The sequence below is a fragment of the Zingiber officinale genome, chromosome 11A (assembly GCF_018446385.1).
Source record: "Zingiber officinale cultivar Zhangliang chromosome 11A, Zo_v1.1, whole genome shotgun sequence".
In the NCBI taxonomy this organism is placed as follows: Eukaryota; Viridiplantae; Streptophyta; class Magnoliopsida; order Zingiberales; family Zingiberaceae; genus Zingiber; species Zingiber officinale.
The window spans coordinates 26,031,818-26,103,906 of NC_056006.1; the positions used below are offsets into that span (position 1 = coordinate 26,031,818).

Below are 72,089 nucleotides of genomic sequence, written 5' to 3' on the forward strand. Positions count from 1 at the left end.
GTCGCCTCTCTTCTGGCTCGTCGATCCCGACCTCCACCTGAAGATTCAGATTCAGACGACCAACCATTGGTACGCCAATTTCAATGCAAAGCTATTGATCCTGTCTCTAACGATCTGCCTACTGCTCGACCTTCCTCCTCACCTCCAGTGACCACCTCAAGCCTAGGATTCCCGGGTGCTTATGTGACTCCTTCAGAGGCCCTAGAGGGAACTCTTCGAGGGACGCCCTCAATTTTCCCTGAAGAAGTCTGGGACGAATCTCACCTGCCCCCCATGGGTCCTGCTTTATCTCATGCATCTCCCCCTGCATCTCCGCCCACTGTGCCCCATCCTCCAAAGGCCCCAAACGCATCTGCAGGACCTTCAACTCACTCCCCTCCGGCTGTGGTTGAAATCGGACCATCTAGCTCGCGGCACCCAACCTACTCACACTTCAGAGCCACTTTACCCTCAGAACGGCACCTATAGCGTCAAGAAGATACCCCTGCTAGCCGCATCACTCTGAGAGGACTATTGTCCAACCGCTGGCAAGAAAATTTGGAGCAGATACATGCCGTTCCGGTGCCACTCCAGTTGGACCTGATCGCGGAAGGAGCTATAGCCGTAATCTTTCTTTATTATTTCCTCCCCTTATTTCTATCATTTCCTTATGCCTGTCCCTCTGCAGAGCCTCGCTGAGTCTTTGACAATGAGTCATACACTGTCTGCTTTATATCAAGAAAATAAAGCTATGAAGGACAGAGTAGCTGAAGTGGAGCTTCAATTAAATGACCCGGCGTCAGCTGACTATATACTGAGGGTTGAGATAGAGACCTTGAAGAGAGCGAATGCTCTTCATAGGTAATCCCTAAGAGAGGTAGATCAAGAAATCAAAGGCCTTCATGAGGAAAAGAGCAAGATCAAGATTCTTCACCAGCAAACTCTAGATTAGTTGACTAAGGAGTTGCAATCTAAGGAGGCTCTTCTTCGAGATCTGGGTCGGACTTTGGAATCCCAGGCTGCAGAACTATGCGCAGCTCAAGCTGAATTATCTTAAGCTCGCTCTGCCACAGCTGGTATTACCACGGCTTTGACAGTATATAGGGAAGGAGAAAGCGAGCGTTGTAGGTTGAACCGAGAGGTCTACTTACACTCTCGGGAGTTTGGCGTTCAGGTAGGGGGCTACTTTATCTCAGCGGTCGCTTATGGTGCTGCAAGGGCTCTTAGACAGTTGTATGAGCAAGGGTACCTTACCTTCGCTCCCTCTGAAGACTTCCTAGACCATCGTCGTATTTTGAGAGAAATACCTGACGAAATCTTTTCCGCTTTTAAGTAATTTGTATCTGTAAACTGTGTAAACTGAACAACCTTATGCTTAATGTTCCATCCCATCTATTGTTATCCGCATTCTGGGTATGAATATGCCTGCACCTAAGTGTTTTAATCGAAGTCCGAATCCTAAATGAGTCTGATGATTTGCAAAGAGTAAGGACATAACAATCCTGACTAGGCTAACATTCCGACTGACTAGTCGAGCGAGTATTCCCGACCTGACTTATCATACCTCAATCAGACCCACTCTTATCGGGACTAGACTTTATAGAAAAGAAAGTTATCTATGTACGATAAGGCCGAAGATAGTTAGCGCTCCTGGGCCGGTCTAGCTTCCTACCCCGGTCGTCTTGCAGGTAGTAGACACCTGATGCCAACTTTTTAACAACTTTATAAGGGTCATCCCATTGGGGTGCTAGCTTGGCTACATCCCCCACAGACTTTGTTTGCTTCCAGACCAGGTCACCCTCTCCAAAGAAATGAGGGATTACCCTTCTATTGTAGTTCTGTCTTATCCTTTGTCGGTAAGCCTCCAGCCTTGCTGTCGTTCGCTCACGGATTTCACTAATAAGATCCAGCTCTGCAAGCCGTCGCTCGGTATTTTTCTCATCGTATAGCATTCTCCTAATTGAGGGTACCCCGATCTCTATAGGTACTACTGCTTCATTGTCATAAACTAGATGAAAGGGAGTAAGACATGTGCTCTCTCGAGGCATCGTACAATAGGCCCAGAGAATGCTTGGCAACTCCTCTACCCAATCTTCTCCAACGTGATCCAATTTAACCTTCAACCCTCGCACAATCTCTCTGTTAATAACTTCTGTCTGATCATTACTTTGCGGGTACGCTACAGACGTAAAAGCCTGGGCTATGCCGAATCCGTGACACCAGGCTTATAGCCTTCAGCCCTGGAACTATCTTCCATTATCTGAAACTAGTTTATGAGGTATGCCAAATCTGCAAAGGATATTTCTGCACAAGAATCGGATAACTACTCCCTCTGTAATTCTGGCCAGGGCATCGACTTCTACCCATTTGGAAAAGTAGTCCACTGCTACAAGCAGGAATCACTTTTGATCGAGTGTTATAGGGAATGGTCCTACAATATCCATACCCCACTGATCAAAGGGGTAAGAAACTATAGACGTCTTTAGCATCGAAGTTGGCATATGTGTCAGATTCTAATATTTCTGGCAAGATAAACAAGTGTTTACCAACCGCTGAGTATCTTTCTGTAAGGTAGGCCAGAAATAGTCGGCCAGCGGCACCTTGCGGGCCAATGTTCTGCCTCTAGCATAATTGCCGCAACATCCTAGATGTATCTCTCATAAAACCTGATCCGCCTTTTCCATACCCAAACATCTAAGTAAAGGCCTGGAAAATGCCTGCTTGTATAACTGATCTCCTATCATGGTGTAGGCGTGAGCTTTTTTCCAGACCAACCATGATCCCTCAAGGTCGGTTGGCAGGATACCTTATTGAAGATAACTAATCATCAACACTCTCCAATCAATAGGCTCCTCCATGTTATTCTGAAGATCTATCTGGGCTACGAGGAAGGTCTATGCTATTGACTTATCCAATACCCATATAGTCAAAGAACTGGTCATTTTGGCTAACTCATCGGCTCGACCATTTCCGTTTTGGGAATCTTGGTTATCGTGACCTCCTTGAACTCTTCTCTCATTCTTTCATAAGCCTCCTGGTATACTTGCAACTTATCATTGTTGACCTCAAAGTTGCCTGCTACTTGTTGGGTTACTAATTGAGAGTTCGAATAGATGATTACCCGGGCAGCCCCCACATGTCGTGCTGCCTGCAACCCTGCCAACAAAGCCTCATATTCAACCTCGTTGTTAGTAGCTTTGAAGTTTAACCGAACGACTATCTGCAGGACGCCCTCTTGAGGGGATATCAGAAGAACTTCGACGCTGCTTCCTTGCCGAGTGGCCGATCCATCCACGTACACCTTCCAAATCTCTTCGGAATCAGCCTGATGAATCTCTGTCAAGAAATCGGCCAGGGCCTGCGCTTTAATGGTCGTGCGAGGTTGATATACTATATCATATTCTCCCAACTTTATTGCCCATTTGATAAGTCGATCGGCAACTTCTACATTGGTAAGGGTCTTACCCATAGTGCTATTGGTCAAGACCGTGATGGGATGTGCCAGAAAATAGGGCCTTAAATGTCGAGCCATGAGCACCAGTCCGTAGACTAACTTTTCCAGAGCTATGTATCTAGATTCATCCCCCTTCAGTAGATGACTAAAAAAGTACACTGGTCGTTGTACATTGTCTAGTTTTTTTACCAACACCACCCCCACGGCCTCAGGGGTGGCTAACAAGTAGACCCAAAGCGGCTCCCCCGTGATGGGCTTGAATAAAGAAGGTAAGGTCTCTAGATACTTCTTTAGTTCTTTAAAAGCCCGAGTGCATTCCTCGTCCCACTGAAATTTGGAAGCTTTCCTGAGTACTTTAAAAAAGGGTGATGCCTTGTCTGCCGATTGGGAAATGAACCTGGACAGGATTGTTATCCTACCCACCAATTTCTGAGCTTCTTTTAAGTTTTAGGGAGCCTTCATATCTCAGAGTGCCTGAACCTTCTCAGGGTTAGCTTCAATTCCACGCTCTTTCACAAGATATCCTAAAATTTTCCCCCTCAAGCTCCGAACAAACACTTTAATGGATTCAACTTCAATCCGTACTGTCTGAGGGTATTGCAAGTTTCCTCCACATCAGCGATCAGGTTTATGGCTAAGGAGGACTTGATAAGTATATCATCTATGTACACTTCCACATTCCTCCCGATTTTTTCTCGGAAGATCTTATCCATCATTCTTTGGTAGGTAGCTCCTGCATTTCTGAGACTAAAAGTCATGATCGTGTAACAAAAAGTACCGTCGGCCGTGATGAAGCTAACCTTCTCTTAGTCTTCCCATGCCAAGGGGATTTGATGATAACCTTGGTAGGCATCCAGCATGCAGATCCTCTCGCAACCAGCAGTCGAGTCCACCATCTGATCAATCCTGGGAAGCGGGTAACAATCCTTGGGGCTGGTCCGATTGAGATCCCGAAAGTCAATAAAAACTCTCCACTTATTGTTGGGCTTCGCTACCAGGACCACGTTAGAAATCCAAGACGAGAATTACACTTCTCTAATATGGCCCGCTTTCCTAAGCTGGTTCACTTTAGCTCTGATGATCTTATTTTGATCGGTTGAGAAATCCTCTTCTTCTACTTGATCGGTCGGGAATCGGGCAAGAGATGTAATTTATGCTCTGCTACTTCTGGCTTGACCCCTGGCAACTCTTCAGGAGACCAGGCGAAGATATCTCTATTGCGAGTCAAGCACTAGATTAATTCCTCTTTGAGCTCGACGGGTAAATAACTTGCCATGCGGGTGAGGCTTTCTGGACGCTTGGGATGTAGTGGAACTTCCTCCCAGGGAATAGGCTCATTTGCCATGGGTAGAGGCTCCTCCTGGATGGTATGAACGCCCCCATCCTAAGTCCTCTAGGACTTGCGAGCCTCTACTTGGATCATATCAATATAACATCGATGGAAGATCCGCCGCTCCCCCTTAACTTCCCCAACCTGCTCTCCCACTGGGAACTTAATTTTTTGGTGGAAAGTAGAAATAGCAGCTCGGAACTCATGCAAGGTCGGTCTACCCAGAATGACACTGTAAGAAGAAGGTGAATCCACAATGATGAAAGTACTTCTCTAGTTCTTACCAAGGGCTTGCTGCCAAAGGATATAGCCAACTTGATTTGGCCCATGGACTTCACCTCATTCCCAATGAACCCATATAAAGAAGTGACCACCGGCTGGAGCTTGCTAGCGTTAATATGCATTTCTTCAAAAGCAATCCTAAAGAGCACGTTTACAGAGCTTCCGGTATCGACGAAAACCCTGGCCACTCGACTGTTGGCTATAACAGCCTTGATGATGAGAGTATCATCATGAGGCAACTCCAATCCTTCCAAATCCTGTGGCCCAAAGCTAATGACAGGACCTGCAGCTTGTTCTGGGATGCACCCGACAACATGGATCTCCAGACGGTGCTCGTGGGACTTGCGCGCCCTGCCTGAGTCTCCATATGTAGGCCCTCCCGAGATCATGCGTATCTCCCAGATAACTACATTGCCTCTATTCTCGGCTTCGCGGGCTTCTCCCTGCTCCCCATTGTATTCTTGTTGCTGAATGTTAGGCCCCCCTGATCTGCTCGGGGCCTACTTGCCTGACTTGTTGCAGCCCTCTGATCATCCATCATCCTCTGCACTTGAGGGGCTAGCTCGGGTGGTGGCAAGCCTAACTCAGCTGCGCGTCGAGAGTCACGCACGAATTGGAAGCAGTCACTAGTGGCATGCCTGTGTGACCGATGATAAGTACAATAGCATGGTCCCCAAGGCCCAGGTCGGGGGACATGGACTGTAGCCACACGCGAGATCGACCGAACATCCTGACCGGGAGGGAAGGTAGGTCGGGCTTCCCGGGCGCGCATAAGAGGTTGAGCAGGTGGTTAAGGCATTCTTCTCTCAGACTTATTTGCAGAAGAAGACGGTCTGTCAGCCTTCTTTTGTGCTGCCTGCGCTTCTTTCACATTAATGTAGCTGGCGGCTTTCTCTAACATCTCTTCAAAATTCTTTACGAGACTTCTGATGAGGTCCCTGAAGAATTCTCCTTCCACCAATCCGTGGGAGAAGGCGCTCATGAGTATCTCTGAAGTGGTTGTGGGGACGTCCTGGGCTACTTGGTTGAATCGTTTGATATAACTCCTCAACGGTTCAGAGGGCCCCTGCTTGAGAGCGAAAAGGCAGTGGTCAGTCTTTTGGTATTTCATGCTGTTGGAGAAGTGGCGCAGGAATGCAGTCTTGAAATCTAAGAAGCAAGTGATGGACTCGTACAACAGTCCATCGAACCACTTCTGTGCGGAGCCCGATAGAGTATTCAAGAATACTCGGCACTTAACGGCGTCGCTATACTGTTGTAGCAAGGCCGCATTTCTAAACTTACAAAGATGATCTTCAGGATCTTTGCTACCATCATATTCCCCAATAGAAGGAGGCATATATCCTTTGGGCAACTTTTCTTCCAATATCTTGGAGGAGAAGGGCACTTTCTTATCTAGCTCTACCCGACGTTCTTCTCGGAGGACGATAGCCTTTCCTCTTCTTGAGTCCTTAGGCAGAGAACTTTCCACCACAGAGACTTGTGGTTGCTCCTTGTGGCTGTAACATCCAGGATCTGGCTGATAATAACCCAGGTCGGGCTCTCTATAGAAGGTCGGGGGAAATTCTACGGGCTGCTTTCTCTTAGAACCTCAATCCGAGGCGTGGGCCGGCTCTTTGGAAACTTCAGGCAACTTTCGCGGTCGGGAGGCGGTAGTTTGCTTCTCAGAGGTTGCCCGTTTCTTGGCTTCCTTGAATAATTCATACTCTCCAGCTGTGATGGTTACGTTGATTCGACTAGAGTCCTCCATCTTTATGTTCCGGAACAGGTAGATGTGTTCCCATAGACGATGCCAAATTGATCCCGTCTAGAAGCTGAGTCAGACGGAGGTTGACTATGCTGTCGTCTGCGTTGATGGGGGTCGCTGAGATGCGTTGTTGGCATTGTACTTCCTGCAAGGGCTACTGCAGGAGGATGATGAAAGACGATGACTGGGACGATGAGGCGAGGGTCTCCTGTGCACACTCAGACAAGCACCCTCCACGTTAGGGACCAAGAACCAGGGAAAAAGTACCCGGAGCAGGCCCTCCGATGCTCAAGTCAGGTGATTTTTCCCAGAAGAACAGTAGAATTGAAGAAAGTAAAAGACAAATGCGAAAAGATGAGAGAGCGTACCAGCATAAGGGAGAGGACACCCCTTTTTACATGACAATACGTACTTCTAGTTTCTGGCAAATGTCAAGGAATGTCGAGTGTCAGACCTTGTCTGGGGGTAAGTGTCACGTGGCATCCTATCATAGGTTACAAGAAGGTTCTTATGATAATGAGTCATGGACCATTGGAATATACCCTGACACCTAGCGGTTATTCTTTGACAGGTAGTTGCGATTCTCTGACTTAATTGTCGTGTAGTGACCTATCGACTTGAAGGGAGAAGCTCTGGATGATCGATCTGCCCAGACCAACATATCCTGACATGTAAGCCCTGGTCTGTGAATTCTGCCCTGCATAGCCTGACCTGTAAGTCTCGACCTGTAAATCCTGACCTGCCTGGCCTGACCTGGAAATCTCAACCTGTAAATCCCTACCTGCCTGGCCTGACTTGTAAGTCTCGGTCTGTAAATCCTGATCTGTAAGTCTCTGTTTACAAATCCTTATCTATAAGTCTCTGTCTGTAAAGCCTAACCTGCATAGCCTAACCCAGAAAGTCCTGCTTTGTAAATCCTGACCTGCATAGCCGGACCCGGAAAGTCCTTCTCTGTAAATCTTGACCTGCATAGCCGGACCCGGAAAGTCTTGCTCTGTAAATCCTGACCGGAATGGTTCCTTCCCCTTCTTCCTTATTCCTGATGTTATTCTCCCAGCCTTTCGACTAAAGCATCTCAACCAGTGTGCACATTCGTACTCCAGACCTAGATCTCTTACTCGAACAGCCTTTTGGAGCCCCTGACCTGGAACCTCCGATCGAGCATTTAGAGTAAGCTTCTGACCTGGGCCTTTTACCCGTGTAACTTACCTTAACTCCTGATCTAGAACTCCAGACCCCTTGTTAGATGGGTCACATCCCCCATGATTCAATATCCTGTCTCCTTGACTTCGGACTGTCACGTCCCCTCGACTTCTGACTGTCACGTCCGCTTGACTTCTGACTGTCACATCTCCTTGACTTCTAACTGCCACGTCTCCTTGACTTCTGACTGTCACGTCCCCTTGACTTCTGACTGCCATGTCTCCTTGACCAGGTCGCACCTTTATGCACCGTATCAACATATAAAATAGATCTACAATGAAGTATACGTATACGCAAGTGGTTTTGATACCACTGTAGGGATCTTATGCGAAAAATAATGCATAACACAATGAAAAAGGATCTCTCCATGGATCCTTGTGAATACCATATACTATGTTTTCATATTTTATCAGATAAAATGGTTACAACAGCAACTTGTCTTTAGATGCAAATCTCAGCACGATTAAGTGTTCGTGCCTCTACGATATCCACACGAACACGTTCTCCGTCCATCTCACGAACTCACCATTTGGAGAAGAAACAACCTTTGTTGTGCTAGCAACAAAGCAAGGATTTCGGTCAAGAGAAGAGGAGGAAGAAGAAGAACAAGAAGACTAAATGTCTCTTACACAAAAATGCACATAGCCCATTCCTTTTGTACTCATCTAAGGAATACAAAAAAAGTCTTTTGCCTTTTGGTCTTCTCTTTGATTAATGCTCCATTAAACTCTCTAATGGACATTAATCATGATGAATCATCATTATTCTTCTTTAATGCATAATTAATCTCCATTAATCATCTTTAATGGGTTGGATTTTAGCATATTAGATTAACCAGTAACTCAATAAGTCAATCCATATCCATTAACCCAATAGACCTAATCATCTTATAATTCACTCTTAAATTAATACTAATAGGAGTCTATAAAAGGACTAGAGACTTGAGGCAGAGGCACAAATATACAGAAAAGACTTATTCTCCTCATGTGAGCTTTCTTCGTCTCAAGCAGTGTTTGCAAAATAACGATCTTAGATCGTACGACCCTATAATTTGGAACACTAATTCGATCCTAGATCATGCAAAATCATTTTTACAAAGGAATTGGAGCAGGATTAGTGGGATCGGTAGGAAAGGATCATGATCAGAGTAGAATTGGTAGAAACTTTAAGAGACTATAAATTTTTAACTTAGATTAAATCATGAGACATATAATATATCAAATCGAATTCTATTTAGATATCTATAGTTGGATATTAGGTAAAAATATAAACGCCCAATTTTAGATAGAAAAAATATGGTTTAAAGTTTTTTCGGAGACACTAAACATTTTGTCTTTTTTTATCATTTGGACTATTTTGTAATTTAGGTTATTTTCATCTTTTGCAAAATTAGGATCATAATTTTAAGACTATTAAATATTTATTTAGTTATTTTTGGATTAATATTTTATCAATAATATTCTGTTATTTCTTTTCTCCAAAATGATGAGTTTTTGGATGTCTATTGTCTAGTATTCTATGGAATCAAAATGTCTTTAGAAGATTATTTTCGATATTCATGTTTGAATCAAAGATTTCAATAGTTTCCGCTACTTAAATTATTTTGTTGGTATTTAAATTGAGTCATCTTGTAAACTAAAGGAACATTCTTAAGGTTGAATGCGATTTTTGTTATTGTGTTAGTAGAAATTTTATACTCTTTTATTTTGTGATTTTAAAATTTAAATATTATTTAGTGTTATTATGTTAGAATGGTAGTTAAATTTCTAATTAATTTAAATTTATACATGTAATAATGTTATATTATTAATTATTTATATATAAATAATATTTTTAGATATGTTTTTAGTTATTAATCCTGTATCATAAAATTTAAGAATTTTTAGTAGAATCTTATAATTTTATGATATGATTCGGATTGATCTGATCCTATATACGATTGTGATTCTATAAACTATGATCGATCTGATCCTACATACGATTATGATTCTATAAACTATGATCTTTATGTGCTTGTACTTTGTTTCATTCCTTGTGTGTGTTTTTTTGTTCAGTACATTACCAAATAGAAGAAAAATAATGAACTCTGTGTGTAGGATCGTGAATATAATTATTTTGTCCCTTTCGGGACGGTCTAGTGGTTAGCGCATAAGGTGTTGTTATCATGAGATTTGATATTCGAATCACGATAAGACAAGGTAAATACCTCCCTTATTTGCTAGTCATTATTCTAAAGGTTAGTAGCCGCTCATGATTTACCTCCTTCGTGTTGGCCCTAGGACGGATTGACGGAGGCACTGGGAGCGAGCGTATTCACCTTTGCCACCGTAAACATAACTATTTTAAGGAATTATAAACCATACTTGTCTTTGGGTATCTGCGATTATTTTCATTATTTATTTCTATCAAATCTGTGTTTGTCCTAGTTGAAATCAAGTTGGTCGGTGTCTTATTAACCCTTTTCCTCTGATCTTTGTCTCCTAGATATCTATGATTGATTCCTGATTACAATATATTTATAAGGATTTTTCTTCTAAATAAAATTTGCAACAAAAATATACTAGATTTTTATATCGCCCGTCACATATACTTCCAGATTTATTCTAATGATCGATAAAAAATTTTCATAGGACTGAACTAATTACGTCAGACTTTACCTAGCTTCATTAACTTAGCAACAACTCAATTCTAACACTACTAATGTCAATTTCTAAATTATAAAATGTTAAAAAATTATAATATTATTTACAATTTAAAATTTTAAAAATGTTAATTTTGAATTTTTTTATATTTTTATTATTTATTCTTTTAAAAAAATAGGTCTAGGCATGAGCAACTTGGGATTGGCCGAATCATTGGTGGTGCCCAACTTAAATTGTGATTGCTTATGTCATTTGACTCAATACTCGATACGGTGAACCGACAAATCGATTGAAACCATCCCCAACCTAATGAGATCAATTTTAACACAACCTATATTATACACATTATTAATATTAAAAATATTGTTTATTTTGGTCTAATTATATATGAATTTTATTCTATTTTTAATAAATTATCATTTATCTTAACATTCTCCATATATATAAAATTATAAGAAATCTATTTTAAATTTTTTACTTCTATTTTTGTTAACCGTTATATAGCCATAAAATACAAATTATATTTCGAAATATTTCTTAAGTCAATCATTTTAAAACATTTATTAACTCATATAAAATGTTACATACATATCAAAAGGGTGTATTTAACATTGGACTTTTAATTATTTTGAATGACTTTTTGTGAATTTTAAAAGTCTTGGTGTATTTAATTTAGGCTTTTATAAACTTTATAGAAATCTAGTGGTATTCAAATTAGATTTTTATAGAGTTTTAAAAAGTCATATGATATTCAAACTTGATTTTTTAAAACTCTATGAAAATCTTTTGGTATCCAAAGATTCAATAGATTTTCATAGATTCTTTTAAAAATTCTTGGATATAAATTTTAACCAATAAGAGTTCTCCAAAACACTTGGTACAATTTTAAAAATAATATAAAAAGTCTTCTTCTCATCCTTGAGATTTCTATAGATCTCAAATCGCTTTAATTTTTTACAAATAAGTTCTTTCTCTTTCCGCTCCTTAATTTTGATTATTTCTTTGATCTTAAAGGCCCTATCCTTATTCAACCGCTCGGCGGCCTGCATCAACCTCTCAGCATGCATTTTATGCGAAGCTAAGACTCCTCTAAAATGTCGTTCTTCGACGTTATAATGACAAAAGAATGGATCAGAATGGCTGGAACGGAACAGCAGCCGCTTGTAACCTTTTCTCCGGTGGCGGCAACATGCAGAATTTTTTTCTCCGATTGCTCGTGATGGGAAATAATGAGTGTCATCCGGTGAAGCATGCGGTGCACCGGAAAGGAGGAAAACAAATAGAAAAATTGTTTAAGGCGATTGGTGATGCTTTCGTCGACTACTTACGAGTAGGTTGAAGTCGAAGTTAATTTAGACAGCGGCGCTGTACGTAGAGGGAAGAGAAACTAGAGACAATAGGTTTTAATATAAAATATATATTAATAAATTAAATTAATTCTCGATTTAATTAATAGATAATTTAATAAAGTCTAATGAAATTCGACCTAAAAATATTCTATAAAATTTATTAAATTTTTAAAAATTCTAAATAAATTTTATATATTTATATTTATTTATTTTAATAATATTATTACTAATCAAATTAATAATATTATTATTAGTTTTATTACTAATTAAATTTATCAATTCAACATTTTATTAAAAGTTTGACCAAATTAAAGGGTTGACTAACATTTCATGTTAATTTAGATCAAAATTATAATTAAAATTATTTAAAAATATTATAGTATTGTTGGATTTAAAATTATATTATTACAGTTTTTTTTTAAAATGAGACGTTATTGATGCGACAATAAGGGAGAACCCACTTGTCACAAGTCAATTGACCCATGATAGGTGGACTCTCCCTTATTGCCGCATCACAAGTCTCCCCCTCAAGTCTAGTTGAAGGAGGCTACAGGTCTAACTAACTAAACAACTGATTTCCTTGGCAATTTCTACGTCCAGTCGGATGGTGTTTGATCTCTAGTATCTAATCGGCGCAACAACCAACGTCGTTCGATCGTTGTCTAATCATGGCGAGTGGGCGCTCGGTCCGGTAACTCATATGCAGAACGGGACGATGAGCGGTAATACTTTGAGAATTTTCCAAATGTGCTTCATCGAGCGAGCATAGTCATCGTCGGCGTCATCTATATTTCTCAAAGCCCGTGTGAATCCTTGAAAATTATGGCCAAGCATGTGACCATCCCTTTTAATTAAGTTCATTAAATGCTACCCGGTGACCACATGCCACGTGCCCCTCATTCTATCGCCGCACGCTTGATAAGACAAGTGGATATCCTCTATTGACGTGACTAGCGCCTTTTTGAATTCCACGATCAGATCCTCTTCTAGGTTTTCAAAACCTTGGATCGGATGGTTGGTAGTGTTGTGGTTGTAAGGTTACAAACATAGTTCTACATTTAAAATACATGGGAAATATCATGGATTTATAAGAGAAAAGATATCTCTATTGGCATGAGGCCTTTTGGGTAGAGCCCAAGAGCAAAACCATGAGGGCTTAGACCCAAAGTGGACAATATCATACCATTGTGGAGATATCTAAATTATTTTCGATCCTACAAGTGGCATCAAAGCTTGGACTGCCAGAAGGTTTAATCGCCAACTATGCACAAGACCTATGGTCTGATTGAGCCATGTGGTACAATATTGACCTCAGACAAAGAAAGTGGGGGCTCCTATCCTCAGATCAAGAGGACCAGACACCAGGCAGGAAGTCCTAGTAGGTCGGGTGGACCGAGGGGCAGGAAGACCTGGTGGGTCGAGGATCTGACGTGGGAAGACTATGGTCTTTTGTTTGAGGGGGGATTGTTGGGGTTGCAAGGTTGCAAACATAGTCCCACATTGAAAATACATAGGAAGATCATGAGTTTATAAGAGAAAAGATATCTTTATTGGCATGAGACCTTTTGGGTATAACCCAAGAGCAAAACCATGAGGGCTTAGGCCCAAAGTGGACAATATCATACCATTGTGGAGATATCTAAATTCTTTTCGATCCTACAGGTAGTAACCGATAGTGAGGTTTATAAGCCTCACGTGGGCCATCGTCCTCTCCACTTTACGTCGTCATCTTCGTCTACGAGCATCTCGGTGATACCGCACTTTGCTCCTTCATGATCTTACTCCGGCGATCTCTGCAATCTTTCTAGTAAGGCATTGCCCCCCTTCGATCGAAGCTATTCGTTGCTCTTAGTGTCCTCTTTTCCAGTCGCATTTCTTCATTGTTTTGCGTTGATTTTTAGTTTCGATGGAAAGCTCCTCAAAGCCTCATGCTTCTGTCCCTGGGCTCTGGTATACATCCCTTGAATCCAGGTTCGACAGAGGCGATGCTGAGAGTTTAAGAGATGTTTTTGAAATTCCTTCTGATTACCAAATTGGCCTGCCTTCGGCTTTCTACCGTCCGGATAAATCGTCGCCCGATTTCATAACCTTTTTTAGGACCAATTTATCGTCGATCTATGGTTCCCGATCCACCCTTTGTTTTTTGCTGTTTGTAAATATTTTCATATTTCTCTCCACCAACTAGTTCCGAACTCCTTTCGGTTGCTATGCATGGTCGTCGTCCTGTTCCTCCTGCACGGCATTCCCCTTACTCCTTGTCTCTTCTATTATTTTTATTATCCCAAATTGTCTGAGCCGGAGACTTTTATTTTCCAAACCCAAGTGAGCCTTGTTTTCTTTGGTAAGATGTCATCCTCCAATAAACATTGGAAGGAATATTACTTTTTTGTTCGCTTTCCCGAATGGCCGGACTTCCCGACTAGATGGAAATTAGAGGCGTTGAATCCTCCAGAGCTCAAGAAATACAAGAGCCGATTGGACTACCTCCACGCAGCTTCTCAATTGGCCGGGTAGAAATACCATATACACAAATTACTACTAGAGGGTGTTCTATACGTATTCGGCATGAGTCTGATCCGTACAAGACGTTAGTGTAGCCTAGGTATGCTCCTTCTTGTCCTAACTTTTGAATCTAACTGATTTCTTCCTTTCTTTTGCATCCGAAGTCATGTTGTGTGCTCGTCTGGCCGGTAAAGCCAAGTTAGTGGACACTGAGATCAATGCGGCGACCGACCATGGCTGAGTTGGAGAGTCACGCTTTGCGGCCGATCGGCTCGCAAGAAGACTCACTCGGAGAGAGCGAGGGAGCACCTGCACTAGTGGGCAAAGGGAAAGCCAGTCGTATGCCCAGTAGTGGAGCGGTTGGTACACCGAATCCTCCCTCCGCACGACTGTCGATGATTCCAGTCGAGGGGGCGTCAGAGTCGGCCTCTTCTAGGGAGCCACTAATATGCCGCAAGAGGCGTCGGGCGGAGGTAACATCACGATCTACTTCCTCTGTGGTGCGGACCCCCACCATAACTAGTCCGCGCCTTCCTTCTACCAAGCGGGTTGAAACCTCGACACCAGCTCCCGTCATGGCGACCATTCCCCCTACATCGTCTGATCGGACACCATCCCTATCTAGTCTACCCCAGGGAACCATTTGTACGCCACCAGTTGCCTTCATGCCGCTACCGTTGAAGATTCAAAAGTCTGGCATTCGAGCGATGTCATCGTCTCGGCCGTCCGGCAGAGCCACCTCGGCCCAATCAGCCCCGAGCGATTAGCGCCACATAACAACGATTATCCATCTTCCGACTGAGGAATGGCGTGAGTCGGACGATGCTGAATCCCGAGCCCTCGAGCACCAGATAATCATTCAAGGGTTGCTCGCATAGATATGGGCGAATGCCCGAGCCCGTGCAGCGGTTATGCCTCCGGGGCGCTTGCTGACAATCATACCCAGATGTCTAATGGGGTAAGTTTTTTGTATATTCTTAATTTATCCCTGATCGACTTATAATTTCTTTATTCCTCGCAGTATTGGGTAGAGAGTCTGGTCATGTGCCAAAGACTTGCTTTTTGGAGCACGAAATTAAGCAACTACATGCGTCGAACGTCCAATCATCTACTTCTCAGGCGCAGTTGGAGCAGATGAATATTGAGATGGCGCAACTAAGGATCCATCTGGCTAAGAACGCCGAGCTGCTGGAGACAGAGAAAGGCAAGAGCGCTGAGCAAGCGACACAACTGGCTCGTCTCAATAAACAAGCTGCCTCCTTTGAGTCGAAAATCCACTCGGCCAACACCAGAAAGCTTCGAGCCATTGAATATCTAGAAATAAAAAACAAAGAGTATGAAGCTGCTGAAGCGGCTTTGAAGTTTGAGCGAGATGGACGATTGGCCGAGCAGACTACAGCGAAGGCCCAGATCGACGCTAAGGATGAAGAGTTGACCAAATTGAAGGAAGAGTTGGAGGTCTCTCGAGCAGCTCTAGAGACTTATCAAGGAGCCGAGTCGAGTAGGTTTGATCTCATAAAGCAAGCCTACATCCGCTCGGATGCTTTTAATGAAAAAGTCGTCGATCGGTCTCTTTGTCTGTTCGGCCTTGCCATCGAAGAGACATTTGACCAACTTAAAGAAGGCGGCTACCTCCTCGCTGCTCTATCAAGCAAGGTCATCAGTCAAGACAAGCTGACTGCGTCGCTGCCTGATGATGTATAAGATTATCTAGAGTGAGCCAGTTGAGACTTTTGCCTCTGCAAAAATTTAAGTTTCAATGAATGCTTGTTCGTCCGACTAGCTTTTATTTTCTTGTATTTTGATTTTGCAACTCGGTTTTCAAGCGTCGCATAAACCCGTGCGACCTCGTGTTTCTTCCGATCGATCTGTTTTGTTTTCAAAGTTGTCGCTTGACCATTTTAGCCGAGACGAGGGTTTATGTAACGCCCTCCCTTCAGCTGCTTACGAAGAACGGGGTTACTTGAAACATACACAAACATACATGCGTATATGGCAGCGGAAGTAAATAAATAAAAACTAATATAATATAATCATGTTATCATAGAAGCATGTCCATTATCATAAAGGATACTAACATGGAACATGGAAACAAAAGTTCATAATGAGTATGCACCATCAAAAGCATCATGTAGCAAAATAGGATCACATATAAAGTTTTAAAACATGCATAAAGCAGATCTATTCCACCATGCCACTGCCACACACATCCTTGCCCTTCCTGCTGCTCCCCTTTTAGTTTGACCATTCTTTTCCTTTTTCTGCAGTACAAGGGAAATTAAACTATAAGCACATAGGCTTAGCAAGATTCTTTCCTACTCACAAAACATGAATCATGCATTTAACATAAAGTAGTATTCCTTTAACCGTCATCTAGGTATAAAATTCGCATGCTAGCCTAAAGTAGTATCATACTCGTTTAAGCATATCATAACATAGCATATGAGAGCATATACATAAAGTAAAATAGCATGATCATCTAGGCATCATAGACATGTTTTCAAAAGCATTTCACTAAAGCATAAAGGAAACCATTTATCATGAATAAATATATGCAAGATGTCCTTTTAAAAAAACATGTATCATGAAATGAGTATATGCAAGATGTCCTTTTGAAAACATATATCATATAAGTACTTAAACATAATCTCAACATGAGGGCCCGACTTTGTACCACATACATGAATTTGCGCGCATCCTAAATAGATCCGAGGTAGCTAATCTCAAACCTATTAGGAACTAGGCACGTTTCCTTGACCATCGACCTAGGGGCACTTAGGAGCTCATCCCTTACTAGGCCCGTTTCTTTGACCATCAACTTAGGGGCAACTTAGGAGCTCATCCCCGGTATAAGCCATACAAAGTAAAATAGCATATCATGTTTCTTATCATATCATGGCATATCATGTTCTTGTCATATCATAGCATATCATGTTCTTGTCATATTATGAAAAGTGCTCTTAATCCCAACCTAAGGAAAGCATCTCTTAGGCTTTTCATCATACATAAGTCTTGCATAAACATAAAATGATAACATAAAATGCACATAATATAGCATATCGTAGATAAAACATAACATGGTGGCATAAGTGCACATAACATATAGCATATCATAAGGAAAACATAACATGATGGCATAAGTGCACATAACATATAACATGGTGACATAAAATCCATGTCACATCATAAGGAGTCATTATCATGCATGATTGGGGTTTTGAACTTTCTACAAACCCTAATTCATGATTTGGCTGAAACATATGAGCATGAATAATAGATTTCTAAGCAACATAAAACGTGAAATCAATAGCCTAAGTTCTCATAATACAAAACATAACATGTGGGACCTATTAAGAACCCTAGGTAGCTCCTTAATCTAAATCCCTTGTCTTGGCCGAAACATGTAAGCATGATTCTAGTTTTCTTCTAACAATTTAAAGCATGAAACTTTTACACCATGCATAGTATAGCAAATGAGACTCTTAGTAGGCATAAATGAGGTTCTAACCCTAATGTTCAATCTTGGCCGAAACCTCTAGAAGTATAATTCTAAATTTTTAATTGCAACATAAAGCATGGAAACTTAAACTAACACTATCAAAAAGATCATACATCATGAGGAAACATAAGCAAACATAATTTAGGTCTAAAGACTTTCTATAACCTTTTTCATTTCTTTGGCCGAAACCTAAAGGTAAGGCTTTAGGTTTTTAATGTAACATAAGACATGGAAACTTAGACTAACATTATATAGAAAGTTATTCATCATGAGGAAGCATAAGTAAACATAATTTAGGTCTAAAACTTTCTCTAATCCTCTTCATTTCCTTTGGCTGAAACCTAAAGGTAAGGTTCTAGGGTTTTCAAGTAATATAAGGCATGGAAACTTAACCTAACAATATATAGAAGATCATACATCATGAGGAAGCATAAGTAACATAATTTAGGTCTAAAACTTTCTCTAACTCTTTTTCATTTCTTTTGGCCGAAACCTAAAGGTAAGGTTCTAGGTTTTTCAAGCAATGTAAGGTATGGAAACTTAACCTAACAATTTATAGAATATCATACATCATGGGGAAGCATAAGCAACATAATTTAGGTCTAAAACTTTCTCTAACCCTTTTTCATTTCTTTTGGCCGAAACCTAAAGGTAAGATTCTAGGTTTTTCAAACAATATAAAGCATGAAAACTTAAACTAACATTATATAGGAAATCATGCATCATAAGAAATCATGAACAAACATAGTTAGGTTTCAAACTTTTCTCTAAACCTTTTATCTAATCTTGGTCGAAACCTAAGGAGATGGTTTCTAAACTTTTTTTTTTTTAAGCAACAAGTAGCATAAAACTTTTAACAACCATAGGTAACCTCAAATCCTTATCTTGGCCGAAACTTGCAAGGCAAGACCCTAGGTTTTTCAAGTAACCTTTAAGCATAAAGCATACGAAAGCTACTTGTACTGCAGGTGAGGGAATACTTATATCCTTTCGCTAAGGAACAATACCCTTGTTTGAGAAGTTTGCCAAGGAAGAAGACCCCCCTTTAGTTTGGTTTCAGCAAATGAAGAAAATGGCTTGGGAATTTCGATGGGAGAAGGAAGGAGGAGGAAGAAAGGAGAAAAAATGAAGCTTTCCTTTCCTTTCTCTTATTTATGCAAAAAATAAAGGAAGAAGGCAAAACCATCTTCTCATTGGGAAGGAAGAAGGAAACTCAAACTTTTCCTTCTAAGTGAAGGGGCCTTCACTTTCACCACCCTTAACTACAATCTCTCTTCTCTTCTTAACAGCACACCCCTGCTGGGGCTACTGGTTATCACTTGCACCCACTTACCAAGAGGTTCAAGGTTCAAACCTTGGTTATGCCTCTTTTTTGTTCTATTTTCTTTTAAATTTTTTTGAAACAAATCTACATAAAGCCTATTCTAATCATGGGAAAACAAATTCATATAAAATTGCTAGGGATCCTATGGGTGTTACAATCTCCCATACCTCATAAAAGTTCATCCTCGAACTTAAAATAAATCCGGGTACTTTTATTTCATATCGTCTTCGCATTCCCAAGTAGCTTCTTCGAACCGTTGATTCTGCCACAGGACTTTTACTAAAAGCACCTCTTTGTTCCTTAGTCTTTTAACTTCTCGATCTAATATCTGGATAGGTCGACTCTCATAACTTAAGTCCTCTTGAACTTATATTGTCTGTGGCTCGATTACTTGGTCTACTCAGGTAATGCACTTCTTAAGCATTGAAACATGGAACACATAGTGAATAGTCGACATCTTCGGGGGTAGCTCTAACTCATAAGCTACCTTGCCAACTCTTCTCAGAATCTGATATGGTCCCACGTAGCGTGGACTTAGCTTACCCTTCTTCCCGAATCTCATTACTCCTTTCATAGGGGCTACCTTGAGAAATACTGAATCCCCGACGTTGAATTCTAACGGCCTACGCCGCCTATCCGCGTAGTTCTTTTGCCGGCTCTGAGCAGTTTCTATCTTTTAGCGGATGTTCCGTATAGCATGAGTGGTTTCGTCAATGAAATCTGTTCGGAGTCCCATCTCCTTCTTTTCACCACTCTCGTACCAACATATAGGGGACCTACATCTCCTCCCGTACAGAGCCTCGTAGGGCGTCATTCCAATAGTAGCTTGGTAGCTATTATTGTAGATGAATTCCGCCAAGTATAGATATCGGCACCAACTCCCTTTAAAATCTAAGGTGCAAGCTCGTAGCATATTTTCCAGTGTTTGATTCACCCTTTTTGTTTGTCCGTCCGTCTGAGGATATAAGGCAGTACTGAATAATAATTTTGTACCAAGGGTCTTCTGAACACATTCCCAGAAATGAGAAACAAAGCGACCATCTCTATCCGAAATGATGGTCTTCGGAATCCCATGTAATCTGATAATTTCCTTAGCATATAATTGAGCCAGTTGCTCAGTCGAGTAGGTCATCTTGATTGCTAGGAAGTGGACGGATTTTGTCAATCTGTCTATGATCACCCATATAGCATCGTATCCGTTAGTCGTTTTGGGTAGTCCTAAGATGAAATCCATAGAAATATCCTCCCATTTCCATTCTGGAACCTGAATTAGTTGCAGTACTGCTCCAGGTCTCTGGTGTTCCGCTTTGACCCTCTGACAAGTCAAGCAGGTACTGACATACTGAGTCACATCTCTTTTCATACCTAACCACCAGAATGTCTTTTTCAGGTCTTGGTACATCTTGGTGGATCCAGGATGCATCACATAGGGTGTTGTGTGAGCTTCCTCAAATATACTTTTTCGTAACTCCGGATTATCGGGAATACATAAACGATCTCTGAGGTATAATACTCCGTTGTCAGCAATACGAAATCCCTCATCCTTTCCTTCTAGAACCTCTTGCTTGATCCTTTGGAGGCTTGAATCCAGGGCTTGCTTCTCTAATATATCATCAAACAATGTCGGTGCTATTGTCAAAGTAGAGAGTCGCTCGGACATATCTTTGATCTCATAACCCATGCTTTCCATTCGGTTTCCAACAAATTCAAACATCGGTTCTACTTCAGGCCTAAAGACCACTTTTCTTTTATGGCACTCTATCGAAGCACCGTACTTACTCAGGAAATCCATGCCCAATATAACGTCATAATCCTGCATGTCGAGCACTATCATATCACAATAGAGCTCTCTGTCTGCGATTCTGATAGGTGCGGCTCGCAGCACATGAGTAGATGGCATCACTTCTCCCGAAGGCAGGGTTGTTAAGAACACACAATCTAAAGCTTGCGGTGGCATGTCTATCTTCCTTGTGAAAGATGTAGAGACGAACGAGTGTGTTGCCCCAGTATCAAATAATGCAGTAGCATGTTGACTGAAAATAAATATCTAACCTGTGACAACTGTAGAAGCATTCGCCACGTCTTCTTTGGTGAGGGAGAAAATCCTAGCATTCATTGTAACTAGCGGGGCTTCCAATCTTCCTTGGCTTATCGAAGTCCCTTCTATAGCAGTCTGCATCTGGTGTAGCTATGGGGGAGCACCTCTGTTCTGGACATACTGCTAAGGAGGTGTCTGAACCTGAGTAGGGCAGTCTCTGGCTCTATGCCCTTCCAGTCCACAATTGTAGCACCTATTTGTGCCCATACGGCATACTCCAGGATGCTTCTTTCCACATATGGTACACTGAGGGTATATAGATTGCTTGTTCGCTGGACCACCCTTAGTGTCGTTTCATTGCTTCCTCTTGCCACTGTGGTTTCCTTTCCAGCTGGCTCTGGTGCTTTGAGATTTCTTTCCTCCCGACTGGGCTTGACTCTTGCCCTCGTTCAGCGCCTTCAAGTAGTGTTCGGTGATCAGGGCACTGCTGATTAACTCTTCTGCAGTCTGCGGTCTATTAACTCCGTCGACCACATTCAGAGCTATATCGGGTCTGAGCATCTTCAGCATGAGTCTAACCCTTTCTCTTTCGGTACTGACCAGCTCTGGGCATAGGCGTGCTAACCGGTTGAATCTCTTCACAGCTTTATTAACTGATAGGTCACCTTGCCGGAACTCAGTGAACTCGTCATAGTGCTTGTTGGTCACACGCATGTGGAAGAATTCTTCTAAAAATTCAATTTCAAAGTTCGTCCATCTCATTTGATTTACTTGTCTCTTTGCTTTAACTCTGTCCCACCACATTCTGGCATCTCCCGTAAGGAAGAACGATGCACACTTGACTTTCTCATGTTCAGGCCAGTCCAATAGCTCTACTATACTCTCTACAGTCTTGAACCAGGCTTGAGCGCCCCATGGTTCACAATTTCCAGAGAAGGCTTCCGGCTTCAGCCTCTACCACTGAATTAGGTACGCCTCCTGTCAGACTAATGGAGCAGGGCCCACGGGTGCTACTGGTGCCGGTGGTACTGGTACAGCCGTAGGTACGACTAGCATCGTATTCTGATTCACTGGTGGGGTAGCAGGGTTCCCCTGCTGATTTATCAGAGCATTAATCACCTGCTGTTGTTCTGTAACTTGACGTTGGAGCTCGGTAACTACATGCATCAGATCAGGTGGGGGTACTATCTCATCAGCTCTAGTATTGCGTCTTCTAGCCATGCTTATCTTTATCAACGACAACAAGGCTAGCATAAGATTACCATTCTAACCTATATTCATGCATACTTAGACTAAAGCATTCCTTATCATAATTAAAAGAATACAGTAGGCATGCATACTTAGATTAAAGCATTCCTTATCATACATAAAAGAAATAGAGTATGCATAGAAATTCTTACTTGGAGCGGCAGGATGGAGGCTTGATGTGTGTGTAGTGGAAAGGCAGACTTGCTCTGATACCAAGTTGTAACGCCCACCCTTCAACTGCTTACGAAGGGCGAGGTTACTTGAAACATACACAAACATACATGCGTATATGGCAGCGGAAGTAAATAAATAAAAACTAATATAATATAATCATGTTATCATAGAAGCATGTCCATTATTATAAATGATACTAACATGGAACATGAAAACAAAAGTTCATAATGAGTATGCACCATCAAAAGCATCATGTAGCAAAATAGGATCACATATACAGTTTTAAAACATATAAGCATAAAACAGATCTATTCCACCATGTCACTGCCACACACATTTTTACCCTTCCTGCTGCTCCCCTTTTAGTTTGACCATTCTTTTCCTTTTTCTGTAGTACAAGGGAAATTAAACTATAAGCACATAGGCTTAGTAAGATTCTTTCCTACTCACAAAACATGAATCATGCATTTAACATAAAGTAGTATTCCTTTAACCGTCATCTAGGTATAAAATTTGCATGCTAGCCTAAAGTAGTATCATACTCATTTAAGCAAATCATAACATAGCATATGAGAGCATATACATAAAGTAATAGCATGATCATCTAGGCATCATAAACATGTTTTCAAAAGCATTTCACTAAAGCATAAAGGAAACCAATTATCATGAATAAGTATATACAAGATGTCCTTTTAAAAAAACATGTATCATGAAATGAGTATATACAAGATGTCCTTTTGAAAATATATATCATATAAGTACTTAAACATAATCTCAACATGAGGGTCCGGCTTTGTACCACATACATGAATTTACGCGTATCCTAAATAGATCCGAGGTAGCTAATCTCAAACCTATTAGGAACTAGGCTCGTTTCCTTGACCATCGACCTAGGGGCACTTAGGAGCTCATTCCTTACTAGGCCCGTTTCTTTGACCATCGACCTAGGGGCAATTTAGGAGCTCATCCCCGGTACAAGCCATACAAAGTAAAATAGCATATCATGTTTCTTATCATATCATGACATATCATGTTCTTGTCATATCATAGCATATCATGTTCTTATCATATCATGAAAAGTGCTCTTAATCCCAACTTAAGAAACATCTTTTAGGTTTTTCATCATACATAAGCCTTGCATAAACATAACATGATAACATAAAATGAACATAACATATAGCATATTGTAGAGAAAATATAACATGATGGCATAAGTGCACATAATATATAGCATATCATAAGGAAAACATAACATGATGGCATAAGTGCATATAACATATAACATGGTGACATAAAATCCATATCACATCATAAGGAGTCATTATCATGCATGATTGGGGTTTTGAACTTCCTACAAACCCTAATTCATGATTTGGCTGAAACATATGAGCATGAATAATAGATTTCCAAGCAACATAAAACATGAAATCAATAGCCTAAGCTCTCATAATATAAAACATAACATGTGGGACCTATTAAGAACCCTAGGTAGCTCCTTAACCTAAATCCCTTGTCTTGGCCGAAACATGTAAGCATGATTCTAGTTTTCTTCTAACAATTTAAAGCATGAAACTTTTACACCATGCATAGTATAGCAAATGAGACTCTTAGTAGGCATAAATGAGGTTCTAACCCTAATGTTCAATCTTGGCCGAAACCTCTAGAAGTATAATTCTAAATTTTTAATTGCAACATAAAGCATGGAAACTTAAACTAACACTATCAAGAAGATCATACATCATGAGGAAATATAAGCAAACATAATTTAGGTCTAAAGACTTTCTATAACCTTTTTCATTTCTTTGGCTGAAACCTAAAGGTAAGGCTTTAGGTTTTTAATGTAACATAAGGCATGGAAACTTAGACTAACATTATATAGAAAGTCATTCATCATGAGGAAGCATAAGTAAACATAATTTAGGTCTAAAACTTTCTCTAACCCTTTTCATTTTCTTTGGCCGAAACCTAAAGGTAAGGTTTTAGGTTTTTCAAGCAATATAAGGCATGGAAACTTAACCTAACAATATATAGAAGATCATACATCATGAGGAAGCATAAGTAACATAATTTAGGTCTAAAAACTTTCTCTAACCCTTTTCATTCCTTTTGGCCGAAGCCTAAAGGTAAGGTTCAAGTAATATAAGGCATGGAAACTTAACCTAACAATATATAGAAGATCATACATCATGAGGAAGTATAAACAACCATAATTTAGGTCTAAAACTTTCTCTAACTCTTTTTCATTTTTTTGGTCGAAACCTAAAGGTAAGGTTCTAGGTTTTTCAAGCAATGTAAGGTATGGAAACTTAACCTAACAATATATAGAATATCATACATCATGGGGAAGCATAAGCAACATAATTTAGGTCTAAAACTTTCTCTAACCCTTTTTCATTTCTTTTGGCCGAAACCTAAGGTTCTAGGTTTTTCAGGCAATATAAAGCATGAAAACTTAAACTAACATTATATAGGAGATCATGCATCATAAGAAATCATGAACAAGCATAGTTAGGTTTCAAACTTTTCTCTAAACCTTTTATCTAATCTTGGTCGAAACCTAAGGAGATGGTTTCTAAACTTTTCTTTTCTTTTTTTTTTAAGCAACAAGTAGCATGAAACTTTTAACAACCATAGGTAACCTCAAATCCTTATCTTGACCGAAACTTGCAAGGCAAGATCCTAAGTTTTTCTAGTAACCTTTAAGCATAAAGCATACGAAAGCTACTTGTACTGCAGGTGAGGGAATACTTACATCTTTTCGCTAAGGAACAATACCCTTGTTTGAGAAGTTTGCCTAGGAAGAAGACCCCCCTTTAGTTTGGTTTCGGCAAATGAAGAAAATGGCTTGGGAATTTCGGTGGGAGAAGGAAGGAGGAGGAAGAAAAGAGAAAAAATGAAGTTTTCCTTTCCTTTCTCTTATTTATGCAAAAAATGAAGGAAGAAGGCAAAACCATCTTCTCATTGGGAAGGAAGAAGGAAACTCAAACTTTTCCTTCTAAGTGAAGGGGCCTTCACTTTCACCACCCTTAACTACAATCTCCCTTCTTTTCTTAACAGCACACCCTTGCTGGGGCTACTAGTTATCACTTGCACCCACTTACCAAGAGGTTCAAGGTTCAAACCTTGGTTATGCCTCTTTTTTGTTCTATTTTCTTTTAAATTTGTTTGAAACAAATCTACATAAAGCCTATTATAATCATGGGAAAACAAATTCATATAAAATTGCTAGGGATCCTATGGGTGTTACAGTTTAAGGTCTTCGCTCGACCGCTGACATAGACAGGGGTTTAAGGGCGCCGCTCGACTGCTGACGTAGATAGGGGTTTAAGGTCGTCGCTCGACCGTTGACGTAGACAATGGTTTAAGGTTGCTGCTCGATCGCTGATGTAGACAACGCCTCTTTTTGGTTCTAATTTCTTTTAAAGTTTTTTGAAACAAATCTACATAAAGTATATTCTAATCATGGGAAAACAAATTCATATAAAATTGCTAGGGATCCTATGGGTGTTACAGTTTAAGGTCTTCGCTCAACCGCTGACGTAGACAGGGGTTTAAGGTCACCGCTCGACCACTAGCGTAGACAGGGGTTTAAGGTCGCCGCTCGACCGCTGACGTAGATAGGGGTTTAAGGTCGTCGCTCGACCGTTGACGTAGACAGGGGTTTAAGGTTGCTGCTTGATCGCTGATGTAGATAAGTGTTTAAGGTTGCCGCTCGACCGTTGACAGTTATCCTTGTCAACAAAGGAGTGGCTGAGCGGACATCACCCGGCCGATCGGGCATCATGGGCCAGTCGGTAGGGAAATAAGCCGCTTGGACCGCTCGTCCGGCGCAAGGAATGACATTACACATGAGGAGACAAGAAATCAAAAGAGAACACACCGTCTATCATTAAATATGAGGAAGCCAAGATAAAGAACACTACATTTATCATCAATGCACGGAAGTCAAGATAAATAAGTCTTCCTCTGGCAATTAATATCATTAAATAAGGACAGATGAACAAACACAGAAAAAGGTATAAAAGGGTACGCCAGGTATGAGGAAGGCAATATTTATCATTTTTTCTTAATTACTCTCTCTTCCTGATTTTGACTTGAGCGTCGGAGGGTCAACGTCAGGAACCCCTTCCCTGGTTTGGTTTTGTTTTGCAAGATCGAAGTCTTCTTCCAGTAAGCGGTCACCCCATCCTCAGCTTTCCAGTTTCCTTCATTCGGGCATGATCAATTATATTCTCTTTGTTTTTAGCCAAAACAAGACAAAAGTCTAAAAAGATTTTTTTGGACAAGTATGCTATTTATTATTTTATTAAAAAAATAAATTTAATTAGGTATTTTAGATTTTGTTTGAAAATAAATATCATGTGAGACCATGACCGTCTACGCTTTTCTAAGATTGAATGCACCTTCTTAAATCCATAAGTTTTCATGAAATTTATAAATATTTGTAAAAATCTTACAAAAAAAGTCTATAGAATTCCATAGAATTCTTTTTACAACTATATGAGATTCTATAAAAATCAATACAAATCTATCAACTTCACAAAAGTCTATCATTAACAAAAAGTCAATGAAATTCATTCAATCTCTTGATTGAATACACCCCTGAAAGTATAAATCACGTATATCATTATATTTTCAAATAATCGTTTTAATCAGTTCGACCAATTGAGTGAATCGATGCTCTTATCAATGAACTCAGATCCTTTGGTCCAAGATCTCTTGGATAAAGAGAAACCCTATAAATATATTGATGGAGTGAGCTGGGATATAATTCCCTATCAATAAATGGGCAAGGGTCTAGTATTCGGGACTAGAGGATCCACTACTACGAATTCAAAAATAAAATAAGAAAAAGTAAAATAAAATAAAATAAACACCAGACCGAACCGGACCGATCTTCATCCGCGACTCATCCCCTTCGGCTAATTTCGCACCCTCCCAACAGTTGCGAAGGAGGATAAGCACCGACCCAAATCCCTCTCCCCGTTCCCCCTTCCGATTCGCCCCCTTCCCGTTCCTCTTCTCGATCCCTACCTATTCGCCGCCGGCCAATCCTCTGACTGCCTGCCGTCGTCTGCAGAGCCGTCGGTTGCCTTAGCTAGGGCTTCCTTTCGTTTGTCCGCCGGTGACGACGCCCCGGATGCCTCCCTTCTCGAGGGCTACTTGATTTGGAAGTCGGGGTGATTGGAAATTGATGGTTCGTGCTTGCGGAGGGATCGAAGGTAACCAAATCGGGGAAGATGCACGGCTATGCATGGGCGGGAAGGTGAGAGGAAAGTGCGGAGGCTCATTCGAGTCTGTCTCCTCGCATGGAGATATAGAAGAAGCATCTCGCCTTGATCGCTTGCATCGGAGGTCGTTATCTGCGTCTGAGACGCATTTGGATTCGTTCCTGAAGGTACCTACCTCCTTTCTTGGGTTATGGACTTACTTCTGTATATTTGTTCTCAACTGATTGGGGATTTCGGATATTTGGACTATTTTATGAACTGGCTATTGTGTGTTGCTTGGACGCTTTCTTACTTTCTCGTAGGATGTATGGTCTTATTTATGAAGTTTGAGTGGTTCTTCCATCTGAGTTTGCCCAGCAAAGTTTGTACCTAGTATGATTGCTCGTGCCCTGTAGAATTTAGGACAAGTTGGCAGGGGCCCAGATGCACTAAAAAACTAACAATGTAATCTACACTGAGTCCAGTTCGAAAATAAGTTTCATATAGCTGATGTTGGGACTCGTGGGTATATTTCAGGAATTTCGTGTGGCATTAAACACAACATTTTTTTTTGAAAATTGAAGTCGTGTTTCAGGTAAATTTCTCACCATCTTTTGTGCAAATTTCCAATTTATGCTAAAGAAAGAGTAATCTTTGTACGTGAGGCTTCTGTAAATATATTGCTGGGAAACTTGATTTTCCTAGTGATATTCTTGCATACGTAGCTGAATACTTTGTGATTCAAGCCTAGTCTCTTAGGTTGCATTTGAAAAACCTGATCTTTTCAATATGACTCATTCCCTATAGGTTTCATGACTAGTCATTACATATTGTGACATTTTTTATTTTCTCTCTTTTATTTCACCTGCATTTTAACTTCATCTTACTCATCTTAGGTATAGCAATTTGTTTGTAGTTTACACTTGCTTTTCAACTGTCCAATTTTTGATTCAAACAACGTAGTTATATATATATATATATATATATATATATATATATATATATATGAGTTCAATGTTGTATCCTTACTGAAATAAAATATAGATGCAAATTACAATTAGTTTTTTTTTCAAAGTTGAAAATATGATAAATCGAAGAGTCAATTGATTATGTTATAGAAATGTAGGTATTGTAGTTCTTACAAAAATGTAGGCTGACATGATCATTTTACATGCACTCTATTGATTATTAACTATATTGGTTATATGAACAGACTATGACCAACACCCAAAATTGAGATTTAAAAAATTAAAACCTTGCTTAATTGTACACAGAATCGTCAATACAAAACCTGACCATATCTTTTATTGTTCTTCACAGGTATTAGAAAGGATGTTTCCAATTCTATCTCACCTTGCTACAAGTTTATTTGGTGGTGCCTTATCTGATCACTCTTTAATAGCCTTTTTTTTTGTTTATCTTGTTGTGACGGAAGTAGTTCGGATCGCTAGAGGGGAGGGGTGAATAGCGTATCTAAAATTTAAATGCTCTTTTCTCTTGCTAATTGCTTAGCAAGGACACACACATAGATTTTACTTGGTTCACAACCCTAGGGTGCTACGTCCAAGTCCTTATGCACAAGCACCTGTTTGCTATCCTTATCCTCGTCTATAAGTGTCGGAGGCTGAGAGACCTCTTATAACAATTGAGCACAAGAATAAATAGTAAGAGAACAGAAGAACAAACAGAACAACCAACAGAAGAACAGAATGTATTCAAGTGTGTTGTCTTTGAACAAAGCTCCTCGCCTTATTTTATAGACTCTACTTGAGTTGCTGACGTGACATGTTTGGTCGATTGGATATTGATGACATGGCTGATAGAGTTCATCCACTCGACGATCGTCGCCCATTTGTTTGCTGACGTGACACTCTTTTGATTGACCTAATAACTTATTGGTCGATCAAAAACCTAGTCACTTCGGATAACTTTTCTAGATTTGTTGCCACTTGTCCTCCTGCCACCCGATCTTGATCTTCGATCTCCTGATCCTGCTTATATCAGATCCACACTGTCGGATCAACTTCCATGTAGCTATTGATCGCTCGATTCTAATGTTTGGTTGACCTCTACAAGAATACTCTTCCGCAGTCTCTCGTCTCTTAGATGCATCGAGCCCATCAACTTTTTATTACTGTGTCATCCTTCACGCTTGCTTGTGTCTTTTGCTAAGGTCCATCATTTCTGATGCTCCTCGTCCTTTATAGTCCCTCGAGTGACCCATACCATCCTTCACTGTACACCATTGGATCGTGAGCCATCGGGTAATTTTGTGCTATCCAATGTTCCTGTACACTTAGACACATATATAAGAAACACAACAAGGCCTAATTTAACCTTATTTGACAACACATTAAAACACTCGTAACACTTGGGATTCTAACATATCTATTATTTTCTTTTTTTTTAGAAAATTGGAACATCTATAGAATTACTAAAACGAGAGAGGAAGATAAGACATCTTGTCCAAATAAGATACATTAAAGATAATAGACTACTAGTGAATGATGAGGAAATAAAAGAGTGATGGAAGATGTATTTTCATCAATTTTTTAATGAAGATTTCGGTGACCAACTTAATTTATGTAATTTAAATAGGTTAAAGTATTATTAAAATTTAATTTTTGTCATAGAATTCAAACTTTAGAAGGAGAATAAGCTTTAAATGAGATACAAAATGGAAAAGTGGTTGGGTCAAATGATATTCCGATAGAGGTATGAAATTGCCTAGGAAAGCAGGACATTGAATGACTTATGAAGATATTTAACTTGATATTGAAAATAAAAAAAAGCTTGATCAGTGGAGGGTAAGTACCTAGTCTCCTTGTATAAAAACAAAGGAGACATATAAACAAAGGAGACGTATAAAATTGTGTGAATTATAGGGACATTAAACTAATGAGTCATATTATGAAACCTTGGAAACGAGTGATAGCAAAAAGACTAAGAAGATCATGTGACCGAAAATCAATTTAGATTGATGCTTATAAGGTTCACAATATAAGCTATGCACAATTAATTAAAAAGAATCGGGAAAAGAAGTAAGTTTTACACATGATATTCATCAATTTAGAAAAAACTTATGACAAAGTCCTCGGGGAAATTATGTGGAGAATTCGAAAAAAGAAATATTAGTGTAACCTACATTGAAATAATTAAGGATATGCATGAGGATACAATGATAACAGTGAAGACTTCCGGCGACTTAATTTAAACATTTCCTATAACCCTCAACTTTAGTTCTTATCTTTTTACACTAATAATGTTTATACATCTGCATTTACCTCTTTCCATATCCGTGGGGCCAACACTAGTGGACGTTAATGTAGCGGATCTATATTTTTTTACACTAATCACGGATGAATTCACTAGATACATCTACGAAATGTTACCGTGATGCATGTTGTTTGTAGAAGATATTGTTTTGGTAGATGGCATACGTGGAGCAAATATTAAGTTTGAATCTCGGCGGAAAATACTAAAAGTGAAAAGTTTTAGGCTTAGTAGAATAAAGATATAATTTAGCAATATTAAACATAGTTAAGATAGGAAATGACAAGTTACTTGAGAGCTTTAAGTATTTAGAATCATTTTTGTAAAATGATAGAGGGATTGATAGAGATGTGAATCCAAGCAAGATAATTGAAATGAAGGAGAGCATCAGGTGTTCTTTGTGATTGTAAAGTACTTCTACAACTTAAAGGGGGTGTTTAAACCTGCTGAATGTTGAGTTATGAGTCGAGTACATGAACAGAAGATGAAAGTCACAAAGATAAGGAGGTTAATATGGATGTGTGGACATATGTGGATGTACAAGATAAAAAATGAGAATATTAGAGAGAAAGTCAGAATTGCACCTATTGAGGAAAAACTCCGTGAGACACGTATAAAATGGTATAAACATGTACTTGGACGACTAATAAATGTTCCAATTAGGCGATGTGAAACTAACTGAATATGCAAATTACATGAAGAAAAGGAAGATAAAAAAGACTTGGTCAACAACGGTAAAATAAGATACAATTTATTTAAATATATATGATAATATAGTATGGAATAGAGCATGGTGTAGGAGGATCCATATAGCCAACTCCGCCTAGTGGGATAAGACTTGACTATTGTTGTACAAAACTGGAATAGTAGTTGATACTATGAAATATTACTATTGATAAGATGGAACTTAATCCCTCAGTTTGTCATTTTTTTATACAAATTTTAATTATGAAGCTTCACTCTCAGAATTACGAAGGTCTAACACATGGTTCCATGTATTATAAACCCACAATAGCTAGTAGGTTCACAACAAATGGGACCTCTACTCTAGTTGTTAAATGTCTAGGGCACAGTAACCTTTTCTCTTTATTAAACAGATGGGAGAAGCAATTCTCTTCTAGAGATGCATATTTGTTCCAAAATAATTTGTAGGCTACTTTACCTAGCTATTTTTTTCGTTGGGTCAGTGTATACAAACTCGATGTTGGGACTTGTTTACTTTAGGATAACCTTTTCATGTTGCAACCTTGATTCAATGCACATCTGAAGCTTTTGTATGATATTTGGTTTTCGATAGTGGTTTCGGTTTTCTTATATCAGTCTTTTTGATTTTTACTACAGGATGGACGAAAAATACATGTTGGTGAATGTGCTCTTTTTCAGGCTCGGAATGCTCCACCTTTCATTGGAATAATTCGACGTTTAATGAAATGCACAGAAGATTCTCCTAAGTTGTGTGTCAACTGGCTTTATCGACCTACTGATCTTAAGCTTGCAAAAGGCATTTTACTCGATGCTGCCCCAAATGAAGTATTTTACTCTTTCCACAAGGATGTGATTCCTGCTGCCTCATTGCTTCATCTGTGTAAAGTTGCATTTTTACCTAAGAGTGTTGAACTTCCACTGGGAATACCAGCATTTGTGTGTAGGAGAGTATATGACATTACTAACAAACGTTTGTGGTGGTTGACTGATCAGGATTATACCAATGTGAGTTTTTTTACTAGTCAGCCTTTGTTCTGCAGTACAATAAGATACCACTTTCTTGTTCTGTTATTCTTTATGAAATTATTGATCTTCAACTGTTCTTCCTCAGGAACGCCAGGAAGAAGTTGATCAACTTTTGAACAAGACTCATCTAGAAATGCATACAGCAGTACAATCAGATGGGCATTCACCAAAGTCTCTTAACAATACAACAATCAACCAACAGTTAAAATCTGGTTCAGATAATGTGCAAAGCAGTGGCACCCCCACTCAATCTAAGGGAAAGAAGAGATTGAGGAATGACCAAGACATGGAGCCAATCAAAGGTGACAAGGGCATAGAGCCTATGAAGTTCAACCAGGGAATTGAATCAATCAAGCGACAACATTCTTCCAAACTCAGTGATGGAGGAAGTGTTGTCACCATAAAGTCTGAGAACATTAAGGCAGAGATTAATAAAATGGCAGATAAAGGAGCGCTTGTATGCACGGAAGGAGTTGAGAATTTGGTTAGTTTAATGCAACTAGATAAAAAAGAGAAAAAAATAGATTTGGCTGCTCGGATAATGCTTACTGATGTCATTGCAGCCACAGAGAAATCTGATTTCCTTCATAAGTTTGTGCAACTCAAGGGAGTGCCTGTACTAGATGATTGGCTCCGGGAGGTTCACAAAGGAAAGAATGATAATGGTAGTAGTCCTCATGAAAGTGAAAATTTAGTTGAGGATGTTCTCTTGTCTCTACTTCGTGCACTTGAAAAGTTGCCTATAAACTTGAATACTCTGCAGACTTGTAACATTGGCAAGTCCGTGAACAATTTGCGCAGTTATAAGAACTTGGAAATCCAGAAGAAAGCTAGGGGTCTTGTTGACACTTGGAAGAAGCGGGTTGATGCTGAGATGTCAAAAGTAAATGATGGAAGATCTGTAGGATTTGGCCAACCAGTTTCATTGTCAGGCAAGGTAGGCCATTCTGATGTCAGTCAAACACAACATAAGCACACTGAATCAACTGATGGAGCTGCTAAATTGTTGAATACCCGATCCTCAGTGAGTAAGCTTCTGACTAGTAAGTCTGGAACCTTAGATTCTACTAAGTCAATTGTACCTGCTTCTGTTATTGTAAGCTCAAAGGATCCACAATGTAAAACAGTTGCAAGTAGTGAGGGTTCAGTATTGCCTCCTGTTGCAGTTAAAGAGGAAAAGATCAGTGTTTCAAATCAGTCTCGTAGCAATAACCAATCTTGTTTTAGTGATCAATCAAAATTGATGTCTTTACAGAAGGAAGAAACTAGGAGATCAGCCACTGAAGCTATGAATACTAGCAAGATAGGTAGCAATACTAATCGCAATCAAAGGTCAAGCAATGGGCTCCCTGTAACTGACATACCTGGAGATTGGAAGGAAGCTCATTCTGGTAGGTCTGAGCTGGTCAACAAGGTTGTGACAGCAGATAATGAATTAGAAACTGGACAGACATGCCAAAAGCCACTCAATGCCCCCATTGGTCATGGAAATATCAGTAGGTTGATTGTTAGGCTTCCTAACCCTGGCCAAAGACCGGGAAAGAGTGGCAGTGGAGTCCCAGTTGATGATCCATTGGTAATGGGCAGCAATCAGTTGCCTTCTGGTATGTCAGACAAACTAGATTTGAATGATGGTAGAATGAAGCAGAAGAGTGATCTTCCTCTTAATCATATCACTACATATGAAAATGCAGTGTCATGTCAAGGCAATGAGGCTGAAGAAGGATTAGTTGGAAATGGAGAAGTTAGCTCACCAATGGGTTCTGATGAAGAACATAGAAGAAATGTTGAAGTAACTGTAAATGTTGCAGATCCTGCTACAACTGCCTATTTGACATCTGGGAGTGAAAATGGAGCTTGCTCAACTGAACCAAGGACAATAAATTCTTATAGTTCTATGCATGCCTTGGTAGAAAGCTGTGCCAAATATTCTGAAGCTATCACTCCTTTGGTAGCTGGAGATGATGCAGGGATGAATCTACTAGCTACTGTTGCCACTGGGGAAATTTCCCAATTTAACATAATGACACAAATTGATTCAAATGGAACTCCACCTGCTGTGGAGGAACGGTGCAGCAGAAATGATGAATTTAGGTTATCTTGCCATGATGATATGGGTCAGAGGAATCTCCAATACCATGAATGTGTCAATGCTAATTCTGAGAAGCAAGGGAAGAAAGTTGGTAATACATTTGGTATAGATCTATTACAAACTGAAGATGCCAAGTTGACAAGTAGCAGTGCTAGTGATTCTCAACTGCAGAATAATAAACTAAATGGCCATCAAGCAACACAAAATGCTATTACCTGTATGAGTTCGCTTGATAATTATAATTCTATGAATGTAGAGGAAAAACCTGCAGTTGAAAGAATCAACAATGCTGCATATATACCAGCAGAAGTTGAGCAGGGCAATAGGGTTGGAACTGCTTCAATTGAAGATGAACAAACTACCGATGTGCAAGTTTCTGACACTTGTACTTATACTGAGCCTAAGTTTATGAGCCCATTGAAGGATGAAAATACATCACTTCATGATGATTATAAGAAGACTGAAGATAACAATGGGTGCACTTCTGATGCTAAAGTAGATGGTAAATGTGATATAGATGCCACCAATTCTGATACGAAAGTTGAAGTACCTCTTGTTCAGGAGGATATGTCAAGCCAAATAGTGGAGAAAGTATTAAGTGCTTCTATCTCAACTGAAAGCCTACAGAAAGCTCCATCCCCAGATGCCGTAGCTGAAAATACTGATTCCATTGTTTCATTTCCTGATGGTAATATTCCTTCTCCTATGGCTATTAATGAGTCCAAGATTTTGTGTTCTGATCCCACAAGAATCAACCCCATGGAGTTGTCCCATGAAGCAAAAGAGGACAATAGTATTCCCCCTCATAGCACTGATGAATCAGTAGTATCAGCTGCTATTTCTTTGGACACTGCTGAGATTGTTAGAGATTTAAAGGAGGTTAATGAGGATGGCCCAGTTGGAACAGCAAATCATGAAGTGACATCTACTTCTAAAATCAAGGAAACTGAGAATTCTGTGAAGTCCTCTAGAACATCTGGATTTGATGCAGAAGCTGGGGAAGGGGGTATTGCATCATCTGTGAACTGCTCTTCATCAAGTGTTACTGAACATGTCGTTGCCACTAGATTTGAACTTGATTTGAATGAAGTTATTCCTGCTGTTGAAGGGAATCAAGACCAACATGATATCTCCTCAACAATATGTTCATCAGCAAATCACTTGCCTAGCCTATCTCCCTTTTCAAGTCCCATATCCACTGATTTGCCTGCATCTTTTACTGTATCTTTACCAGCAAAAGGGCCTTTTATTCCTCATGAAATTTTGTTGAAGACCAAGGGTGAACTTGGATGGAAAGGCTCAGCAGCTACTAGTGCTTTCCGGCAAGCAGAGTCAAAGAAAATATCTGAAGTTCCTGATATTATCCCATCTAATGGTGTTGGAAAGAAGAGCCACTCTCTGCTAAATATCGACCTTAACATACCTGATGAGGAAGTTCTGCAGGCACCTTCTCAGAGCTCTATTCAAATGATGATGACTACTACTGATTATTATTCACCTTCAAGAACTGCTGCAGAAGCTGATCTTGATTTAAATAGAGTTGATGAGACGCTAGAAAATGATCACCGTTTGGCTAGCACCAGCGGTAGATTAGAGATGCTGCTGTTGCCCATGCAACCTGCATCTGGAGGACTACCCGCAGGCAAAGCTAATTTTCTCAGGAACTTTGATCTGAATGACAGACCAGACATTGATGAGCTTAGTACAGAAGCAGTAACTAGGAACCAACAAGATTCAAGGACTGTGCCAAATTTGTCTCATGTTACTTGTCGTAGAACAAATTCCAAGTCTGGTTATACTTTACCTTGGTGTGTTCCTCACTCTTATCCAGTTGTTGCTGTACCATCTCTTCTGCTTGATAGAGGAGATAAATCAAATCCGGTAGTTGCAACTGCAGAACCCCTGATGATTCCAGGTTCATTAAATGGTGTTAATCTTTGTAGCAATATTTATCGCAGTACATCTTTTTCACCATCACCAGCAACACTGGTTACTCCAGCTACATCATTTCCTTATGCAAACTCATCGTTTCCTCCTTCCACTTTTACACTAACTCCAGGGTCTTTTTCTGGTGGTTCAACATCTTATGTTGATACTTCTTATGGAGGTGGTTCTTGCTTCCCTGCTTATTCGTCATTATTTGTTGCTCCATCTAGTGCTGTTTCATCTAATTATCCAAATCCCTACATGACAAGCTTTCCAGAAGGTGGCACTAGTACTATGAGTAGACAAGTCTTTGATTTGAATACTGGTCCAGGGAGTGCAGATACAGAAGGAAAAGATGAGAAACTGCTTTCTGCATCAAGACAATTTTTAGTTGCTACTTCTCAGTCATTCATGGAGGATCAGGTCAGAAAGAATGGTCTTCCTACTGTAGGTTCAAAGAGAAAAGAGCCTGAAGAGAGTTGGGGTGCAGAAAGTGCTGCCGAGAGGTCTGCTAAGCAAGTCTTGTGGAAGTAAGGAGATGATCGAAGAAACAATTTCATCTGTAGCTCGACTCTGGTGAACTACCAATCCATTTTCTTTATTTATTTATGTTTTCGAAATGGTTGGATGGTTAAAATACAAATTATGCTCTATCATGCAGGCACAATCGTATGTGGAATTTCTTTCTTGTATTACTTATTCACTAGGTTATACATACAAACAAAAGCTCACACTCTAGTGTTTGCGTCAAGCATGACATTGGATCTTTTGGAGGTGATTTCATCCCTTTCCATAGTTCTTGTTATTGTTGAGACGCTATTCACTCGTTGACATTTTTCATGTCATCAGGCTTTTCTTAGCATTCTAAGAGATTTCAGGCAAGTTTGCTGTTTTTTCTGATGGAAAGAAAATAATTCAAGACTTAAATAGAATGTTTCGTGTAGAAGTTAATATATTCTATAAACTTTACATTTTCAAAAATACATTTGCCATATCATGTGCTAATACCCCTTTACTTATTGGATCTATCAGGGGCATGTCGTCCTCTTTTACCTTTTTGAGTCCTGCATTGTCTTCTAAGATTGCCAGTTAAACCTGCAATACATGGATAAAGTTTAATCGCAAATCTTTAGTGCATGTTCTGTGTCAGATCGATGCTTGCTTGCAGTAATTATGCATGACTGTTCCTGATTCTTAACTATGTAACATGGATCAACTTTGAAACCCATTGCTTGGTGCTTGAATATTGCAATATTTTATCTGCTTTCTTATTTATTTCACCATGCACATCTTGAGCTTCTTTTGCTCTTGCAGTGGTATATGTACTATAAATACTATGAAGATTCTGACCTTATGCAGATATTTAAAATGTTTGCCTATGTTCTTTGGCATAGAGATGTCGTTACTGATACCATACCTCTTCATGGTAACTTGACACTATAGCTCAGTTGTACTAAGTAATCTATGAGACATCTTTGGAAACTACTATTTGTTTTTTGTAGGTACTGTACTTTTATTGAGAGTGTAAAATTAGTGTAACAATTTTTTTAGCTTGAAAGATCAAAACTTCTTTTGCTTTTGGTGGATCTGTCACTATTGCAACCTTAACTCTAATCTGGTTGCTTCAACTATGTCGATTAAACTTCTTTGGTTATTACTTAATCCTAACATCCATTTGTAGTTGGGTTGGAAATCCCTTTAACATCTATTTTACTGAATGGGCACATGAATATGAAAGCCACTGCTGGATGATCAGAAAAGGAAGTGCAATGTTCGATTCTGACTGAGCTCCAAGGGCTAGGAAGAGGTTTGGAGCTTCTGAGAAGGGGGATCATTTCTCAATTACAATGACTCATGTAGACTCTCCTTTCGACCAAACAACAACTATGATGACAAACAAAAGTAAAGGCAGTGGGACAAAGAATTCTATAGTTGTGTTTCTTATTGTCTCATCTTAAAAGCTAATGCACGACTATCTCGTGCGATATTTTGCTTCTCTTTCTCTTTACTGCATTAGTTTGCATTCAGGAGGTAGGTGATGAGGAAACCTGGCCACGTCTTTGCAGTAATCGTAGTACAAGTAACTCCTCTTCACCTTCTCATAAGCTTCCTTCTCATCAGAACTCAGCTCTCTGTACCTCTCCACATTCCACCACAGCTCGCCAGATGAGCAATCCAAACCGCCATCCGAATCGCAACCCTCCACATCAAATCCTTGGAACTGAGCCAGAAATGGAGCATAGTCCCAGTTAATTTTCTCTTTGCCTCCACCTGTTGCCCAATCCTCACCATTCCAAATGCTAGCCTCTATTCTCATTGGCTGAGTCAGATACTCAACTCCCGCAAAAGACAGGTTTTGAAAAACTCGAACAGGGACATCATCGACATAAAACCTGAAAAAAAAGGGAATTTAACAATCGGTAGGATCCCTCTGTTTTCTATTCGAATCGAGAATGCTTACACAGTTTGGTAGGAGTTCCAAAGTATTTGGTAGTGATGGAAATTGGCAGTGGGGTCAAACCACAAGAAGAGCCTTTGCTCCCTTTCTCCATGGCTGTTAATGAAGACATTAGTTTGGAGAGTGACAGGCTTCCCTTCTCTGTTGCCCAAGAACTCGAAGTCCAGCTCGGTATGGTCACTTGTGTGAGACGATAACTAGGCAAATTTTTTGGAAGCTCAGAAAGGGAGAACAAATGGATATGAACAAGAGTTTCTCACATAAAATGCAGTGACAATTCCAGCAGAGTCTTTGTTTGGCAGCTTCATCATCAGATCGAAGAACCCCGAGCTGTAGTTCAACTTGGAACCGAATCCAGAACCTGTTGAGAAAAATATCGATCATGGATAAACTTTATCGGTCATGGATAAAAGTATAGAACTACCAGAGGATTTATCCATAGAAAGTTGAATCTGTCTTCCTTGATCCTGGAAGGAGACATGGCTTCTGCCCCATGTAATGGCATAGTTCTCTTCTAAGCTAGTGAAGTTTTGATCATTGCATCTCGCAATTGCAAATTCTAACCCACCAAGCCAAACCATTACGAGAGTCATAACGCTCAGTAAACAGTAGTTGGAAAACATGATCTTGCATGCGGATTAAGCCTCTGCAACACAACTATGTAGGCGTAAACCAAGCTAGAGACTCACACAACTTGCATGTTTCATCTACCAATGAGTTATCGGATAGTAGTTAGCCCATACACTTTGAGATGACTAACAACGCGAGCAAGATTTCTTCAATGCTTATGCTCAATAGGTTCAAGAGGTGACGAGTTACCACCTAAAGTCTCTTTCCGTATGGTCCATGGCCTCCTTTATAGGCTTCGAAATCGTGCTTGAAGCCTGCTTTCGTAAGTTGCTGACTAATGAGAATTAGGGTGTCGGTGTAAAAACAAGCATTGGATTTCATTCAAGCTAGAGACTCACTCTAATGAAGGATGTCTTGCCTGGGACAATCCTCCTATGCATCTAGTCACGCACACAACTAGCATGTTTCATCCATCAATGAGTTATCGGATAGTAGTTAGATCATGCACTTTGAGATGACTAACAACACGAGCAAGATTTCTTCAATGCTTATGAATTTCTACAAATCTAGGGGTTCAAGTGGTGATGAGGACAAATTATTACCTAAAGTCTCTCTTCGTATGGTGCATAGCCTCCTTTTGAAATCGTGCTCGAAGTCTGCTTTTGTAAGTTGTTGACTAATGAAAATCTGGTGAAAAAAATTAAGCATTGGATTTCATTTTTCTCAATCCCTTAACAATGAGAAAGGAGCAAGGAGCCTACCTATCTACCAAACTTTGTTTAATGATACGATTGTTTATAGTCTAAAACATGCTTAAGCATACAAAGTTGATACAGGATTAATTCAATGACCCTTTAAATTTCAAATGGTTATAACTAGGGGTGTAAATGAACCAAGCTGCTCATGAGCTGTTCGAAGCTGGATTCAATAAAAGGTCGTTTGAGCTCGTTTAATGAGGCTCGTTAAAATAAACAAACTAAGCTCAAGCTTCGCAGTACTCGGCTCGTTAGCTCGTGAGCACGTTCGTTAAGCTCATGAATCAACTTTTAAATAAAAAAATAATAGTTTTGATATTGAATTTATAAATTTTATACTCTACTTATGAAAAATATAGATAAATATATTAAATTTATTTATTAGAATAAAATTATAAATTTTAGTAAGAATATTATATTTTTCTCTAAATGTATAATTTAGTTTTTAATTAATATTTAAATTTATAATTTATATTTATTAAACTCGTTTAGGCTAGATAAAAGTTCAAATAAGCTCGTGAGTTATGAATATATTCGTTAAATAAAATTCGAGCTCAGCTCGATTATAAACAACCCAAGCTCAAACATTTAAGAGTTTTGTTTGATTACACCCCTAGTCATAACTTTTGATTTGGAGGTCAAAATTAGACTCTGTCAACGGATATGTGTATAGAATTTGAAAATCTACATTTGTTATAGGGTACCCGTGTTCATCAATTTTCAGATTCAAATTCAACCGTTTAGTTCCTCATTGAGCTTCCAAAGATTTATTACTATTTTTTAGTAATTTTTATTTTTATGGTATTTAGGATATTATTAATATTCTTGGTAATTATGGGTCATAGTTAGTGTATAACATCATTCTGTTATAGTAATTTTAATGTCTGTCAAGAGATTTCCTTTTCTAGAAAGATTTCTTTTCTTTCTCTACGGCATTGGAATTGAAATTATATATTATGATTTTTTTTTCCTTTATTTATCTTAGGATCTAGAGTATATATAAACACCTGTCTAGTTATATGAACATCATCCCCAATTATTAATAAAGCTTTCTTTTTTTAGACAAATAGCATGTTCTCTTTTGTTTTCTTCAAATTCTCTTCTTATCTACTACTCAATTTTTTTCTCCTTGTCAGCTTGCAGAATAATCTCTATCATATCCGGTGTCAAAAACTCATGGGGAAATCTAATCATCCTATTTGAAAGCATTAACCATTTTACGGCATAAACGTTTGAAGCAGAAGCACAAGAAGAGGACGAAGAAGAAGAATGGATTAACTGCAACAAATTGAGTGAATAACAAATGAATTAAACTATGGGGCTGTAATTGAAAAATGATTCCTCCATCAAACTTCGCAATGACTCAATGACTTCTGTACAGTCTTTGGTTAGGTAGAGGTAGAACATAGCGATGATACTCCGGTTGGATCGACAAATGAATCGGTAGAACTAGAACATGGTGTTGGCAGATTGGAGGAGGTAGTGATGCGCAAAGGCGGCATGCATTGCTGCTCCAATTGGCATCACATCTTCATCCATGGTGAAGTAAGGGTTGTGTGGAGGATGAACTGACCCTATCCCCTCATTTTTAGTCCCAAGTAGGAGCAATGTCCCTGGCACCTTCTCCAAATAATAAGCGAAATCCTCGCTACCCATAACTCGCTGAGCGATCTCTGTGTTTTCGTCGCCCACGACTTCCTTCGCCACCTGCTGGACATATTCATGGATCCTCGGGTCATTCACGGTGGGAGGGATCTGCAGCAGTTGCTCTGATTCTAAGAACTCAATGGTCGCGATGCACCGGTACACCATTGCCTGTGCCTGGATCACCTCTTGTATTCTGTTGGTGATTTCATGGAAGGCGGCTTTGCTGAAGACCCTAAAAGTGCCCGATATCGAGACTGAATTCGGGGCGTCGGTGTAGGAATTGCCTCCATCTACTTTAGTCACTGACACAACCTGCAATATTGATCGAAAAACCTGAGTCTCCTGAATCGGATTCATATCGAAATTCAGTTGGGGGAATGAACTAAAATACCTGAGGATCGAAAGGATTGGCTTCTCTTGAAACAAGATTCTGTAGACTGATCACAGCTGATGAAGCAGCCAAGATGGTGTTGATCATTGCTTGTCGAGGTCCGGCATGGCTTATGACAGCCCTAAAATTGCCGCAGCCGGCCAGGAACTCGCCTGCCCGGGAGGCCACAACGCCGGAAGGAAGGAAGTAGGCTACATGCATGGCGAAAATGGCCTCCACGTTCTGTAGAGCTCCATCGAGGATCATCTCTGAGGCACCAACTCCCTTCTCCTCCGCTGGCTGAAAAATCAGAACCACAGTTCCCTGATCCACCAATGCAACAAAAATAATCCGTCTTATTCTCATGTCATTAAACTCGATCTCCTATTATATCAAAGGCAAGTGATTTGAAAATTTACTTGCAGTGTGTGTTTGAGTTCCTGAAGTATTTTTGCCGCTCCGAGGAGCATGCTGACATGGGCGTCATGGCCGCAAGCATGCATCTTGCCGTCAACCTTGCTCTTGTGCTCCCATTCAACTAGTTCCTGAAATGGCAGAACAAGTTCTGATTAATAATTTTCTCTCTTTACTCAAAAGCGATCTTGTTAATTCATTTTAAATTAAATAAATCATAAATGACTACTAATTACTAGTACAAATGGTAAAATATAAAAAAAACTTGCTCAAATATGTCAAATTTCGATTCCAAAACTTTATATGGTAAAACTTTATCTCTTAACCATCGCACTGCTATTCCAGAGGGACAAACAAAGGGAGCCTTTGTACCCAACAATAAACTCATAAATTTAAAATAATCTCTTAGAAAAAAATAAGAAGATAAAATTACGTACAATTAGACGGCTAGATGGGCCAGCCGTGTACGGAAAATCTTCAATCCAATCTCACGTGAAACAACTTAGCAAAAAAAAAGGTCTATTTTTATTTTATTTTTTTTCTTCTTAACTCACTGCCAACTCTAGCCTGTCCCGTCCCACACCGCTGGATTGTAACTCGCGTGAGCCTCATACATGATATATGCTCTTTTAAATAAGTTGATAGTGTGTATTGAATTGGACCAGATTTCAATTATAGTGAATTGGACCAGACTGACAAGTCATGGTCCAACCCATTTCGAGATTAGTAAACAAATCGAGAAGAACACTCTTTGCCATTCGAGTCTAATTTAAATTCTATGACTAGAAATATCGTTGATAATTGATAGATTTAGTTACCTGGATCGGCAGCGCGTCCATGTCAGCTCTGAGGGCGACGAAGGGCGGCAACCCAGTGCCGACGGTGGCGACGACGCCGGTGCCGGCGACAGGGAACCGGTAGGCGACGCCGAGCCGGTCGAGCTCGCGGCGGATGACGGCGCTGGTCCGGAACTCCTCGTGGGAGAGCTCGGGGTACTCATGGAGCTCCCGCCGCAGCCGCAGCATCCACTCGGCCGTCTCCGGCACCTCTGCCATCCTCTTGATCTCCGCCGTCGACGTGCGGGCCGCGCCGCTGGGCCGCCCCTCCCACGTGACGCTCCTTTGGAACACCGCGCACTCATTGCGACAGCCGGAGCCGCCCTGGAGAACCGTTTGAAAGGCGGCCGCCGCCCCACTGCCGACGAGGAGGCAACAGAGGATCACGCAGGAGAAGAATTCCATGCCGCAGAGAAAAATTAATTAATTGACAGAGGAAGAAGAAGACGATCGATATATTTATAATCGAAGATCCATGGCGATACTTTTTCACCTAATTTATGGATCGAACGACGATTGGGTGTAAGACGCTACGTTGACCGAAAGATCGGTTTGGAAAGACTCTGGAGCAGACACGGAAGTGGAAGTGATAGATTGCATGGTTTCCACGTGATAAATGTGGGGATGTAAGTCGCTTTTATGACAGCAATCTTGGACATTAGTCGCAGGGAAGCCTGCTGGCGGCCGCATAGATCGTGAATCATGATGTATAATTATTTTCAGCCCGACAGCGTTGATGAGCGGTTCTTGTCATCAAAAATCAAAAGGGCGTTTAACTTAATATTCATAATAATATTAAATATTTATCTCAAATATTCATAATCTCTTACTATTTAAATATTTCAATTTCATAATCAAATATCTTCTTAATCAAATATTTTATGAGTCCCACTTACTAAATATCTTATTATCAAATATTTCAAATTATATAACAAAACATCTCAATAAAATAATCATTGCTCTTTATGGGACCCACTTGCATGCCACCTAAAATGAAATCATCAAGCATAAAGTTATACTCGATGATTTCTATTCACCTCTTAAATATCCTCTATAATTAAAGATATTTGAGAATCTTGACAAAGTCGAGGTAAATGCCTCCCTTATGCGCTAGTTACTATTCCAAAAATTAATAGTTATCCGTCATTTACTTGCTCCGTATTAATCCTAAGATGGATTGACGGAGGATGGTCATCCCTTAAAAATATTTTTTATTCTGTAACTATTATGTTATTCCTTATTTTTAATATTATTGTACCAGATAGACTCTCTCTGCCAGGCGAATTACAGGATTTTTTTTAAAAAAATTTAATAAAGAGGATATTTTGAAAAAAAAAAAAAGTGCATTCTTTGAAAAATATGAAATTATGATGTATTTTTGAAAATTCTCTAAATTTAAGTAGGTTCTTTAAGAAAATGTCGTACTCATATTCTTCTTATCTTTGGGAAAATGCCCTATTCATCATATTGTTATTATTTTTATTGTTTATTGTTTATTTTATTTTTTTTTAATTTTTTTTTTTGTTGTGACTCGCTTGTATTGTATTCCTGAGAGAGAGTTGTGATGGACAGTTCATTGCGCCGTCGTATGCTTTTCAAACTGAAGCATCGCTAATATTTTGTCCACGTGTAGTGATTGCTCCTACACGGAAGTATAAGTGCGTATGTACAAGCGAGGAGCTTCTAAGCCCTTTCGTAGTTTCCTAAATATTGACGTTTGAGTATTTCCTAAATATTGATGATTCTAATTTTAATTATGATGTACTATTCAGCTGTCGACGGTAGTGAAGAGTGATATATCTTAACAATTCTTTTTAATGTCGATATCACGGATATGTAAGTAGGGCCGTCTCAAGATTCCTTGAAGCCCTAGGTAAAAAAAAAATAAAAAAATAATATTTTTTAATATATTTTTATTTTTTTAACATTTTTCATTTAGATTTGGGACCGAAAATAATAATTTTAAAAAATATTTTTAAAATTAGTTATTAAAAAGAATTAAATATTATTTTTTTAAAAAAATTAATTTTTGATATAAAATTTAGTTTTCTGACCGGTATTTTGATAATAATTTTATTTTTTATTAATAAAATTATTAAATTATTTAATCTTTTTAGATAGAATGTCAAATAGACTTTATTAATTTTAATTTTAAAAAATTTATTTTTGCTAATGCATTTTACTTTGTATTTTATGATAAAAAAATTTCTAATTCACATTATTATCGAGAAATAAAAAGAAAGAGCGAGGAAAAAATATTATCAGCAAAGGAAGAGAAGGACGTTCTTCATCGGTGAGGAAAGAGAAACATGCAAAATCGTTGATGAAAAAAGAAAATGACACAATGTACTGATGAGATAACTATTAGAATTTTTAAGAAATATTTAGGAGAAAAGAATTCATTAGGTTTTATAATAATAGTATTACTAATTGCAAAATAAAATGGGAATTGGAGTAATAATAAAAAAAGAAAGAAATATGTTAATTTAAAAATGAATTATATTTAAGGTAGAATAAAATCTCATATAAAATTAAGATAGGCAATTAATGAGGAAATAAAGATAAGTACAAAGTATAAATAAGAAGTGGAATCGATAATAAATTAATTGACAAAGTGTCATTAATGAATTAGCAAGACATTTATAATTCATTAATTAATATTAATGATACTAATTTAATTTTTTTAATATTTTTAATTAATTAATTAATGGGCCCCAATAAAATTGGGGCTCAAGGCATAGGCCATAAGCCGGGTCTGTATGTAAGAGATGAATATAGGTATATTATATAGACATAGTGCATATGGTAAGATTTAATTTTATATAATCAGTTTTTGATAATCATCCATGATTAATGTTGATTATTACATTTTGATGGTCAAATTATTTGGATTAAAGATAGACACCTAATTTTTTTATTAAAAAAACTTTTTATTTTAGTTTTTTTATCTAAAAATAAACTTATTTATTTAAGTTCTTATAATAATTTTAGTCAAAATTATTATATATTATAGTTGTTTCGATTAAAACTACGAAAATAATATCGAGTAATTTTGATTAAATTAGAATAAAGTTATTTTTGATATAACTGTATTCATATGTAATAATTTTAGTTTTTGTTTCCTGTTACAGTTGTCTTATAAAGACTATTCAGGATTTAAGGTTTAAATAAAAATATTTTCAGGATGGGATATCCTTTTGATAACCGCCGTCCACAAAAATTTTAAAATAGAAAATTTGATTAATAATAGAAGATCTTCTATGATAAGGAGGGGTCCTGTCCCCTTACTATGATAGAGATTAACGAAGGTCAAAATTAAGACGATCAACAGACAGAGAGTCTTGGTCGGTCAGGTGGGACATAGCCCGATCAGAGGTTAAATACTAGCCCACCATCTTCGACATGAAGTAGTCAAATCGACGCTTAAAGGACGTGTAGAAGTCAAGCTGAGCGGCTCTTCCGCTCGGTGTGATGGCGGACGACATGGATCAAGGCCGATTAGCCTAGTAGCTCTACTGCTCGGTGCGACAATGGGCTACCGGCCGAGTAGCCATCCAGCTCGGCCCAGCAACGGACGACACTACAAGGGACTTTCAGCCGAGCTGTCATTCTGTTCGACCAAGCAACAGACACAACAGGATATCATTCGACATCCTTTGGGGAGTTAGTGACGTCGACGGGCGACATGGTCAGACAGAGGATCGTACGACGGAAGCTTCCACTGTCACTTCAGAAATATGCTCGGCTCGTTAAGTTACTATGTCAGTGACACTTTACTGATATGTCCCTTCAAGGAAAGTTTGGGATTATGTGCCCGCTTTGAGAAGCGTGCGCACACGCTACAGGAGCCCTATATAAAGGGGGGTCCAGATATCGACGGAGGTGTGCTTTTCTTTACATTGCGCTATCTTTCTTTCTTTGCAAGGAGACTCGCAGAAGCAGTCATTTCAGGCTTGACTCGAGGCAGAGGCATTGACGTTGTTGTATTACATGTAAAAACATTACATATTTTGCAAACCATATACCTCCGGCCATCGTTTTGATCAAGGAAGACGACTGCAACAAAACTTTATGCTTCCGGCCCTTTCTCCACAAGAAATGATGGTGTATCTTTGTCCCAAGAAGAAGACACAAGAGGAGTAGGAACCAGGGACCAAATTTATAGCATGCTCCAATATTCTGACATCATCGAAATTTTGGAAGCAAGGGAAGGTAGTTACAGTGGTTTTTGGAACCGTTTCAGTTTTTGGAACTGTTTTCACATTTCACATTCCAAATACATAGACCAATAATCGATTGGTTGTTCCATGGCCAATGGAGTCAAAATTTAACCAACGTTCTCCCACTTGGTCTATGTATATCCACTATATAACAACATTAACATATAGATCATGGCGACAGTTCCTCTAAATATGAGTATTATCATCCATGTATCACAATATGTTACACTTCTCAATATCAACCCAAACCAAATTAAAATAAACCCAATGTTTATTGTGGTCCAAACATAATGATATTTTTCAAACAATAAATATGTATACAACTCAAGAGAAAAATATCCAAACTAAATAAGAGTTTCATTAAAGAAACAAAAAAAAAAACATTACATTATGGAACTAAGTCCCATACGCGCTACATGATCCCTGAAACCCTTTGGTGGCATGCCCTTAGTCAGAGGATCCGCGATCATCAATTCAGCGTGCTTATGTGTTCAATAACCACTTTCTTTTCTTTAACACGCTCTCTTATGACTAAGTACTTAATGTCGATATGTTTACTACGACTACCACTTCTATGGTTCTTAGCCATAAATACAGTAGCTGAATTATCACAATATAATGTCAGAGGCTTTGAAATAGAGTCCACAACTCTAAGCCCAGATATGAAACTCTTCAACCATACACCATGCGAGGTTGCTTCAAAATAAGAGACGAACTCAGCCTCCATAGTGGAAGTAGCAATCAAGGTCTGCTTGGCACTTTTCCATGACACATCCCCATCAGCTAACATAAACACATAACCAGATGTTGATTTACGTGAATCAATACAGCCAGCAAAGTCTGCGTCACTGTATCCAATGACTTCCAATTTCTCAGTCCGTCTATACATGAGCATGTAATCCTTGGTTCCTTGAAGGTATCTCATAACCTTCTTTGCAGCCCGCCAGTGGTCAACACCTGGATTACTCTGATATCTCCCAAGCATTCCAACAACAAATGCAATGTCAGGCATAGTACAGACCTGAGCATACATAAGACTTCCAACAACTGAAGCATATGGAATGGTTTTCATTTGTTCCTGTTCGAGCTTATTTTTAGGACACTGATTCAAATTGAATCTATCACCTTTCACAATGGGTGCTACACTTGGTGAACAATCCTTCATTCGAAACCTCTCTAGAATTTTGTTGATATAGGTCTCTTGAGACAAACCCAAAATGCCTCTAGATCTATCTCTATGAATCTTTATGCCAATGACATAGGATGCGTTACCCATATCTTTCATATCAAAGCTCTTAGAAAGAAATTGTTTTACCTCATATAGCAAACCCTTATCATTAGTCTCCAGCAAAATATCATCCACATATAGCACAAGAAAGCAAATTTTGCTCCCACTAACCTTCTGGTATATACAAACATCCATGATATTTTCTTCAAAACCAAATGAAGTAATAACATCATGAAATTTTAAATACCATTGACGAGAGGCTTGTTTTAATCCATATATGGACTTATTTAACTTGCAGACTAAATTCTCACCACTACTAGAGGAAAATCCTTCTGGTTGTTTCATATAAACTTCTTCCTCTATATCACCATTGAGAAATGCTGTTTTCACATTCATCTGATGCAGTTCTAAATCAAAATGAGCTACTAATGTCATGATCACACGAAATGAGTCTTTCTTAGATACAGGAGAAAAGGTATCCGTGTAGTCTATCCCTTTTCTCTGAGTAAATCCTTTGGCAACAAGTCTAGCCTTATGTCTCTCAATGTTGCCTTTTGAGTCTTTCTTAGTTTTAAAGACCCATTTACAACCAATGATTTTTACATCATTAGGCAACTTGACAAGATCCCAGACTTTGTTAGATGCCATAGAATCCATTTCTTCTTTCATGGCTTTGTACCATAAGTCAGAGACATTAGAACTCATGGCTTGTGAAAACGTTTTAGGATCATTTTCGGCTCCAACATTGTAGTCACATTCTTGTAGATACACAACATAATCATCAGAAATTGCTGATCTCTTAGTCCTAGTAGATCTCCTCAATGTTGCATCAACATTCTCCTGTGTAGCAGGATCATGTTGCTCAACAGATTGTTCAACAATTTTAGGTATTTGCTGAACCTCAGAGTCTACTAAATTTGGATTAGCAGTTCTCAATGTTGTATCAACACTCTCCCGTGTAGTAGGATCATGTTGCTCAACAAATTGTTCAACAATTTCAGGTATTTGTTGAACCTCAGGATCTACTGAATTTGGATCAGCAGTTTGTGGAACCTCTTGGACCTGTTGCTCAATATGCGCATGAACACAAGGCACATTATGAACTATAACAATTGGTCTACTAGTTGAAGTGAAGTATTGAGTATCTTGATGATCTTTCCCAAGACCAAGGTCTTGAAAACGATCACTCCCACTAATTAAATCATTTTCAAGAAATTTGGCATTTCTTGATTCCACAAACCTAGTGCTGTGAGAAGGACAATAAAATCTATATCCCTTGGATCTTTCGGCATAATCAACAAAATATGCACTTAAGGTCCTCGGGTCTAACTTCCTTTCATGTGGATTATAAATCCTCACCTCGGCTGGACAACCCCAAACGCGTAGATGTCGTAAACTCGGTTTCCAACCTTTAAACAATTCAAAAGGTGTCTTTTGGACAGCTTTGGTTGGAACTCGGTTTAATATGTACATCGCCGTCTTTAGGGCTTCAGTCCATAAGGACCTAGGAAGTTTGGAGCTAGCAAGCATACTCCTAACCATGTTCATTAAAGTTCGATTTCTTCTCTCAGCTACACCATTTTGATCTGGAGAACCAGGTAAGGTGTATTGGGCAACAATCCCACAATCTTGAAGAAACTTTGCAAATGGATCGGTTGCTTGTCCACTCTCAGTGTATCTACCATAGTACTCTCCTCCTCTATCAGATCTTACGATCTTAATTTGTTTGTCACACTGTTTCTCTACTTCAGCTTTAAAATTTTTGAAAACATCAAGTGCTTCACTTTCGCTGTCTAATAAGTAGAGATACATGTAACGAGAAAAGTCATCAATAAAGGAGATGAAGTACTTGTCACGATATGATTTTAAATCAAGACTACAAATGTCTGTATGAATTATTTCTAACAATTTAGAACTCCTCTTGGCACCTTTCTTTGACTTGTTGGTCTGCTTACCTTTAATGCAGTCTATACAAGTACTAAAATCGGTCCAATCAAGAGCACTAAGTACTCCATCATGTACCAACCTCTTAATTCTTTCAATGGAGATATGACCTAATCTCCTATGCCACAAATTAGAGGAATTCTCATTAATGACACATCGTTTAACACCAACATGCATAGAAGAATAGTGATTATCATTTTCTAAATTAAGACGAAAAAGACCATCAGACAATGTACCACATCCAATAATTTCAGATTCATAAGTAATACTGAAAGATGAATTTGAAAAATTAAAGGAATATCCAACAGATACAAGTCTTGAAATCGAAATTAGATTCCTAGCAAAACCAGGAATATAAAATGTCTTTTCCAAACTTAAAATAAAACCACTATCTAAAACAAGCTTGCAAATGCCAATGGCTTCCACATGTGAGAACATTTTATTTCCAGAATAAATGTAACACTCACTTCCCACTGGTTTCCGTAGGTCTTGTAAGCCCTGCAAGGAGTTGGTAACATGAATTGAAGAACCAGAGTCAATCCACCATGTGTCATGAGTAACATCAATCATGTTAGATTCATAACAAACAAAAGAGAGTTTGAGTATCTTTCTTGTCAAGCCACTGTTTGAACTTGGTGCAATCTTTCCTTAAATGCCCTTTCTTCTTACAAAAGAAATATTTGGAACTTTTCTGAATGTCCCTTTTGGCAGGAATCTTGCCCTTGTCCTTGGCTTGAAATATCTTCTTCTTTCCAGGTGTAGTCAAATTTACCTTCTCACCCTCTTCCATAGCAAGTCTACCCTCCTCTTGAACACACATGGTCATAAGTTCATTAATTGACCATTTCTCTTTATGTGTATTATAAGAGATTTTAAATGGGGTATATTGCGATGGTAAAGTGTTGAGAATGTAATGCACTAGGAAAGAGTCAGACATCTCAACCTCAAGTCTCTTCAATTGAGCCGCAATGTCCCTCATCCTCATAATGTGGTCACGTACACCGTGTATCCCACTTAGCTTCATGGATGAGAATTGGTGAATTAGGGTGCTAGCTAAAGCCTTGTCCGAAGACACAAATTGATCATCGATTACCTTCAGTAAGTCACGGACATTGTCATAATGCTCAAGGGAACCCCTAATGTCATCTGAGATCTTGGTCTTTATGAACATTATTGAGAGGCGATTAGATCGCTCCCATTTTTCATAAAGAGCAATATTTTCAGGAGGCGGTTCATCCTTCCTTATGGCGTAATCAACGTCCTTGCACCCTAAATGAAGGAGAGTTCTCTCCTTCCAAATTTTATAATTGTCCCCTCGAAGCTCAGGAACATCACATATCATATCAGAGAAATTAGCAGGCTGACAAACTACAAAACAAAAATTAATCATACTCATGTTACAAAATTTAAAGCTAATTAAACAACATGACATATCTACCAATGTAAAGTATGTCTAAAATATGAATCTACTGACATAAAACTTACCTGTGGGCCAAAGCATTAATTCAATTAGATTCATAAAATAATATGATAAAATTATCAAATTATTTCTAATCCCTGTGGGTAAATTAGAAAATATATAGTTGATATTTTATCCAAATCAAGCACATGAGATATAATAAATTCTCCTGTGGGATAAAATTTATTACATCTTATATAATGAATTAAAATTTCAATATCATCCTACACAATTTTTATCCAAATCAATTACATAAAATACAATAAATTTTCCTGTAGGATAAAATTTATTACATTTTATATAATGAATTAACATGTCACAATGATTCTACGATTAAAATTAATTAATTGCCCATATCATGCAGTAAAATCGAGAGAATAATTAATAAGGCCAAAATAAAGTTAACATGCAGCCTAATAAGAAACTAAACAGAATGAAAAGTTTTTTTTTTTTATATCAAAGATGCGATAAGTTTCTGCCCTATTCCCAACTTCAGCGACACTACTCGCCGCCCATGCAAGCTGCTGCAACGCCTGCAGCTTGCGCTCACCAGCAGCCCCGCGATGCGATGCGATGGCTTCGGCGACGCCAACAGCGTTTCAAAATGCATAAATTACTATTTGGGACAAAAGATTGCTGGGGAAAGAAACTCAAAGTTCAACAACAGGTAAGTGCGCGCCTTTGCAAAGAACCATCTTTATTGACTTTGCAAGGAAGAATCAGAGGCAGAAGCAGTAATTTCAACAGGCATGAAGAAACGAGGCAGAGGCAGTAAAGCTCTGATACCAAATGTAAAAACATTACATATTTTGCAAACCATATACCTCCGGCCATCGTTTTGATCAAGGAAGACGACTGCAACAAAACTTGATGCTTCCGGCCCTTTCTCCACAAGAAATGATGGTGTATCTTTGTCTCAAGAAGAAGACACAAGAGGAGTAGGAACCAGAGACCAAATTTATAGCATGCTCCAATATTCTGCCATCATCGAAATTTTGGAAGCAAGGGAAGGTAGTTACAGTGGTTTTTGGAACCGTTTCAGTTTTTGGAACTGTTTTCACATTTCACATTCCAAATACATAGACCAATAATCGATTGGTTATTCCATGGCCAATGGAGTCAAAATTTAACCAACATTACAAGCTGGAGCGAAGTCCATCGGAGATCAACAGGAACACCACGTCCCCACCATCCGTCTTCTCGACTTTCGAACAAGATCAATATATATATATTTTTATATTTAGAATATTTTTAATAATTTTATGGTTCGAGTAGGCCAACTCTAACCATAAAATTATTAAAAATATTCTAAATATAAAAAATTTAGAAATTATAAAAAATAGTAAAATAAATATTTAGAACCTCGACCAAAATTACCATAAATATTATTTGTTGGATTCAAAATTTATTAGTTATGAGTTTCACTCCATAACAAATTTAGATCTCCATAAACACCGAATTAAAAGTATCATCCTTTAAAATTTAAAAGGTCTTCTTGAATCATCCTACCCTCATTTTAACCTTCTGAGGATAACAAAAATAAAAATAAGGAGTCCTTTTATTTTTTTCTTAGAGAACATATTAATTTATTGATTTAACTAGAATTTTTTTTAAAATGATTGTTGATTTATATTAATAGTAAATTATTGATTATTATAACCAACAATTAAGCTTATAAATATTAATTTTTATTGGTATCTATTTCAATTAATTTTTTAAAAAATAATATCAAAGTTATATACTATATAATCATATCTCCATGAATATTAAATAACATCAAAAAAAGAGGAGTATTGCAATTCCCACAAGTAACAAAAACATTATTATTATGTTTTACAAAAGTCAATGTCAAATAACTTAAAAATAAATGCTATTGTGGATGATGTAGGTAAGGTAGCTAGAAGTATTTAATCCATCATCAATCATCATCATTATCATGATGAATCATGAGGGAGAGTATATTTAGAGTGCATAATTCACTAGACTGATGTTGCATGCTAAGTTAATTACTATAACATTTGTTTGTATTTACCTATCACACTCTTGAACCTATTGATAACACTTCTTTGCCTACCGCTCACACTCTTCGAGCAGGTGTTTATTATTTTTTTCAGCTCTTATTATCCGATATTGGATCTTATAGAAGAAGTAGATGTCTTTAAAATAAATACAAACGATTATAAATATCATATAATAAAAAACAAAATACGTAGAGTAAAAAGATTATAATAAAAAAATAATTTGGAACTATTGAGCTCTTCAGTTTTTTTGTATTTAAAAATTATTTTATTTTATTTATAGTCCATGATACAACTTATGAAAATCTCATAATAAATGAATATGATGAGCCATGACCATTTCGAGATCTTTGTATTTTAATTTTTTTTACACAAAGTACAGGACACCTAATAACTAATTAACCACCTTTCTTAAATAAAAATTCATTAACTCTATTCTATTACCAATGTTTGATCCCATTTTATTGTGTTATCTAATTTTTATTCATTTGTCAACACTTTAGTATGACAATGATAAATTTAATAATTAGTACAGTAATATAGCTAGCTAGTTTAATAATGACAAGTCATCCATTACATTACTGCATCCAATTCAAAGGCAATGTATGCTTCAAAAGTGATGTCTCACCTAAATTATACGCGTTTGGATCTCATGAGTCATTACAAAATCCCACGTAGTGTCCATGTTGCTTGGTACTTCCCATATATATATTCATATTTTAAAATATATAAAAAATCATAAATTTATAAGATGGAAGCTATCTTCATTGGTATGAGATATTTTGAATAAACTTTTAAAAATAAATTCATGAGGATTTAGACCCAAAGTGAACAATATCATACTATTATGAAGATATGTGAATTCTTTTAGTCCTAACAAGTGGTATTAAAATCATCGTCCAGATCGAGTCATGTGGGTGGAATAGTCGCCTTAAATGAAGGATGTGGGAGCTTTCATAATAGTAAACTCTAAACGAAAAGTCTAAGCAAGTCAAGGATGACTGGATGTTTAGCGAAAATCTTGAGAGTGTGAACCCTAGATATAAAAGTCTAAGCAAGTTAAGAGTGACCATATGTTTGGCGGAAATATTAGAAAAGTGAATCATATGTAGTAAAAAAGTTTAAGCAGGTCAAGGGTGATCGAACGTTTGATGGAAATCCTGGGAAACTGAATCATAAGTGATGAAAAAGTCTTAGAGAAGAGGAGTGACCTTGATTGATCATATATTTGAGGGGAGATCCGGTGCAAGTCAATAATAATTGGATACTTGAAAAAAAATTTCGGGGTAGATCAAGGGTGACCGGATGTTTGAAGGGAAATCTGAATTATGATAATAACATTTAAGGGGAGGATCATTGGAAATACGATTAAAGTTTTACATTGAAAATATATAAAAAAAATAATAAATTTATAAGATGGAAGATATGTATAAAATATTTTAGATAAAATTTAAAAATATATTCTTAAAGTGGACGGAGCTAGAAGAGGGAAGCAGAGGAAAAGGAAAGTGATGACTCGCAAGGCAAGATGAGGTATTATAAACATGCAAATCAGCACTTTTAAAAGTATAATAAGAATTTATTGAATATTTTAATATTTACATAAACACACCATGCATTTTAATAAGTTTGTATTCCTCCTATGTGTAAGCAAAGTCAAATTTTAATTTGTAGGTAAAGGTATTCACTCCGTGTCTAAACTGTCACTCATCCACACATTTATCCTAATTATTGTTCATATTAGACCGAAACCTACTAATTTTATTTGATTGATCCACTGATTAACTTAAGTTTGAATTTTGTACATATCGATCAATTTTTTCCACTAATCAATGGTTATCCATTACTAAATGATTTTAAGAGGACATACCAAAAGGTTTTGGTGAAATCATTAGATCCATCTAGCAATTTTTCTATCTATTAAGAATTTCATAAAATGGATTAATTATTAAAATCTTTTCTATTCCATTAGTGTTCGTTGAGCAAAAACTCTCTTCACGAGCTTCTTATCATACTCATTTCATATTTATTGTAAGGAGTGTCGTGTGAGAAGTTTCTTCATTTCTTAAAACTTTTCAAGAACGACAAAAGATAGTAATGGTGAGGAGTAATTGGTTGACAAATAATGGACTGTAGAGTAGAATTAGAAGTTCAAACTATGTAAAACACTCATGTTTAATTTCCTTCCCTTATTTTTCATCGTTATGTTTATCTTTATCTTTAACTTTATATCGTAGAATAAGTAAGAAAATGAACGACGGCTAATTCGCCTCTATCTATCTTCTTCAATGGTCCAACAGTTACTTTATCTTTTTCTTTCATTCTTATCCTCATAAAAAGAGAGAATATGAATTTGAAAACGATCCAACTAAACCTTAATTGTAATCCTCCAGAATTTTTTTAATCTATGTATTTAATTGTTCGAATCGATTAATTTTAGAGATGACTATCACAAGAGATATAACTATTAGTGATAGAAATTTTCATCACTAATCGGTGGCTAAGTCAATATAGTGGCCAATTAGCAACATTTAAACCGTCGCAACAGTTTTGATTGTCAGTGGACCTAGCGACATCATTTTAATTCTACTATTAAATTTAGCAACGGAAATAAAAGTTCTGTCACTAAATTATGATAGAATTAAAATTTTATCACTATTTTAGAGACAAAAATAAACTTTTATCATTAAATTTAGCTGAAATTTTCACAAAACCATATAATTGTGAGATTTAAATCTTATTTACTTCTAAATTTCAATTTAACATTTAAAAACTCATTCATTACATTCAACATTCACAAAATATCATCATTCACAAACTAAGATACATTACAAGCTATCCACGATACATTCAACATTAACTTTTTTAGTTGACACCGGTTATTCGACTTATGCTGACTAATCCTAGACTGACTAGCCTGCCCCTACGGAGTTTTCCATTGGTGGGTAAATCGAAAAGCGTTCACAACAAGCGGCTTATAAACCCAGCATTCTCAAGTTAACCGTCTATTAAGGAAAATTCATTCGTTAATTTGTTAAAATTGAGACTTAATCCTTAGATGTTTGGGAAATAGAAAAGGTGCCCTTGCGGCTGCATCCCAGGGGATATATTCAACATTCCCAAATTATGATGCATTTAACATTTAAAAACCCATTCATTTACCAACAAAGCAACATTTATTTCTACAAAAGGTCATATGCTGACCTTGGGTCTCCCACACGACCGGCGTTACAACCATTTGTAGAGAGGTAAATCAAGAAATAGAGTAGACCACCACATAGGAGGTATTTTAGCCAACTTCATCGGAAATCGACCCCTACACATTTTTGTAAATCTACCATATGATGATCAACTCGACTGTGCATTGGAGGCAACAAAGCAATATTTATGTTTAACAACAAAATAATATTTAAAGCATTATACATGGTTAAAAAAATACATCACTTCCATCACAAAAACAAGCACATATAGTTCAAATCCATCACATCTCATCCCGCTCAAAAACTAATTCGTTCATCATCATCATATCTCATCATTCCATACTGCAGCAAGTATAATACGATAGATTATTAAAAAAATAAGCACATGGTTCAAACTTTACTTAATTTCTATTTTTAAAAAATATTGCTCATATATGAATCTAAAGTTAAAATAGATATACACAAAGCCAAAACTACTTATTAGAATAATACACAAACTAATAAATACAAGTTTAACACATTTTAAAAAATATATATACATTAACGAAAGAATATAGTATCAAATCCTATTTTTGAAGTGCTTATCTTTTATCTATAGTGTTTCTCAAAAGATGTAATGAAATTAGAGTTATATATAATATCAAAATTAACATAACCATTTTACATGTTTTATGAGTGATAAATAAAAAAAAACTAAGTTGAAGGTTAAAACGCTTCAAAAGAACTATTGTCAGTATGAGTTACTTGTCAGTAGCATTTGGGTCTTGAGCCTCATGTGAGTCAAAACCATAAGACATTGGAAAAGTACGAGTCTATCGAAATATGAATTCTTGCATTTACCACTCTACTGTCGTCTTGACTTGATCTTACATCAACTACTCACTAACTTGATCTTCCATTGACTTCTCTAATATCACGATTGGATCTGTCAATTCTTGTCTTAACACTTGCACTTCAGTAGATGAAGAACTGAGATGATCCTTAAGCCAAGGAGGCATTATACGATCATATACAACTTTTGCCTAGGAACGAAGGTCATAGAGGGAATTCTTTTTCCTTCCACCGACAACCTCGTAATATTTATCATTTATAGCATCATATGATAGAGTCTATATAGCAAGCTGATGTAAAAAAAATATTATTAATATCGAATATACAATTAATAAAGCTAATCATTGTTAAATACGAGCGGTATTGAAGTTTATATTCTTACGTCTATAACCTTTGATCGAGCATCGACAAAAGTGTCATCCTTTTTTTCGGTGCATATTGTGAAATATCTCCCAACAAGTGAGAGGTCTCTATAAAATATCTACCTGCATACACAAATTTTTTTTATAAATTAAAATAAATTTATTAATAATTAAAAAAATCTTATATAACTTTATTGTAAACTCACCAAGTCTATTGCATGCTCTACAATATATCACGATCCAACTGTATGTTTTGTGGATAATGAGCTCAGGCCAGCGAGCATAATATTTCTATTATTTCGAGCAATTAATGAATTTTGTTTTCATTTTTTGTAGTCCAATTGTTCATTCATGCATCATAAATCTCAACTAGTATATGAGATGCCCTTATTCTCTGCTTTATCTGTTGGGATACTTTGGAGCTAGACGAGGGGGTGGGGGGGTGAATAGCTCACTCGCTTTACTTCGATGATGATTTGCAGCGGAATAAACTCAAAGTAATGCTAACACCTTGATTTACTTGGTATTCACCTCAAAATGTGGTGACTAATTCAAGGATTCAATCCTCGCTCACATATCCACTGTCAAAACACTCCTTCTCTAAAACACTCCGGAGGCAGAGAAGTCTCGTACAAGCTTTCAATACAATAAGAAGAAAACAGAAGCAAATGCAAATGAAATTTTATAAGATTTACAACAATGAAACCCTATTTTGCTCTTTTCTTGTTTGGAAATGCCTCTTGATACTTGAAAATTACAGCAGTACTTTACTCTAAGAGCCTTCAAGAATCGCTGACAGTGTGCTTGAGAGAAATTGAGAGAGTGGTTCTGAAACAGTGTCTTGTATTAGTAATATCCCCGGTTGCAAACTAAGTAAAATTCCTGAGCCTCTTTATTCTTGTTATCTATTCTAATTGTTTAATTAATTTGATTATCCTTGCTAAGCAAAAGTAAGAGATTTTAGCTAATTTTTTTTCAGACTATTCACCCTCTCTCTAGCCAGCCTAACGCGGACCATCAGGTATTTCATCTATATTTGAATGATCAAGCACATTTATCATATTGTAAACCATTGATTGCATTATATTGTCATTAGATGATGATTCCTCTCGAGCAATATGACCAAACGATGAAGGGACATAATGCCCAATTGGCTCAATCAAGTAAAGCTCACTATGACAATACCAGTTTAATAATTTGGAACAAAACCACTTTTACCTCAATGTATTTTCACAATATTCTCATCATGAAAAGTTGTATTTCCACATTTATAATGATTACATGGACAATGTAACTTATCACCATCCATACAGTTTGTATGATGCCTAACAAAGTTAACAATATTTTCATCTCCATCAAAATATTTATCAGTGATATATCTATTTACTAACCTATTGTACATCCAAATTTTATTCATATACATTTTAACCTAATGAGAAATAAATTTGTAATATTATTAAATGTGTAAAACTAAACACGTATATAGTTAAAACTTAAACTTCATTAAATCAATAAAATCTATACTATCAATAAATAACCATTCATCGTATACCTAAAGCCGGTGCACAAAGAAGGTTGTCTCTAAAAAGTTTAAGAACACACCTAACAGAAAACTTATACACTGGACCAAATGGTAGTAGCATGTATTGTCGCTCGCAGATAGTAGATACCCTGATTACCCACAAGACTCATTCGTGGTAGCATGTTGTTGCGTGCAGTTAGGATTTGTTATATGTTCATTATATGTTTGTTATATGCTTAGCTTGTTATGTGTTGAGTTTATGTAGGTGGTTTTGGATGTACTGTATGTACTCATAATTTATTAGCTATACCTAGTGGAGTAAATTAGTGAAGTGTTATGTTATTGGCTATACTTTTGGTTAGCTAGTGATTTTGTAGGGACACTTACGTTGCTTAGTAAATATTTTACCTGAAACTATCTCTTTTGATCTCCTAACAATTATATTATTCATGTACTATCTTCTTCTACCCATTGAGTTGTTGTACTTACTACCCTTTGCTTTTCCTTTGATTTTCAGGTTAGCATATAGAGGAGGTGTTGTGATGCTATGAGGTCTTGGTTGCCAGTTCCACTCGAGTTTGAATTTCTATATGAGTTATTAGTTTACTTTCCACCGCATATAGTTTAGGGATTTTTTTTGTATCGGATATTTTGTCGTTGGTTATGCTTTTGGTTAATTTAATATATTCACATGTACATGCATACACATACGAATCAGTTGTTATGAGTTGTGATTTCATATTGCATCGATGATTATTTTTTTTTATCTGAGTTCGGTATCGTATTTTTTATATTGTAACTAAGGAGTACCGTCTAATTTGGTAGATAAATATATCCTCGGGGTGTGACAATTGGTGGCGGAGAGATTAGAGAGAGAGAGGAGAGTAAAAAAATTCAAAACTTTAAAATGATCCAGAATTAGCAACAAAACTTTATTTCTGTTGCTAATTTAGCTACTAATTTAATTTTTGTAGTTAATTTAGTGATATAATTACTTTTTTATAGTAGAATTAGCAACGAAAATTAAATTTCCTTGCTAATTAGAGGCAACTTTATTTTTATTGTTATATTAGCGACGAAATTTAATTCGGTCGGAATTAGAGATAAAAATTAGTTCCATCGCTAAATTAGTGATCGAAATAAAGTATCGTCACTAAACTAGTAACAAAAATTAATTATTTGTCATTAATTTAATAAATTAAATATGATTTTAAACTAATAATGACTGATATTATGATAGAAGTAAAATTTCATTGCTAATTTAGTGATGGAATTTTATTTCAACGTTAATTTCTTACTATTTGAGAGTTTTCTTACCATGGATCTGCCCAATACATGAAAATTTTACAAAGCCATCAGAGTTAATCATGTAATCCTCCAAAGTTGATCTTTAGACAGAGAAAATTGGTCTCTAGATGTTATCATCCGCTAAAGGGCAATTGCAATCATTTATCCAAAGACCTAAATATACTCAATTTGTAAACATCAAATTTTTACAGTAAGATTTTTTTTTTTTCATTTAAGAAAGTGTAAACGCTAATGATCCTGGCCGAGTGCTGAGTCGACAGATACCGGGGACGTGACACTCTCCGCTATATCCGACTGGTGATATGGATCTCCGGTGAACCTGCAAAGAAGTCGAGCCGGGAGGGGTTTCCCGGCGACGGCCCTCCGACGCTCAAGTCAGGCAGTGAAGAAGGAGCAAAGTAACGCTACTGTGGCTACAGTGATGAGAATCGCATACCTCCGTTGAAGTCTAGGGGTCCTTATATATGACCCCGGGGAGGCGCGGGCATGCTTCTTGATGCGTGCACGCTTCCCCAAATATACCTCAGTATGGTTGTGTCAGAAAAGCATGTCTGACGTCATTCCGCAATCGTCCGAGCATATCCAGGATGTGACAGTGGAAACTTCCACCGTGCGATACTCTGTCCGCTCCGGTCGTCGACCATATTGTTTGTTGGCGGCAGGTGTCTCGAGGATGAAGTTGTCAGTTGTCCTTTTTGTCTCTTAGCGCTCTCATCTGTTCCCAGGCCGAGTGGACCAGCCGCTCGGCGCTCATGGCCTCCGGGAATGCGCATACCTCAGCCCGGGCGGGGAAGCCCTGCTCATGTGCTCGGATGGAATTGCGCCTTATTGTCCTGCGGCTTGGCTGAGCGGCCTGTCCGCCTGGCCCATAGACTCTTTTACTTGAGCATCGGAAACCCAACCCATGGTCGGGCTGTCTTTCGTCCGGCCTGGGAGACCCCTGGCCAGATGCTCGGTCGGCCCGCCAGTCCGCTCGGCATGACCTCTGTCCGCTCGGTACGAACTTGGGGTTGACCTTCTTGACCATTGACCTTCACGTGTCGTTGACCTCCCGCCAACGAGGGTCCCCCGTCCTTACCACCAAATCACATGCCTCCCCCTCAAGTCTAGTCGAAGGAGGCGCTAAGTCCGACTGACTAGACTATGAGTTTGGCCGAGCGACAGCCATCCTGCCACCTCCGAAAGTGTACCTTGGCTCGACCATTATGGGGTCGAATAGCGCCGGTCGGCTACTTGCTGAGGGCTGCCCAACTGGCCTGTGATGATGTCCGCGGGATCTTCTCGGAACGCGTGTAAATCTCCGCCATTATAGTTGAGCACGCGGGTTCTGCCTCGTGATGGGGCTCATTAAATGCCTTCCTCTGACCGAGTGCCACGTGGCACTGCTGACATCATCACCGTCGCCTTACGCCCGATGTGATGTTCACCGGTTTGAAATGGATAGTTGGATGCGGGCCTCGGGTTATGTGACCTGCATCCGACGGATCGGGTGGGTCGAGCCCATCCTTATAAAGCTCTCGTCGCCTTCTTCCGTCGCATTTTCGCCTTCGCATGCTCAGCAGCGTTCCCTGCGCTCCTTGCTCCGGTGACCTAGTCCTTCGGCCCTCCGGCGACCCTTTGCCCTGTTCTTTCGATCCTCATCTTTTCTGTAAGGTTCTTTGCCTTTCTCTATTCGGTTCCGTGTTTTCTTTGCGTTCTTTGCCGCGTTCTCGTCTTTTGGTTACTGTTCCGTTCATCTCCCTCAAGCCTTTGTGGTTTCTCCCGATCTCTGCCTCCTCCACTGTTCCGGTGATGGCTAGGTTTTCCCAGCCCGCGAACCTTGATCTCGACCCATGGTATACTACCATGGAGTTGCGGTTCGATCGGCGTGATGCCGAGAGCCTGATTAATGCCTTTGGCATCCCTTCCGATTTCGAATTGATTTTACCTTCGCCTTCCACTCGGCCACACAACCCTCCGCACGACACTATCTGTTTTTTCCGTGAACAATTTACAACCGGTCTGCGGTTTCCTCTCCACCCCTTCATCGTTGAAATTTGCAATTTCTTTGACATTCCGCTCGCCCAGTTGGTTCTCAACACTTTTCGCCTTTTGTGCGGAGTTGTGGTATTATTTAAGATACACAACATTTCCCTCCGCCCGGAAGTCTTCTATTATTTCTACTACCCCAAGTAGTCCGAGCCGGGCACTTATCTATTTCAGGCTCGGCCCGGCTTAGTCTTTTTTCATAAACTGTCCTCTTCCAACAAACATTGGAAAAAAAGAACTTCTTCTTTCTTCGTATTCCCTGGCGGCTTCCTTTCCGTACTAAATGGCAGGTCGGACCGCCCACTTCTCCCGAGCTGAAGAAGTATAAAACCCGACCGGACTACCTTCAAGCAGCGAATATGCTAGCCGGTCTGAAGCTCGATATCAACAAGCTCCTACCTGAGGGAGTGATGTATATATTCGGTTTGAGTCCAAGCCGGACCCCCCTCCCGAGCAGCTTTGGTAAGAAATTTACTTGCGCATTTGCCTTGAGTTCTAACTGATTTTCTTTTCTTTTCCTTGCAGCGAACGTCGTAATGGAGTCTGTGCTGCTCGGGATCTTGAAGACAAAAGCGGCCGCGCTCGAGGCGACAGCAGCCAAGGAAATGGAGCAGCTGGGAATTGCTCCGGTCGGCTCTCACGAGGGTGAGAGCAAGACCAATGCAGGGGAGTCGGCCGCTCAGGCTTCACCTATGGATCCGGCTGGCGGTGCAACTTCTAGCAAGGAACCGACCGTTCGGGAGGAAGACTCCGATCCGGAGGACGAGCTCCCGCTCGACAGGAAAAGATAGCGTGTTGAGATGCCTCTCCGTTCGGCCACCTCCGCAGTGCAAGCGTCCGAGCGGACGGGCACTGCATCTCCCCGCGACAAAGCGCCATCGGTCGAGGCACTCTCCTCCGACCGGACTCAGTCTCAACTGGATCCGCCTGCGAACCCCCTCGAAGCGGTGCCGGTCCGCTCTCTTCCTCCTGCACCCCGCCGAGTTTGCCGCTCGGGCATTCTGTCCACAATGTCCAGCCCGGCCTCCGATCCCTCTGTGTCCGCTCACACGACTCCGGGCCAGCGCCGCACTATTAGGGCCACCCTGCACCTCCCCACTGAGGCGTTTATGGCAGAGTCAGATCGACCGAGGGCTCCTGAACACATGATCACTATCAATGGGCCCTTTGCTGAGATGTGGGCGGATGCCCGGGCCCGTGTCATTGTGATGTTGGTCGGCAAACTGGCTGACAGCCACATGCAGCAGGCCACAGGGGTAAGCTTTACTCCTGTTCTTTTATGTAGTCTTCCCGGTCGACATTTTAACACCCCTGCGTACATCAGAGATGGGTGGAAGAGATCGCTGTCACCAACCGCTTGGCTATGGTGGAGGAGGAGCTGAAGAGGCTGAAGAGTCCGAGCGACCCGTCTTCTTCTCAAGGCCCTTCATATGCCGAGCTGCAAAAGGAACTCGCAAAGACCAAAGACTTGCTAGAGACCGAGCGGAAGAAGACAGTCGACCAGGCCTACATGCTGGCCCAATACAAGAAGCAGGTCAAGACCTTTGACCGGAAGATAGAACTCGCCACCACTCAGAAAAATGCCGCTATCACCGACCTGGAAGCGAAGAACGTGGAGGCCCGTGCCCTGGAATAACGGGTAAAAGAGTTGGCGGATCTGTTGGACCGCGAGAAGAATGGTTGCTCGGTCGAGGCGGCGGCTCTCAAGGATGATTTGAAGGCCTTGTAGGAGGCTCTCGATGCTTCTCGCGCCGCCTTCAAGGAGTACCAGGAGGCGAAGCCAGGCCGTGTCGCCACCTTGAGGCAGAAGTACATCCGCTCGGCGGGATTTGTTGAGAAGGTCTACGAGCGGATGGTCATTGCCTTCGAGTTAGCTATTACCGCCACGGCGGACTATCTGAAGTCCAAGGGTCAGCTCCCCGAATCCGTGGTCATCCCTGCTACAGAGCATGCGGTGCTTCTCACCACCATTCCGAAGCATGTTTTCGATTATCTTGAATGAAGTGTTTTCTGTAATCCTCCCGATTGGCGAACTTATAACTATGATTTTGGAATGCCAATTTTTGCTCTGTTATCTTGAATGAAGTGTTTCTTGTAACTACACCGCTCGGTCGAATGACCTTCATTCCGCATGGAACTTCTATTAGTTTTTCGTTGAAGTGTTTTTCTCAACTGCGCCACTCGGTCGAACAACCTTTCATTCCTTTAGCTTTTCGCTGGTCAGCGCTAGCAGGCGCACGCCCTTGTTTTATTCTTGTCCTTAGGCTCAAGGCTCACTGATCATCGACCCTAGACGCTGGGACTTAGTATATCTACGAGATGTTGTCCCGTCCGGGGGGTTTATAGTCGCCGGTCCGACTCTAGAGTTTAACGTCGCCGCTCGACGGTCTTCGAGTAGGGGGATTTATAGTCGCCGGTCCGACTCTAGAGTTTAACGTCACCGCTCGACGGCGAGCCGGGGGGTTTATAGTCGTCAGTTCGACTCTAGAGTTTAACGTCGCCGCTTGACGGTCTTCGAACCGAGGGGTTTATAGTCGCCAGTTCAACTCTAGAGTTTAACGTCGCCGCTCGACGGTCTTCGAGCCGGGGGGTTTATAGTCGTCGATCCGATTCTAGAGTTTAACGTCGCCGCTCGACGGTCTTCGAGCCGGGGGGTTTATAGTCGCGGTTCGACTCTAGAGTTTAATGTCGCCGCTCGACGGTCTTCGAGCAGGGGGGTTTATAGTCGCCGGTCCGACTCTAGAGTTTAACGTCACCGTTCGACGGTCTTCGAGCCAGGGGGTTTATAGTCGTCGGTTCGACTCTAGAGTTTAACGTCGCCGCTCGACAGTCTTCGAGCCGGGGGGTTCATAGTCGCCGGTCCGACTCTAGAGTTTAACGTCGCCGCTCGACGGTCTTCTAGCCGGGGGGTTTATAGTCGTCGGGCTGACTCTAGAGTTTAACGTCGCCGCTCGACGGTCTTCGAGCCGAGGGGTTTATAGTTGCTGGTTCGACTCTAGAGTTTAATGTCGCCGCTCAACAGTCTTCGAGTCGGGGGGTTTATAGTCGCCGGTCCGACTCTAGAGTTTAACGTCGCCGCTCGACGGTTTTCATGCAGTTTGCCGTTCGGCGAATAACGCTCAGACTCTTCCCAATTTTTCTTAACTTCAATCCTGCAGCCAAAGGATACAGACGAACGGAACATACATGAAATGAATTACATTGGTGCACCTTTCATCCAGCACGGTACGACTGGAGGTGGTTTGCGCTCCATGGTCGATCTACCCGTCATCCGTCCTCATCTTCCAAGTAGTGTGCACCCGATCGGAGCTTCTCGACGACTTTGAAGGGCCCCGCCCAGGGAGCTGCCATCTTACTCACATCGCCGACCGGCTTCACTTTCTTCCATACTAGGTCGCCGACTTGGAATGCTTTGGGAATTACACGTCTGTTGTAATTCTGCTTCATCCTTTGCCGTTACGCCATCAGCCAGACGGCTGCTTTAGCTCGTGCTTCGTCAACTATGTCCAGCTCCAGCTGTCTCCGCTCGGTGTTGTCCCCATCGTAGTTCTGGATCCGATCGGACCCGACTCCGATCTCGACTGGGACGACCACCTCGCCCCCATATACCAAGTGGAACGGTGTTACCCCCGTTCCCTCTTTTGGAGTTGTGCGAATGATCCATAGCACGCCGGACAGTTCGTCCACCCAGCTTCCTCCCATGTGATCGAGCCGAACTCGAAGTATTCGCAGGATCTCCCGATTGGCTACTTCGGCTTGACCATTGCTCTGAGGATACACCACAGAAGTGAAGTGCTGTTCGATGCCGTACCCGTTGCACTATTCTCCGAGCTCCTGACCAACGAATTGCCGTCCATTATCCGAAATGAGCCGACGGGGGATGCCGAACCGACAAATTATATGCTGCCAGATAAACTTTTGGACCATCTGTTTGGTTATTTTGGCCAGTGGTTCGGCTTTGACCCACTTGGAGAAATAGTCGACCGCCACTAATAAAAACTTCCATTGCTCGGTCGCCATAGGGAAAGACCCCACTATATCCATATCCCACTGGTCGAACGGGCAAGACACAGTAGAGGCTTTCATCTTTTCCGTTGGCCTATGGGAGAAGCTGTGAAACTTCTAATAGGAAAGACAGGTAGTGACGGTCCGAGCGGCGTCCTCTTGTAAAGTTGGCCAGAAGTATCCGACCAGCAGGATTTTCCTAGCCAATGATCGCCCGCCCGGATGACCTCCGCAAGATCCTTGATGTACTTCCTGGAGAATATATTCTGCATCTTCCGAGCTGACACACTTCAGTAGCGGGCGAGAGAACGCCTTTTTGTAAACTGGTCCCCAATAAGCGTGAACCGACCGACTCTCCTCCTCAGTAGCTGGGCTTCCTCCCGATCGGACGGCGTGGCCTCCGAACGCAAAAATTCTATTATGGCTGTTCTCCAATCACTCGGGAATGTGAGGTCTTCCATCCGGTCGATGTGCGCCACCAAGGACACCTGCTCAATTGGCTGTTTGATGACGATCGACGATATTGAGCCGGCGAGCTTGGCTAATTCATCCGCTGACTGGTTCTCGGCTCGGGGGATTTTCTGTATGACAACCTCGATGAAGTTACTTTTGAGCTTTTCAAAGGCCTCCGCGTAGAGCCGGAGCCTTACGCTGTTTATCTCGAAGGACCCTGAGAGTTGCTGAGCGGCCAATTGGGAGTTAGAGTACAGTGTCACTCGGTGGGCTCCCACATGCCAAGCGACCTGTAGGCCGACTATGAGGGCCTCATATTCCGCCTCGTTATTTGTTGCCCGATAATCCAGCCGGACGGACAGATGCATCCGCTCTTCTTGGGGAGAGAGCAGCAAGATGCCGATCCCACTCCCGAGCCGAGTAGGCGACCCATCCACAAATACCTTCCACAAAGCCTCAAGTTCAGGATTTTGTACCTCCGTTATGAAATCTGCCAAGAACTGCGCCTTGATCGCCGAGCGGGGTTGATACTGGATGTCGAATTCACTGAGCTCTGTCGTCCACTTAATGAGCTGCCCGGACGCCTCAAGGTTTATGAGTACTCTTCCCAACGGGCTGTTTGTCATAACGATGATAGCATGCGCTAAGAAATAAGGACGGAGCCTCCGTGCGGCCAGGACTAGGGCAAACGCGAGCTTCTCGAGACCAGTATAGCGGGACTCAGCATCTTTTAAGATGTGGATCAAGAAATACACTGGCTGCTCTTCTCCGCCTCCCTTTACCAGTGCCGAGCCGACAGCATGCTCGGTTGATGACAGGTATATGCGGAGCGGCTCACCCACGTTTGGTTTAGCCAATACAGGTAGTGAGTTGAGATAGACTTTTAACTCTTCGAACGCCCGATCGCACTCCTGATCCCACTGAACTTGGTGGCCCGGCGCAGGATCTTGAAAAATGGTAATCTCTGGTCGACTGTCTTAGAGATGAATCTTGACAATGTCGTTATCCGGCCAGTGAGGCGTTGCACTTCCCTCAGATTCTTAGGAGGCGGGCATGTCTTGCAGTGCTTTCACCTTGCTAGGGTTCGCCTCTATGCCCCGCTCGGTCACGATATATCCCAAGAAGCGCCCACCTTTTGCTCCGAACAGACATTTTTGGGGGTTCAGCTTGACTTCATACCTCCTCAGTGTTCGGAAGATTTCTTCTATGTCTGTACAAAGATCGGCCGCTCGGAGTGACTTGATTAGTATATCATCCACGTAGACTTCCAGGTTGCGCCCGATCTGCTCCCGGAATACTTTGTTCATCAGTCGTTGGTAGGTAGCCCCAGCGTTCTTGAGTCCGAACAGCATCACGTTGTAGCAGTAGGTGTCGTCTGCAGTAACGAAGCTCACTTTGTCCTGATCCTCCCGAGCGAGCGACATTTGGTGGTAGCCTTGGTATGCATCCAACATGCATATCAGCTCGCACCCCGAGGTGGAGTCTACCAGCTGATCGATCCGGGGCAGAGGGTAAAAATCCTTTGGGCATGCCTTGTTTAGATCTCGAAAATCGATGCAGACTCTCTATTTGTTGTCTGGCTTGGAGACCAGCACCACATTGGCAAGCCAGCTTGGGAATTGTACCTCCCGTATGTGGCCGACCTCCAGCAGTTTCTCAACTTCAGCTCGGATGATGACGTTCTGTTCAGCGCTGAAGTCCCTCTTCTTCTGCTTCACCGGCCGAGCGTCCGGTCGGACGTGGAGCTCATGCTGCGCTACGCTTGGCGAGACCCCTGGCAGTTCATGAGTTGACCAAGCGAAGACGTCGCAATTTTGCTAGAGACATCCGATCAGCTCCTCCTTCTGGCCTACCTCCAGGTCGGATGCTATGAAAGTCATGACCTCTGATCGGGTAGGGTGGATCTGTACCTCCTCCTTTTCTTCATAAACTAGAGAAGGTGGCTTCTCGGTTATAGCGTTTACCTTGACTCGTGGCACTTTCTGAGCGGATTTAACCTCGGCTCGGACCATCTCTATGTAGCATCGCCGGGCTACCAGTTGATCCCCTCGGACTTCTCCAACTTGGTCTTCTACTAGGAACTTGATTTTCTGGCAGCAGGTGGAGACGACCGCTCAGAACTCATTGAGAGCCGGTCGCCCCAAAATCACATTGTACGCGGAGGGAGCATCGACTACAATGAAGTTGGCAGCCCGCGTTCTTCTGAGCGGCTCCTCTCCCAGCGAGATAGCCAGCCGGACCTGTCCGACCGGCAAAACTTCATTACTGGTGAACCCGTAGAGGGGGGTTGTCATCGGCAGCAACTCATCTCGGTCGATTTACAATTGGTCGAATGCCTTCCGGAAGATTATGTTGACCAAGCTGTCTGTATCAATAAAGATGCGGTGAATAGTGTAGTTAGCTATTACCGCTCGGATGATGAGGGTGTCATCATGCGGGAATTCGACTCCCTCGAGGTCCTTAGGCTCAAAGCTGATCTCGGGCCCGTTCGCCCGTTCCTGACTGCAGCCAATTGCATGGATCGTGAGCTGCCTTGCATGCGCTTTTCGTGCCCTGTTGGAGTCGCCTCCGGTTGGCCCTCCAGCGATGATGTTGATTTCACCCCTCGACACATTGCCTCTATTCTCCTCCTCCTGAGCGGATGGTCGGGGTCTTTCATGCGATGCCCGAGGAATGACCCTGTGCTTCCGGTTATGTTGTCGCTCGGGCGATCTCCTTTCTGTACGCTGGCCAGGACTTTGGTGCTGACGTCGTCGGCTCGACGAAGGCGATCGGCGTCGATAATTCCTCGGCGTAGGATGAGCGATTGGGGGGAGGCTCCGACAATCGCGTGTGTTGTGGGTTGCTGACTAATGGAGCGAACAAAACATGGGAGTCCATATCTTCCCCTTTGGCTTAGGCCGATCGGCCGCTACTTGTTGAACGACATGCGACCTTGCTTGCTGATGAGGACGGGCTACCTCTGCGTGGGGTCGTCTCAGTGGTTGATAATTGGAAGGCGACTTCCGCTCAGCATGAGCTGGTGGCTCGGATGGTGCTTCCTTTTTCCTCGCCATCTGAGCTTCCTCCACGTTGATGTACTCGTTGGCCTTGTTCAACATGTGGTCGTAGCTGCGAGGCGACTTTCTGATGAGCGAACGGAAGAAATCCCCATCCACGAGCCCTTGTGTGAACGCGTTCATCATGGTTTCTGAAGTGACCGTCGGGATATCCATGGCCACCTGATTGAAACACTGGATGTAGGCTCGGAGTGACTTCTTCGAGCCTTGTTTGATGGCGAATAGACTGACGCTGGTCTTCTGGTAGCACCTGCTGCTCGCGAAGTGATGGAGGAAGGTCGTGCGTAACTCTTTGAAGCTGGTGATCGATCCGTCCGGCAACCTCCGGAACCATCGTTGCGCTGATCCCGAGAGGGTGGTGAGGAACACCCGACACTTCACACCATCCGTATATTGATG

General features: G+C 40.0%; 3 protein-coding genes across 3 annotated transcripts; 1 reads left to right on the top strand and 2 right to left on the bottom strand.

The window, feature by feature from the left end:
- The first annotated feature begins 27,697 nt into the window (after positions 1 to 27,697).
- On the top strand, positions 27,698 to 37,984 carry LOC122031312. Its single transcript, XM_042590436.1, has 4 exons — positions 27,698 to 28,169; positions 32,596 to 32,964; positions 33,071 to 37,579; positions 37,665 to 37,984. Exons 1-3 carry the CDS (start codon positions 27,966 to 27,968, stop codon positions 37,535 to 37,537), a joined length of 5,040 nt encoding a protein of 1,679 aa, XP_042446370.1. The 5' UTR covers positions 27,698 to 27,965; the 3' UTR covers positions 37,538 to 37,579; positions 37,665 to 37,984.
- A 1,024-nt stretch (positions 37,985 to 39,008) lies between these two features.
- LOC122031313 (xyloglucan endotransglucosylase/hydrolase protein 2-like) lies at positions 39,009 to 40,042 on the bottom strand. The gene is made up of 4 exons (XM_042590438.1): positions 39,886 to 40,042; positions 39,722 to 39,822; positions 39,465 to 39,658; positions 39,009 to 39,396 (listed from the first exon to the last, which is right to left on the bottom strand). The coding sequence occupies exons 1-4, from the start codon at positions 40,040 to 40,042 to the stop codon at positions 39,009 to 39,011; spliced, it is 840 nt and encodes a 279-aa protein (XP_042446372.1).
- A 1,997-nt stretch (positions 40,043 to 42,039) lies between these two features.
- On the bottom strand, positions 42,040 to 44,493 carry LOC122031087 (IAA-amino acid hydrolase ILR1-like 1). The gene is made up of 4 exons (XM_042590153.1): positions 44,036 to 44,493; positions 43,223 to 43,348; positions 42,825 to 43,127; positions 42,040 to 42,745 (listed from the first exon to the last, which is right to left on the bottom strand). The coding sequence occupies exons 1-4, from the start codon at positions 44,456 to 44,458 to the stop codon at positions 42,236 to 42,238; spliced, it is 1,362 nt and encodes a 453-aa protein (XP_042446087.1). The 5' UTR covers positions 44,459 to 44,493; the 3' UTR covers positions 42,040 to 42,235.
- Positions 44,494 to 72,089: the final 27,596 nt, after the last annotated feature.

Coding starts and splice junctions, on each gene's coding strand:
- LOC122031312 (XM_042590436.1), top strand. CDS start 27,966: ATGGTTCGTGCTTGCGGAGGGATCGAAGGTAACCAAATCGGGGAAGAT. Junction 28,170..32,595: donor ATTTGGATTCGTTCCTGAAG/GTACCTACCTCC, acceptor TTTTTACTACAG/GATGGACGAAAAATACATGT. Junction 32,965..33,070: donor CTGATCAGGATTATACCAAT/GTGAGTTTTTTT, acceptor GTTCTTCCTCAG/GAACGCCAGGAAGAAGTTGA.
- LOC122031313 (XM_042590438.1), bottom strand. CDS start 40,042: ATGGTTTGGCTTGGTGGGTTAGAATTTGCAATTGCGAGATGCAATGAT. Junction 39,823..39,885: donor TTCTATGGATAAATCCTCTG/GTAGTTCTATAC, acceptor TTTTCTCAACAG/GTTCTGGATTCGGTTCCAAG. Junction 39,397..39,464: donor TGGAACTCCTACCAAACTGT/GTAAGCATTCTC, acceptor CTTTTTTTTCAG/GTTTTATGTCGATGATGTCC.
- LOC122031087 (XM_042590153.1), bottom strand. CDS start 44,458: ATGGAATTCTTCTCCTGCGTGATCCTCTGTTGCCTCCTCGTCGGCAGT. Junction 43,349..44,035: donor TGGACGCGCTGCCGATCCAG/GTAACTAAATCT, acceptor CTGCCATTTCAG/GAACTAGTTGAATGGGAGCA. Junction 42,746..42,824: donor CCAATCCTTTCGATCCTCAG/GTATTTTAGTTC, acceptor TCAATATTGCAG/GTTGTGTCAGTGACTAAAGT.